Source organism: Mya arenaria, chromosome 5, assembly GCF_026914265.1.
Source record: "Mya arenaria isolate MELC-2E11 chromosome 5, ASM2691426v1".
Classification (NCBI taxonomy): Eukaryota; Metazoa; Mollusca; class Bivalvia; order Myida; family Myidae; genus Mya; species Mya arenaria.
The window spans coordinates 15,219,697-15,291,785 of record NC_069126.1 but is presented as its reverse complement, the minus strand read 5'-3'; the positions used below and the strand labels follow the sequence as shown (position 1 = coordinate 15,291,785).

The following is a 72,089-nucleotide window of genomic DNA, read 5'->3' as shown; positions in this document are numbered from 1 at the left end:
TATTAAATATTATATTCTGGATGTACATGCAGAGTAAAATATTCGAACCAACATATTACAAAAGAATGACTGTGTGATTGTTTTATTAAATCATAAGTGTTATTATGATCGTATTATTGAAGGCAGGAGCGGATTCAGGAATTTAACATAAGAATGTTGTACTTAAGGTCTGCCCATTCCTCAAAGGAATCAAAACGAATATACTCCAAATGTGATATGGAGTATTTGGAAACATCCCGCTAGATCTGATAGGCAATTGTAGTCTTAAATGTTACTTTCTGGTGTATGTTTATCAACATAAAAAATAAAGAATAAATTTAAAGCGATTGTGGTTTGGGAGGGGGTGGCTCTCTCTCTCTCTCTGGATGGGGTCGTAAATTGGCTATATTTCTGAATGACATTTACTTTTCTAGGCAATACATGCTGTTTCACTTTTCTACACTGCATTTAATTGCCATGTCATCTTCAACATGTAAATGGCTGTCTTAGTTATTAAAGTTATACTAATTAGATAATGATGAGGGAATAAAGCCAATCATATCGGCGCTTTAATCAGACAAACTATAAATTAAGGCATCATGACTTATGGTTTGATACTTATCTTTTATATTAGGAGGCCGACAAACCGGTGAGACATTTGCCTTTACCGCGGTTCTCGACCATCGTGAAGCAGTCCACACGGGCAACGTTATCAAGTTCAATAAAGTCTTCTACAACGATGGCGGTATGTACAACAACATAACTGGAATTGTCACTATTCCTCTCAAAGGCACGTTCATCGTCTCATACACGATCGAAGATTGGCGCACCGGCGAGATACATTGTCACCTGAAAGTTAATGGAGCCATCAAAGCATCATCGGCTATTGTTCCTAATGGGGCAAGCGATCAAGCCGGTGCAACTGTTATTCTGCCTCTTGAAATGGGTGATACGTTATGGGTAGAATCGGAAGAGGGTCAGCTTTACGGTGGACCAGAATTCTACGGAACGATTTTCACCGGTGCATACCTTTATTGAAACATTTTGCAATAACTCCTGGTGATTTCATTGTTTGGTTGTTTGTATATTTCATGTGAGAATATTCAACGCTCATAAAATAGTGGCAAGGTTGTTTGTGTTGTGCATTTTATTTTGTTATACATTGGTCAATTGGAACAGAATTCCATTTTGTACACGCAATATAATAACATTCAAATGTAGAACTTCTTCGACTACTGGGCTTGTTATTGTTGCTCCGATAGATGTATGGTATGCCTTTTAAATAGTATGTGTTCTTCAATTCATACGCATATTTTATATACTAGTGAGTTAATGGTTAATTATTTTGGGAAAACCATCTATAACACTCTTTAGGAATAATTGAGCGATACACGGCAACAATGTTAAGCTTTAGGCTTGAGCAATGATTGAAACATATTTTCACCCCTTTTATCTAAAACGAAATAGATAACATCGACATAGAGGCACTTATAGAGTAAATCGGAACGAATTCGTTGTATTTAAATATTTAGCCACGTACCTCGGTTTACATAATATTCGATACATTTGTTGCGAAAACACAACACAACAGTGTCTTGTAGCCCCTAAAAAATGTTAAGGCAACTCTGACACCTGACAGTGTCGAGAAGTCGGCATACGCCGACGGTTCTTTGATTTCACCCTTGAGGAGGCGCAACTTGGCATGCATTTTTTTCACATTCACTCCCTTCCCCCAGAACGAAGACACATATGGTTTAAATGATGGTTGTGCGGTTTGGGAATTCTTCCCCATGCATGTTTTAGCTATTTTAAACCTGAAATGGGGCAATAAGGCATGTTTGTGTATTTCATTTATTTGTGTTACTTCGATATTAACCCAAAAGAGTTGAACTTCTTTATGAATTTCCAGACTATTTTTCACCTTAAACACTTTTTTCTACCAACTAATGATGCACATCTCTTCTAATGAATTAACTTAAAGAAACATATCATTTTTGCAATAACATTTTGTTGATAGTCATTTCCTAAAACGTGTATGTGACACAGTTGTGACCGCATCTTTGGGATCTTTGATGAGTCCATCCAACCAATGAATATTTCCTTCAAAATATCATTCAAATGCTACAATAATGTCTTTAAACCATGTGTAAATTTAATAATACAATAATTCAATGTTCACCTCAATAAGTGCTACACAAGTGGCAGTTTTCTTTATTCTTATTACCTGAAACGAAAAAACAACCCCGCAATAGTTCGTTGTGGGCTGACACCTTAAGCAGCATATAGGGCTTGCAGTCAAATCCAACTAAATCGTTCGAGGACAATAGCAATAATATCGACCTTCGAAATGCAGCTGTAATAACTAAAAATGTGGGACTGTTCGTTATGTGCAACAGATGGACTGCATCTTGTTAAGCTTTTAAAGCATCGCTCAGATAAAACATACTTATTGGTACATACTGATATGCACCAGCATGTGTACGGTTTTGTTAGGAAAATATGCACTTACCTTAATTCTTTGTACAATATGTATTGTTGTTGTTATCGGTCAATGGCAAATCACATAAGAAACTAGCAACGCCCCGACATTCCAGGCGCGCCAGCTTTGTTTGAATTTTGCCACCGCCGAGTGAGCAATCATTCCACAGGGATAAAAGTTATTACAAATGCTACACAAAATTATATACATTTATTTTATTCAGATTTCATTTCTCACAAACTAGATAAACTTGGGTAAAGACACAGAAAACCGAGAATCCGACGTGAATATCCACGCGTTCATGTAGAGAAGATTGTTTATTTACTTTGTCAATAGTTTACGATCTATGACGACGCCATCTTGAATTGGCTGTCAGCCAATATTTGGGCCATTTGACCAGAATCTGGGTCGTTTTCGGTCGGGTCATTTTCGGTCGCGTCATATTCGATCATATTATCCGGTCATTTGACCATGTAAGTATATAAGGCGGGGCTTTCCAGAATCGTGAGGAGACGTAACTTGGCCATAGCTTGAAGCACATCCCGTACGATTCGCTTTCGGGCGTTTCGTCCATTTTGGCCTTTGGTTTTGCATTTATCTGGAAATAGAAAACGATAACAAATGAAAAGATTTTTATTATTTGTTTCCTTGATAAAATCCAAACAAATTAAATCGGAAAATAGCGGAAAATTTATGTTCTAATGACTTATAAAATTCAACATGATGATATAGCGTTTTCCTGTGTCTACCCAGCGATGGCATCCTGTACCTTTTCTTCTTCTAATCGATGTTTAAGTGATGATTAATTCCGCTGGTGTACTGTTTATTCAATGTTTATTAAACTTGTAAACATCGATTTGAGTTGTCTTCCCGGTGAACTAGATTTTGACACGCAATAGCTAGACTACATAAAATTTAACTGCCATTGAGAGGTTTCGCTACCAGTACCTGAGGGGCAGTCACGAGGGGAACATTTCAAATACTTGGTCATCCTTAAAGAGACAGTTGATAGCGTCGACGGACCACGGGTCTAGGTCGCAACAATACCAATGATAATTAAAAAAAATATTTAAAAAAACAACAACCAAGTCTTGCTTACATTTTATGCTGCTTGACAAGTTGTAAGGGTTTTCGAATGTTACTTTGTCCATGATCTAACTCTTCAATGATCTTTACAAGCAGGCATCCATCATATATCGATAAGTTTTTTCATGCGTGGGTTGTCTTTGTATCGTGGTCATAAGTGTGTTGTCCTTCGTTTATTGTCGTTTTGGTTCGTATTAAGATCCACTAAATAGGTTTTTTAGTTAAATGCTTGCCCTTTTGCCCTTGTCTCTGTGAGTATTAATCATGTTACGATGTAAATACAGTTAACAGCATCAACACTATCTATACGATTTGAAGGGCCATGTAAGGTTTTCATTCGTTCCTTGCTTTATATCTTTTTGCTATTTAACTACTTTACTTTACACAAATTTGTGTCATGACGAAGTTGTCCCTGTCTTTTCAGATAACTCAAATAAAGCTGCAGAAGTTAAACACTAATTAGGCATTTCTGAAAAAAAGAGTTTCCTGTCTAGTAGAAACGAACGAGTTGTCGATTAATCACTATCAAACTCTTTTAACTATGCACATAGTGATATGCCCAGATACAGCACAACTTGGGAACAAACAATGATATGATGGGTTTAGTAGCGAGATGATTATCGTAATAATTAGAAGTAATAATGACCACATTCTGTTTGTCTGTAATGTATCATTTATTGTTCAATTCTTGTTAACAACAGTTCATCCTTTTAAAATAATGGCTATTGTTAATAGATAAGTAATGGACTGGCTAGATAACCCGTGTTTGGAATATTTTACTAGTGCACACGAAATATTCTGATTAAAAACCTATTTTATTTTTGTTTCAGGAACGTAGAGCCCTGCTTGTTGTCCGTTTCGAAATCCGGTTAAGTGTAAACGCGATAAAAGCTGAATAAATAAGCATGATGCTGCAAGAATATAAAACGTTTAGAGTAACATAGATACGATACAATGTAGAGCTGACAAACTGAACACATCATTCCTTCAATATACGAGTACGCAGTCAATTGTATGTATTCCTTGTGTAAATCTACGTTTAAAGTTCCACTGGCGTAATGTTATGGGTTTGACGACTTGTAATATTGAAATTTACAAACAATTTTTACTTGTTTACTAACCTTCGTGAATGTGCACTTATCTAAAAAGGCTTAAACTGTACCATTATACGAACGTAATATGGAATATTTTGTCTATCAGCTGATACTTATGCAAAAAGTACTGATTGTATCTTTTGTTAATTCCATTCGTCGTTGTTGTCTTACCAATCCTGCTAATGCTCAATATATTTTGTAATTAATTAGATCCTTAATGCTTTTTTAATATTGAACACACAGTATGTAGATATGTAGATGTCATTATGATCGTTTTTTTGAAAATATTTATCGATAGAATACACCCAAAACATTTTTTCTGTTAGTAAAAATCTCAGCCTGAAGTGTCAGACCATAAAGAAATTCCATTCTCTCTTATTTTTAAAATGCCTCATGTCTACCACTTTATTAAGAATTTCCAGAATATTTTTTATCTTAAGGTGGTGCGCGACCCTGAGCAATTTATCGAGTTAGTTTTCGAAATGAGTTTACTAATGAACAGCAATTGCTCATTATAGGAACCTTATCTCACACTCAAAGTACCTGTTGTGCGTAAAAGCAATGTCATGAAGCATCTTTAAGTGATACGTACAATAACCATGATACAGAAGACAACATCGCAACCTTATCCCGCACTCAAAGTATTTGCTGTGCATACAAGCAATTTCGTGAAACATCATTTATCGATACATTCAATGCCCATTATCCAGAAGCCAGCATAGCAAACTTATCCCGAACTCAAAGTCTCTGCTGAGCATACAAACTCTTTCATAAACATCTCTTAGCGATGTGATACAAATGCAAATAATTTGGCGCTTGCGGCCATACTAAAATATAAATATAAATTTAGAAGTCTACACAGTTATTTCGCTCTTGGTTTTATTACATACGTATTTGTTATAATTTGAGAAATTTGCTATATCTTAAATATAAAAGGCTATAATTTATAGTTTCGTCCGAACACATTCAGTAGTTTATATTATTAATATTATATTATTTAATAAAAAATAATTGAATTGTGCGTGCGTGCGTGCGTGAGTGTGTGCCTGTGTGCGTGGGTGCGTGCGTGTGTGTGTTCGAGAACTATGACAAACTTCAAAATGATGAGATTATAGAAAATAGTTATCTATAATCCGTGCAATTCTGATTGAATCATGCTGTTAAAACGTCAATCAAAAAGAAGTAGGAAAGAAGTAGCAAACACAATACGCATTGCTCAATATGTTAGTGTTATTATTAAAACGCCTGTGTAACAATCAATTCTGACCCCGTTTAATTGTGACTCCAGGAGTTTTTTTCGGTTCTATGACAATTTTAACTCTAAGATCTTTCCCCGACCGTTGATTAATGACCCTTCGTTGCGAGGGGACATTATCCTCGATGAAAGGGTCAATTCAATATCAAACTTTGTCAATCATATGATCATACTTAATTAAATTTGTTGAATATATATGTTGCTGTTTTTCATACAACGATTGACTATTCGCTGCACCTAACAAAGATCCAAAAACTCACCTTTACAGTCGCCTGCGGTACAGATTTCAGTCGATTATCATTTTTGGGAATGTAGGTAATATTTTGTAAGGGTTATGTGTGCCTTAAACTAAATTTACGATGTTTTTGCTTATTCTAGAGGTTTATATATGCACATCTCCGCTGCTACATAAAGGTTTGGTCACTAAAAAAGTAGTATCGCTGTTTGTTGTGGTGTTGTTGCGGTGTATGTACAATACTATAGCTGAATAGATAAAAATCAAAGCACTTACCATTATTGACTTGAAACATTGTTGATGTGCTTGATCATATTTTTAGGATTGAAATAGCCGCCAAATTTAATTCATTTGTTGGAGTTGTTAATTTTAGTTGTTTAGCCCCGTCTTATGTGGATATATTTTTGGTACAACACAAATAACTAGAATATAACTTATCTAAGTTCTAAACAAAACAAGTTCTAATCCGAAATTAATCAATATAAACTCGGACCTGTAAACCAGATATAAATGTCCGTGACACTAATAACATGTCTCGACGCTAACGTTTTGATATAACACGAATTTAAAAGGAAACAGGCATATGGGTTGGATTGATAGATATTGACGTTTTGATAAATATTTATTGAATAAAAAACAGATATAAGGATCAGATTAATTGATAGTGCAAAAAACGTCGGTAAGTGGGTAAGGTTTACTTTCCTTTATTTCAAGCCATTTGTGATAAACAATATATTGAAAAATAAATAAACAAATTTTTCACTGTTTAAAGAAAGACGCCGCATTTCAAGCGTAAATCACACTTCGAAAATTTCCCGCAAAAATGGACGTTATTGATACATTTCAATTAAACTACGTAGGGAATAGTGAAAAATGTACATATTCTTAAATGTTTGCATATAATGCATTTGGTGGTGAACATTCATTGTGGTAAATGATGCATTGATGGAAATATCACCCATTGTAGCTGTGACTGAAAAATGACAGATGACTCAATATTAAAGGTATTCGTACACTTTAAAGACTTGTAGTTTCAAAACTATTTTGAATATTGAAAATGTAAAAACAACACTTATTGGGCATATGTTGTGTAATCAATATATACCCTTGTTGTCGCTCATTAACTCGAAACAATCGCTCAGGGTCGCGTTCCACCAGAAACACTATTTTTCTACCTACTTATAATGAGTACTTTTTCCCGTTTAACTAACACAAAGAACTATATCATTTTGGAGATCAATTTGTTAACAGTCATTATCTTTAAAGTCCATGTGGCCGCATTTTTTTGATCGTGTCGGTGACCATCAAACCAAGAATGGATTGAGTTCCATCTAAATATCATTTCAAACCACAATAATATATTTACACATGATACATCTCAAGTCTACTATTGACAATTCAAGAACGCAATGTATACATCATTAAGTGCTACCCATATGGCAATTTATTTAAAAACACCTTCAACCTATACAAAAAGACGACGTACATGTATTTCGTTGTGGACTGACACCGTTAGTAGCATGTAGGGCTTGTGGTTAAAGTAACAGTTCACATGAATATAGTTCATGGACAATAACAATGATTGTTTTATGATACATTGGAATTGGAAATGTGTTTGATATACTCGATCTTCGAATTTTACCTGAAATAACACAAAAAATGAAATGTTTGTTATGTACAACTTAAATTAAATATATATACATGTACTTGTGTTAATCTCTACTTATCTTAAAGCATCACTCAGATATACACTTTCATGTTGGTAAATACGTATGTTAATTTTAATGATATTTATTTTGTATAATAAACAGGATCTTGATTTCATTTAATGCTTCTTGACTTGTTGTTAGGGTTCTGGAACGTTACTTCATACATAAACTATCATTTCACTGACCTTTACAAAGCAGTAATCCATCATTTATCGGTTTAGTTATGTCAATGCGTTGTGGTCTTTGTGCGGTGATCGAAACTGTGACATTAATTAAATGTCGTTTGTGCCGACATCTTTTCCCAACTAAACAGGTTTTATTGTTGAATGTTTCCCCCTTCTGCGCTTGTCTGTTTTATTTAAAATGTACTTTTCATGGTAATGGTAAGATGTGTTTCTGGTTAACAGCATCAAAACTATTTATACGATTTGAAGAGTCAGACAATGATTTCTTTCGTTCATTGCTTTATATCTTTTAAAAAATTTAACAAAATTATTAACTGAAATAAACTTACGCAATTTAAACTTATTGAGGCATTTCTAAAAAATCGTATTTTCTGTCAAGCAGAATCGTACGGACTGAAGATAAATCACTACCAAACTCTCAACACATTGCACATAATGACATGCCCAGACACAGTGCAAATTGGGACCAAGCAATAATATGATGGCTTTTGTAGAGAGATGATTATCGTTATCATTATAATTCATAGCGACCACATTTTGTCGGTTATGAATGACGCATTCATTGATCGATGTTTTGAAAAAACAGGTTCTCTTTTTAAGGAAACGATGAGTGCTTACTTAACTAACGATTGAGCTGGTAGATAAAATATCTTGGCAATGTTTAATAAGTTCACACGAAACATTCTAATTAAAAATCAATTTTTGTTCTGTATAGGAAATGTAAAAAAATGCGAATAGTCCGTTCGGCAAAACATATGTCGTTTTACTTCTTGCTAAACGATTTGATTTACTACGTATTGAATAAGAAACAGGTATAGGGGTTAAATTATTTTAAATTGGATCAAATGTATTACAAACAGTCAAATATTAAATTGACAGGTTTTTCAGAGTTGAAAAAATTGTTTCAGGCGAAACACGATGTCATTTTCCTCGCGAAAGATAGCAAACACTCTATCCTTGAGGTTTTGCAAACTACGCATTTGGTGGTTAAAATCATTGTGGTGAACGATGAATTGATGAAATTATCAGCTACTGTAGGTGGAGCGCAAACCAATGACAGACGTCTCAATATTGACGTTTGTGGTATATTTTAGATATTGTGAATCAGTTATTGCTGCATCTTTAGGAAATGGTCTAAGTTCATCCAACAAAGAATGAGTTTCTTCAAAAATATCCATCAAAACCACTGACAATAATATCCTCACTCTGGATATAAATCATGTGTAAGTATGATAATACAAATATGCATTGTACACCATATTAAGTGTTACCCAAATGGTACTTTAAACGGTACAGCAACTCCGAAGTATTTCGTGCTGGGCTGACATCTTAAGCAGCATGTAGGCATTTTAGTTAAAGTAACATTCCCTACAACATCGTTCACGGACAATACCAATGATGGTTTAATGAATCAATAGGATAGCAATACTTTCAAAGATATCGACTTTCAAAATACAGCTGTAATAACAGAACAATGTTGGATTGTTATAAGAAGGATATGAAATGCATTTTTATGTTAATCTCTAAAAGCTTTCGTAAGACATACACATACTTGTAAGTACATACGTATGTTTATTTAAAAAAATGTTTTATATAATTATCAGGTTCTTTGTTACATTTATGTGATTAAACTTATTGTTTGGGTTCTGCAATTTTACATTGTACATGAACTATAGTTTTACTTATTTACAAAGCAGGCATCCATCATTTATCCGTTAAGCATTTTCATGCGAAGGATGTCTTTTTGCGGTGATCAGAAAATTTTGTCTCCCGTTTAGTGCCGTTTGGGCCCGTACTTTTTTCCACAACACAGATTGTATATAGTTTATCATATTTTATATAGTTTATCATATTGTATATAGTTTATCATATTTTATATCGTTTATCATATTGTATATAGTTTATCATATAAATATTTATAGTTGAATGCTTGCCCTTTGCGCCTGTCTCAGTGATTGTAATTGTATTCATCGTGATAAGAAGTGATTCCAGTTAACAGTATCAACACTATTTAAACAGTTTTGAGAGTCACGCGAGGATTTCTTCTTTCCCTTCCTTTATATTTTTTTTGCTATTTAATTATTTATCTTTACATTAATTTATGTCATGACGAAGCTCCTTCTGAAGTTTCATAGAATAATTTAAAAAAAACGCGCAATATGAAACTTATTGAGGCATTTCTAAAAAAAGTATTTTCCTGCTTAGCAGAAACGAACGAGTTGTCGATAAATCACAATCAATCTCTCCAAACAATATGCACATAGTTGCATGTTCATATACAGTTAAAATTGGGAAGAAGCAATAATATGATGGGTTTAGTAGAGAGATTATTATCGTAATAATTAGAAGTCAGAAAGACAACATTTTGCCGGTTATGAATGTAGCGTTTATTGGTCAAGTGTTGTAAATAACAGTTCATCCCTTTTAAATAATGGCTAGTGTTTAATGAATTAGCGATTGAACTTGCTAGATAAAAACATACGTTTGCAATGTTTTACAACTTTACACGAAACATTCTGATTAAAAAAACATACTAAATTTGTTCCAGGAACGTAAAGCACTGCCAATGGTCCGTTTAGCAATCAGTTTTAGTGTAAATGCAATAAAAGCTGAGTAAATAAACATAATGCTCCAAGAATATAAAACGTTAAATACGATTAAATTTATAGATGACAAAATGAACACAATATCAATAATGGAGTTCGCAATCAATTGTAACTATTCCTTATGTAAAACTACGTTTATAGTTCTAGTGGCGTTATTGTGTTATGGGTTTAACGACCAGTGATATTTAAAATAAGAAACACTGTTTACTTGTTTACTTATTTCCGTGATAGTGAACTTATCTAAAGAGGCTAAAACTGTACTATTATACGAATGTAATATGTATTGTCTGGTCTGTCATCTGATGTTTATGCAGAAAAGAGTACCTATTCTATCTTTTGTCAGTTCCATTCATCGTAGTTGCCTTACCAGCGCCTCTATTGCTCAATACATCTAATCAAGAGATTCTTAAAATTTATTATATCGAACCCTCGATATTTGAATGGCAGTATTGGTTTTATTAAAAATGTTCATCGATAGAATACACCCCTTTAGCATTTTGATGTAATTAAAGGTGCTGTCTCAGCATGATCTAAGGTTGTCAGACGACAACCGAAATCCTTTCTTTCTCTGAAATAAAATGACACCTGGTTACCTCTTTACAATGACTTTCCAGAATAAAACAGCATATGCACAATAAGGAACTGTTTTTATACTTTGGATACGCCAAACTACTCTGACGTTTATAGTGAGACATCTATCATTTCTTGGGATCCATCTCCATCAGCTGATATTTTAACCAATCATTTGATGACCGCAATGAAATTTTTACACCCTCTAATGCGTCTAGTGGAAACATCACGGTCATATATTACTTTTGTTTTACGTATTTTATTTTTAATGCGTTTAGAACGTAAAATTTCTCAGGCAAAAGACGGCTTCGTGTTTTGCTGAAAAATACGACTATTTATAACTTTTGAGGAAACCCTGAAATACCCGTTTATTTTCTATTATTTTATTTTTTTTAAATATTTATTTAATGTTTGATTTTAAATCGCCTGATAACAAGACAAGCGTACCTTACCGACTTCGTTTTTTGCGCAATATGTAATAATCTAACCTTTATTCCAGTGTCTTATTGAATACTTATTGTATAAAAATGACGTTAATCGAAAAGTTGTATTTGTTAATTATATGGACAGATTAGAAACTTAAAAGAATATAGTTTTGTATAAAACTCTGATAGATTATGTGTTTTAGCTTTTGTTCACTTTTGTTTAATCAATAATTCAACATTCTTTTTTCTGTTGAAGTCCGTTGAAGTAGCTCATTTACACACACACACACACACACACACACACACACACACACAAACGGACATACATAAAAAGGCTTGAACGCACGCATGTGCAAGCACGCATCCACGCAAACTCATGTACGCACATATTCCCTCGCATAAACACCCACACATGCTTGCAATACACGCATAGGCACGCACGCACGCAATAATAGAAATATTAGGTTAAAATGATGGTGTTAACGTTTGTATTGTAATTGCAGTAAAATGTTGTATGATTTTGGTAATCTACCCATGATTCATTTTTCCCTGTTCGATGACACATCATTTTACAGCTTCTGGATCTGTCCCCGCACGTTAATGAATTGCCCTTCATTGCGTGAAAAAGGACCCTCCTTTAAATATTTCAAAAGTTATATTCAATATTAAATCAATCATATGGTATTTCTTGATTGAACTTATTGATTGTATATGGGTATTTTTGCACAGACCGATAACCGATTGGCTACATCAAACTTGCATCCAAAAACTGAAATAAATAGTCGCGTTCTGAAACAGAAAAGACATACACATACGATTCTTAATTTTAAAGAAATATTTTGCAAAATAAACAGGATCTTGAATATATTCAATGTTTCTTGACGTGTTGTTTTGGTTGTGGAATTTTACTGTGTCCATGAATTTTTGTTTTACTAACCTTTACAACGCAGGCGTCCATAACTTATCGGTTTAGTTATGTTCATGTGTGTGTGGTCCTTGTGCGGTGATCGGAAAATTATGTCTCTCCTTCAGTATCGTTTGGGGCCGTACCTGTTTTTTCCACTTTACGGGTTTTCTGTTGAATGCATGCCCTTCTGCGCTTGTCTCTTTGATTTTATCATTTATGGGAAGATGTGGTTCGAGTTAACTGCATCAACACTATGTATACGGTTTGAAGGGTCACACAATGATTTGTATCGTTCATTACTTTTTCTACTGAACTAGATTACTTTACATTCATTTATGTCAAGACGGAGTTGTCCCTATAGCTTCATAGAATAACTGAAATAAATCCACGCAAATTAAACCTTATTGAGGCATTTCTGAAAAACGTGTTATCCTGTCTAGCAGAAACGAATGGACTGTCGATAAATCAAGACCAAGCTCTCAAAACTATGCACATAATGACATATCCAGACACAGCGCAAATTTGGAATAAACAATAATATGATGGTCTTGGTAGAGAGATGATTATCTTCATAAATAGTAGTCATAGTGACTACATTTTGTCAGTCTGGAATGTAGCATTCATTGATCAATTGTTGGAAAATATAGTTCCTCCTTTTGAAATGATGATAAGTATTTGCGCAATTTCTTATTGTGCTGGCTAGATAAAGCATAATGTTTGCGATGTGTTATTAGTTCCCACAAAGCGTTCTGGTTAGAACCCCATTTTAATTCAGTTTTAAGAACGTTAAGCAGTGTAAATGTTGCGTGTCGGAATCTGTTTTATTGTATACGCAATAAAAGCATGATGCTTCAAGACTATAAAACGTTTATAGTAACACAATACGATACAATTTTTGATTGATTACGAACTAAACACAACATTTCTTCAATATGAGGGTACGCACTAAATTGAAAGCATTCATTGCATTAAATTACGTCGTTAGGTCTTGTTGCGTAGTGTAATACACACTAGGAATAGGTTGGACGACATTTGATAATTAAAGTAACAAACATTATTTACTTGTTTAACTCACTTACATGCATATCCACATATCTTAAAAAACTCATTCGCAGAATCCTTGAATTATGGTAATTTGATGTAAGAATAAATAATAAGGCATACTGGTTTCGGAAGTGGATTTGGGACAAAGATGACATATTTTATAAGCGCGATGGTGTTTGATTAAAAGAGAGATCAGGCTAAACTACGATAACACATAGAAAAAACAACAAATTATTCAAACTTATTAAGGCAGGGAAATAACAATTTGATTTTCACTGGAATTTTATTTTCATTTCAGTAATTAACATCTATAAGTCCCCGAAAAACATCTAATAAACGTTCACTGTGCCTTTTAAAGTAGTATCGAATTATATCTATTAAATTACAAAAATGAAAGTATCTTCACTGCTGCAGTCAAAATAACATATTAAAATTATACTTTTTATTTAAATTGTTGTCACATTCCTTCAAATTTAATTTGAGAGGCACAATTTTAAAGCAAAATGCAAACTATTAAACTTAGTAAAAATGCATATGTTTGAATAATGGATGCTTCTTTTTTTATAAGTAATGAAATCTTCCTATATATGAGGGAAATTCTGATTTTATTAGCCCTACTTCATTTGTTTTCAGAAGATGAATGAGCTTGAACATTTGCTTTCGTTTGGACAAAGTACAAAGTCATTGCAAATGAAAAAAACAAACGCTCGAACATAAACTCGCTGTTGTTTAACCTATTCAATTTGTTTTCAAACTGTGACCTTCGTTACTCGAACGTTCCATAAAATTCGCACAACGAATTATGCTCAATTAAAAGTGCATCGCCAATGTCCAAGATGTCAACAACGACTCCAACCAAAATGCAAAGGTTGATGTAGCATGCTGCTTTTCTAACATTGAACCCATCAAAAAATCTCAATTGGTCTTGAAAATGGTTTTATCCTCGCAATGTGTGTTTTCTTCAGTTGATTTTTCAGTTGCCCTCAACCCTCAAAATTTAGTAAAAAAGTAGTAAAAGTAGTACTTATGTTTGCTTGTTTGAAAGTACAGTATTTGAACATCCAACATAATACATAAAGACCAACTCTTCAATTTTGAAACGTCAAAATATGTTTCAAGTAAAACGGGATCCAAAGATAAACCAACACCATTGCTTGATAACGAATTTGGCGGTTGCTTTTGTTTCTTGCCGGAAGTCTCCAACGGGTGTAGAAGAAGAAAAACTCTCTTTGATTTTACGTTCACATTCTTATCATACAAAAGTATTTTTATTCACGTACACATATTGTTCATATGATCTCTCGTTGAATATAATAGATCTTAAACTGTGTCCCCAAATAGCCGATATCTTGTATTTCCTCAAAACGACAAATATGTAAGTTTTAAAACATTATATAACGTTCGTGGGCCACCAGAACTCTGTTATTTTGACGTTCAAAGCTGTCCACCTCCTATAACGATGCTTTTAGTGTTGAACATATCAATTTGTAGTGCAAGACTGATACTTCGAAGGCTGAAAGTTCATTCCCAGTATACAGAAAGGTATAGTCGGAACTGTCCATTGGTGACGGCTATGTATGCAGAAGAATAAATGCCCATTATCACCTGCTTAGGTGGTTGTTTCATTTCCAAAAACAAATAAGACCCCAGAGGACCAAGACAACATTACATTTTTAAGGCAAAAGAACAGTCTATTTACTTTGAGGCATGTTTGATAAAAATGTAGATTAAGCTAAAGCATGAAGTTAAAATGAAATGGTTACGTCAATTGGCAATATAAATTGGTCGAATGTGTTCTTCTCTGGTGGTATTTAACCGTATTTCATTTCATATATGGTTCCACTTTACTCTTGGTTATGTGCGTCTGGCTTTTGTACCATCAATTGCATAATACAAATGTTTTAAGGTCATACACTTCGCAATGTAAGGTTGACGAGCTGACTTTAAAAAAAAGAAAACTAATTGAACGTTGTTGTATTCATGCGATTGGCGGCGTCAGGAAAAGAGCTTATTGGAAAACCTGTTTGTGACTATTGAAGCAGAGAAGGCCCAATATTTGATGGTAGCTATTATTGGCGTCAGGTACCGAGCTTATTGGAAAACTTGCTTGTGACTATTGAAGAAGAGAAGGCCCGATACTTCATAGTAGTTATATCGCAGGGGTATAAGAAGACTACTGGATGTCAAGTGTCCTATACTTGCAATAGTAGGAGGAGTGGGATGTGTCGCTATCAGAGGTTTTTGAGTAAATTAAATTGATAGTACGTACCTTGATATATTTTAAGGATGTTTTATTCTCAGGATCACAATACAGGCATTTACTTATGTTAGAGAGATGAAATATGACTTCTAAATATATTGATTGTTTTGTGGTAAATAATAAACCGAATTGACCTACTTGCTGTTTTCGTAGTTTTGTTATTATAGACAGTTATGAAATATCAGTTGACAATGATACACACATGATACTAATTTCATTTCGATAATACTATTTTCCTTGAACTGTTGATACTTAAGCTGTATTTGTAAAATCATCAACACAAAAGAGTGGACACGGACATTTAGTATTTAATTAACAAAGGACGAGCTGTAGAAATAAGTCAGACTTGTGTTCAGATATATTGTTAATTGCTATCCACTGTGATTACGAAATGACAATGGGAGAATTTTCTTGAAATGAGATGACAGTCGAATATTTGTTAAATATGACTGCCGGGAATATTTCTGTCAATGCAGAAATAGGCAACGAAAGCACAGAGACACCGGAATTTCCACGTTATTTAGTGGTTACTTCAACAGTGTTTTATGTTTTTATATTCCTGTTTGGAATCCTTGGGAACTTACTGGTAATAGTGGTGGTATGCCTCAACAGAAACATGAAAACGTCGGTGAACATATTTCTCATCAACTTGTGCATTGCGGATCTCCTGGTTCTCATGGTGTGCATGCCTACTGCACTTACGGACTTGTACGCAAGGGATATTTGGTATTTCGGAAAAGCTATGTGTAAGTACTATGTGTAATATGTTTTTGTAACTAAGCTCTGTAGCAAGGGGTTTCGGTATAAAATATTAAAAAAACATTCTTGAAATATTACAAACGGATGAAACTATTAATCCAAATAATCATTGATACCACTCTGCGACCAAGGGGATAAAATTATGTGTTAAATAAAATACGTTAAGTATTTCGAAAGCAAAATGACGTTTTAATTGTCTTACTAATTGATCGAATCACAAAACAGGAAATGTCTATATAAGAATTAAAATATTCTAGTCAGAGTGAAGAGATTGTGATGCGGGTCGCATACAAATTATGGCATAAACTAATAAGTTCAGGCAATACTATAAGCCTGCTGAAGAATAAAACCGTCAATTTGCAAAAAAAAATACAAAAAACGTTTCCGTTGTTGCCTTTAATTAAATTATGGCAAACATACAAAGTTTAATTTATTTGATTCAAATTCGAAGTGTTATGTATAAGCACGTCGAAATATTAAACACACGAATATTGTACAAAATACTTTCATATGTTCATATTTATGGACTGATTCAGTTTGATTCAATAACAATATACAGTAATAAATGTTATAAAAGGTGTTTCAGCTTGGTGTACACTACAAGTAGTTTATAAGATGAATGAAAGACGAACTAAATGTCCGTCCAGCTGTACCTATTTATCATTATTGCCTAAACATATCTAAATTGTTTAAAGCAAAGCAATGAGAAAAACATGATTTACTAAAACCAAGACGACTAGTCAAAGTATGTCATTTAATAAAGTTACAAACAGATTTAACTAAATACACAAAATAAGTTATATGTGCAACAGACCTGCTAGTTTAGCATATTGGTAAATTGACACACTTCTCAATAAATCATTAAGGGATCTTGTCCTGGCCTGGGCGTATGTGAATTCGGTGTGTGGTCAACATGTCGGACAAGTGGGGATCACTCAGGGTACAACACTACCACAAGACTAGACTCTTGCCCAACATCGTGTCCTCACGAGTGACAAATTTGTGTTGATATTTACTCTTTAAAATCGTTTAGAACAATACAGTGTAAAATAGAAAGATATCTATCTACTAAAGAGAATACTCAAATAGATAATAATAATAATTAATTAACCTACAAGTGTGCTTTATAGTAGTGTGCATGACATTGACCATCTGACTCTCATAAATTTTATATCTACCTGGTTCTCGATGAGATACTGTACGGCGCCTATTTTTCTCTCGATGTTTGTTTTAAGAGTTGTCTAAAATTCAATTTGGAATATTTTAGAACCTTGTTTCGAATGTTTGAAATTCATTTGTACACACTCCCGAGGGTAAAAGAATTTGCTTGCAACTTTGTTAAAATAACGACATAATGGCATTCACATTTTTTTCAGCAGGGAGTATGATCGTTTATTATCTTTGGCGCAAAAGGACAGAAATTTAAAACATCTACAGTTTATTTTATGAGAACAGCTAATCAATGATTTGCATAAGTAATTTGATCAGTTCTTGTGTCGTTGCGGTTGCTGTCGAATAATTGTTAATGTGGCATACTTATTAACTTGCGACTTGACTGCGCTTGGTCCAGTGATTCGTGCGTTCCGGATTTGTTCCGTTTTTTTTTTAATTTTGAGAAAAAGGCATATCTATCAAATTTTCAGTATTGCAATACAAAAGGTCTTGTCTGAATTATTTAGGATACACGTAATGAAGCAGCTGAAAATGTCTTCACGTGGGAAAACATAACCACGCATTACAGTATTTGAAGATGGCGTTTAACTTGCGACTGATTGAAAGAAAGATAAAATGTATGACATACTATGATGGAAACAGCTGTATAATGAACGAGCCAGGAGAATGCCCTTTGTACATTAGTTAAACGCGATAGCTATCTAGATATCTTTACGCTTTAAACGACAGGTTATCAGAAACCGAATTAAGCAAAAGTTTAACGAAATCAAGACGGAAAGAAAAGAAAAACATTATTTAACAAAAAGTTATATTTCAATATAATTTATAAATGCCTTTCCATTCGCAATTTGATTCATGATATATTGTACTGAAATTTTATATTGCCAAACATCAACTACATAAAAAGATAACAAATGACACCATGGGCCGTATTCAATAAGTAACTTAGATTGAACTTAAAATTAAGAATATAATAAGTAATTGTTTTGATTGGCCTGTATATTAAGCTGACCAATAGGCTGGATTGAATCTCTGAGGCATGTCTAAGGATAAGGATAAGATAAATATTGAATACTGGCCCATATGATACATAATTCTTTGATAAGCATATCGTCTACTTCGTAATTATTAAGGTTTTATAAATGCTCGTATATCGCAGTTTTATCGATTAAACTCATACAACCCTCTTAGGCTTTCCTAATTACCGAATTATACAGAAACCAACTATAGGCACAATCTGTTTGCATTATATTGAATTAATTATGTTAAAAAATAATGCAACATTTGCTCTTAAAATCAAAAATATGAACAAAGAGCATAGCTGTCCAGGATAACAGGCGTTTTACGTCACAGTGCTATAACACTATTGGATTGTATAGCTATTAGGGTCGGTATCTATTAAACATTTGCTAAGTGAGACTGGTTACCTGATGTTATTACCTCAACATAACTATAATTCGTATGATATGATTCCTTTATGTTAAAAACACTGCATTTTGCCTTAATATTGGCTATGGAAATTTTTAAAACCAAATCTAGTTAAGAAACGACTTATGACGTTTTATGAATACAGCCCCAAGGGCCCGTTTTTACAAAGGGTTTTAATGATATCTTTGACAATCTTAATATGTTGTAAAATCAGAGATGGCATGAATTATTTGACTTTTTTCTGTGAGTCTGTCTTTTACAATAACTAAAATTTATTTTGATAAAAATATTGAAATATTAAAATTATGTAAGAAACACTAAAGCCTTAAACCACTGTTATAGTGAAATTACCAGAATACAAAAATGAGCATCCAAATTTAAAAGGGACACACATTTCGACGCACACAATACGCAAATTTAAAAGGGACACATATTTCAACGCACACATTACGCGTGATTTAAGTGGTTTGCTTACCATTTGGTGTACGCACATATTTGTAGGCCAATCACAATCGAGGATTTACCCAATTTACTGTAGCAACATATCATGCTGTGCAGATCTGACCGTGAATACAAACACTTATTTCGCAGAGAGTATTCTGTCAGTCTACATGATTTGATAAAGTGTTCTACTTTCCTTTCCATAGTTCACTGTTCTCTCTGCGAGAGATAACTAAGATTGACATTGACAGCAAACGATGCCTTTGTGTTGACGTAGTTGAAGTTTACGCCATGAAATCGAATTTGAAACAGATGTGTAATCCGATGAATGGCGTTTACCCAGTGCCATTAAACCGGGTTTATGTTTAAACTTTTTGCTACTGAGCTTGTTTCTGTAGCTTTTCGCATAAATATTGACAACTTTTCATTTCACATTTATAAAATGTATGTGACAATATTCAAATATAATTAAGCATTTACGGTAGATCTTCCACTTCTTTTATTATTTCCTTCTAATATGCAACCTAGAAAGTACAGGAGAAAATTTGCGTTATTTTGTTGATTTTCGTCCTTAAGCTAAAAGAGGTCTGAATAACGTAATTAAAGAAACCACAACATGATTATGAAAAGCAAAATTATCAATGTCATACCAGTAAGTGTGCAAACTTAACGAGGTAATTATAATAATTTAAATATCTTCCATTTGTTGTTTTTTAAGAAAAGGTACCAAAATGCAGTTAAGGCCATCGCCTATGATTGTGTTGATCTGAAACGCGATAGTGAAAACTCGATAGTACGATGATGAAAACGCGACAGTACTGTAACGAAAATGCGATAATACGACAGTACGATTATGATAATGCGATAAACTATCGTGTTTTCACAATCATACTGTCGTGTTTCCACCATCGTAGTTTCGTTAGTTGGCGTTTTTATCATCGTACTATCGTACTATCGTAATGTCTCATTCTCATCATCATACCGTCGTGTTTTCATCGTCATACTATCGCGTTTTCATCATCGCAGTGTCGTGTTTTCACCATCGTACTATCGCGTTTTCATAACCGTACTATCGCGTTTTCATCATCGTACTGTCGTGTTTTCATCATCGTACTATCGCGTTTTTTATCATCGTACTGTCGTGTTTTAATCATCGTACTATCGCCTCCGGTGCGCATGCGCAAAAAAGAATGGTGGTGCTTGTATTAAGTCCTTGAATCATGTCATAGTACGATGATGAAAACGCGAAATCACGATATTACGATGGTGAAACGCGAAAGAACGATGGTGAAAACACGATAGTTTATCGCATTATCATCATCGTACTGTCGTATTATTGCATTTTCTTTATCGTACTGTCGCGTTTTCATCATGATCGTACTTTTGCGTTTTCATCATCGTACTATCGATTATCGCGTTTCAGATCAACATTCATAGGCGATGGCCTTAACGGCATTCCGTATATTTCCGTTTGGTAAACTAACAGTTTATTGTATTAGCTATTTTACATTTTCACAAAGCCGCAAAAATTAATCCATGGCACAACACTCATTTACTGATTTAATTCACCTTTAACGCTTGGGCGATTTAAGTTTCTCGCCAAAATACCACGTGACTAATTGAATTAATTGAATTGAATTAATAAGTTTGTTCATCAATTTCCATCGGATTATTATAAGCTTAAGTGAAAATACCGCGAATGAGAGTACATTTTAATGATTAAAGATACTATCGTAATGTGGCGTTCACATTTAGTAATTTGCTAGCTTTGATGGAAGATTTTACGGATGTATGGTAGGTTGCTATTTACTGCGTTTAGAAAATCTGACCGAGACACCTTGTATGTCCATGCAAAATGATTTAATCAAATACCGATAAAGATGCAGTTTTTAACAAGCAACTAAATAGTGGGAGAAACTATAATTAATTGCTGGAGAAAGAATGTTACATATTTAGAAATATGAACAAAATGGTATACAATTATAGGTAAGTAGACTGCGCATTAGGAATCTATTTATCACCATCATCAACATCAACACCATCATCATTCAATTGTAACTGGTTCCTTAAGAGTCCAGTTAACAAAACACAATTTAATATTAATGTTCATACAGTGCATCATTTTACAAAACAACACACATCAACGAAAACACATCATTAATTAAAATAATCTATTGGTTGTTTTAACAATAAACTACATGAAACAAGTGTAAAAAGCGAAAACCAAATAACACAAAGTGAAGAAGGATCTTCCTAGTAGCTTTTCAAGGATCTTCCCAGTACATTTACATTTTACTGACCGTTCCAAGGCGGTACATAACAATCCTAGTTTTATATAATATATATGTTGTGTGTTGTTTGTGGAGTTTTGTGTTGTTGTTCCATGTTTCAGGTTTGTCATTGTTTTTGTGTTCTATGTCATTGATGTTGACCCTGTGCCATTAAACGGGGCTTATGTTTAAACATTTTACTACTGGACTACTGGACTTATTTTTTCTGTAGTTTTTCATATAAATATTGAAGTCAATCAACAAGTTCATCTGCAAGGAACAAATTAATTATCTATTGTATGTTAATTCTCCTTGGAAACCTTGCATGATCAAAGCCATTTCTGCCGCTGCGAACTAAGTCAAGTCAACACATTTAATCACTCAAATTCATGCGTAACATGAAATAATTGAGTTAGTTGGTAGAACAATACACTTCAGAGGCTCACACTGATCATACAAAGAAATAACAATATAAACAATATATAGACCAGATAGTTCCGTTTAACAAAAGTAGGAATGAAAATTGCACATACACACATTTAAACCATGTTTTGTTGTCACGATACCACATTATGAACGTACTAAGCATAAAATGGGTTACTGCAATCTTAGAGTCACAGCAAAAACTAGTGACTTTTATTGTATGTTAAATGTCTCACATAAAGAAGAAAATTAATGTTTTCAGTAATTTCGTTTTAAAATAGCATATACCATTCCACTCTTATCACAACAATACTTTTTCATTATTTGTGTTTACCAGCTGTAAATGTTTATATTTTTGGATGACTGTTAAAAATAGGGTTTCATATACCGCTTACGTTTATTATCACAAAATATTACTCGGAAAAGAAATGAAGTTCGTCTCCAACCATTATTTGCCCTATTCTCTTTTCGAGGCATTCTTTCTCAAAAGACAAATGTAAGAGGTAAGGTTAGGAAACAGTTAGGAACTGAAAATTTTGTTAGTATTTTAGAAAATATTTTATGGAAATAAAAAACCGTGTAAGTGCTATATTCAATGCACAAACCCAAGGTTGTAAGATGATGGTTTATGAATATAAATATATAATAATAAAATGTTTGTGATTACGTAATAAATTAATGCAATGAATAAATGGAAAATAATAGAAAATAACCAAAAATAGATCCGAAATTTATACCCGCATTTCTTTACATCCATAGCATAGATTTTAAAACCAATAAAAATATATTCAATCACTACTCATTATTTATAAATTGGACACAACAACACAAACATGGCACTTTCAATGAAATAGAGTAAATATTTAAAAACTGCCATTTTACCGACCCGATTTTTTTATTTAATTTAATACTAAGAAATAGGCAAAAGTAGAAAATTGCTTAGTTGAAGAGCTGTCGTACAACCTTTCCTTGTTATTATATTATCAAAATCTTGACATAATTTAATGGTTGGTATATTTATCTTTTAAAACAAATCATGGTGTTGATGTTTGGAACATTAATTGCAGAGCCTTATGATTTTGAAAAATGCATTTAATTTTGTTAACGTTGTTTTCCCTCGCGATCACCAGAATATGTGAGAAAACAACCGAAGAAATATCTGGCTCAAGACATAAATCTGATATTCATTAAAACAAATAGAACAAAATATAAAATGTTAACAAATTGGTAGGTTACAACAGTAGATACGAAGTTTCAGCTTATGAACGTTGCACAATTTCTCGATCAATAATAAAACAAATGACAGACAACTCCAAACAAAACATCGGATACGATCTCTGATAATCTTTCTATGAATTCAAGGGTTCTATACACACATATAATTTAGTTTCAAATCCATGGTTTATTGGTCCATGACTTAAGATAGATTAAACAAGATTTTCCAAGCTTTCTTGTTGTTTTTTTATGATACACTGGTATTCAATTAATTTCCCTGCCAGACATCAATCTCAGTCCGTTGTGGAGGAGTCTTATTCCAAATGATGATGGAAGACAACGCTTGACATGTTTTAGATTATGATGGATAATTTTGGTTTATTGATCAGTTTATTATCGTGGGAATATTTCGGGATTTTTGTTTTTAGACTAGATTTTTAACATTTGATTTATTATATGGAATTGTGTCCAATTTCTCAGCTTTAAATATTTGATAAATAATATATTTATCATTTCCCTAATAAATTTTGCCAAAGGCAATCTTTGTTTAATATCAAATTTCGACATACTACCATTACATACACATTCTGTGTAAAAACTATGGTATTCATTTTAATCAAAAGAAACTACAATTGTTTAATAAAGTTATTCTAACAAGTGGTGTTTCCACTCTTTAACTGGCAGGGTGAATATCAAATTAGTGTTCACTGGTGAAACTGTTTCACCGTGAAGCATGAAAGAAATAAAGTTTCTGAAAATTCATGAAAACGAGTGTTTTTGAGAAGTAAGTTAATAAACAAATAAAGTGCACATAGGGAATGCGACATACGAGCTAAAATAGCAGAATGATATAAAATCTAAGCTTCGTTCTTAGATACTGTGTTATCATGTAATTGTAAAATACCACTTAAGAACAATATGGTTCTCTATGAAACATAATTCCAATTTTATTCTTAACAATATCAAAGAAATATTCTGATGTAGCCAGGGGCCACCCTGTCGCAAAATAATACAATGACCTATTAAAATGGAAAAACAATCCAAAGGATATGTTTCTTAGCTCAAGGGAAAAGATGATGTTTATTACTTGTTGAACTTTTTTCAGGCCAAGCCGTTCCATTTCTGGAGAACACAGTGGCTCATGCGTCCATTTTGACTCTCATAGCCATAAGCATCGAGAGATACCGGGTTATCTGTCAGCCGCTCAGAGGTATTGGAGATAATGTCACGAGAACTGCGAAGGTTTTGCCCTTTCTTTGGACCATATGCGCGACGTGCAATATTCCCTGGCTATATATTGCGAAATACAAGGATTCATTCCACTTAGATGGAACGGCTATCAAAGTCTGCAGAATTCCAATGATACTGCAATGGCAGAAAACATTCGCGACTTTGCAGTTTGTGTTTTTCTTCGTGCTACCTTTTCTTACGTTACTTATTTTATATTGTAATATTTGCTATATTCTTAATTACTCACGTGATGTGGATCTTAATAATTCTAAGCATTGCCGACATCGTCGCCAACTTCGCATGCAGGTTATTAACATAATTGTGTGCTTAGTTCTTTTGTTCTTCATTTTCCATCTTCCGTATAGACTTGTTAGCATGTGGCTAACATACGCTCAAATCAAAGATATATACGGCCTTGGAATAGAACGATACTACGGCATGTTGTTTTCTGTAAGGATATTGTTCTATCTAAATCATGCAGTAAATCCTATTATATACAATTTCGTGTCAACAAAGTTTAGGAATGGTTTTCGACAAATATTGACAAGTCGCTCACATCGTGGCAGTCTTGTGTCTAGCAACCGACGGGGGAATTACAACACGCCATTTACAAGACCGAAGCAAACAATTCTGATGCTCGAAGATCGCGATGTCGATAAGAAGGGGCTCGTGCAGGTTAAGGCCAGTTCGTCATCGTCATCAAGACAGAAAATGAACGAGTTCTACCCGATGTATACAAACATGATTGTTAAACACAATTCTTCTAAACACAATACTAGTGTTGAGCTTAAAGGTCCTGATTGAAATCTAGATTATGATTGTATTTCATTTGTCGAATAATTAATCAAAGCCTAAGCGCATGTTATATTGTTGCCATTTTTTTCTAATTTTTTTTTGAAACTTCTTTTAATTATTTTAGGATACCGGGCTTGTTCTTGTATCGTTATTTATTGTCGGTGTACTTATTGAATATTCAACACAGGAACTGTTTGTGTTACTTCTTTAGTTTAAACTTTCAGAACCCTGAGAGATTATACTGATAGTGGGTACCGCCAAGTAATGTTATATGATTACTTGTTTCAGTCACACTGGACCAATGTGTGTTTAGAGTTAACCCAATATCTGACAACCTATTTAGCTATATATCAACTAAACTTACCAATCAGAAAAGGCAAAACGTGGCTACAATTGTGAAGGTGCATATATAATTATGATGAAATCCAACAATTGAGGACAAGCCGAGTAGCCAAAATAATACATACGGTGTCACAAGGCATAAACTTGTATAACATGTATGTTATTATCTTGTACCAAGTCCTGATATCTGTGAACTAAAAAGCACCTACAGGTCACTGTTCGATCATAGAATGATGTTTGTTTTTATGTTGATGAGAATTAAAATTCGGGAATGGAGGCAATTAGCAGTCTGTAAATAAAACACAGTACCGAATTGTGAATTTTGTTAAGAGAAAACGGCGAGATGACATTAACATTCCAGAAAAGAGATTCGACGAAATAACAAGATTTTAACACTTTTTTAAAAAGTAGTAAACATGTTTAATTTGAAAAAAGTTATTTACAGTGCCTGTTTATGTTTCCTATTTAAAAACGATGTGTGGACGACTGTATTATGGACAGACGAAGTATGATGCGACATTTGACGGCGACCAGAAAATACATGACACTAGTTATCTTGACCAGAAAGATTGCCAATATACAGTTTTAATTATGCAGGAAAACAATTCAAACTGTACATAAATGGGACAAATATCACCATTATGAAAAACAACCATGTTGCAAGTGGGTTTTTTTTTAAAGCGACACTCTTATTCAAAATCAATACATACACATGTATGATAAACATAACTTTTGAGTGATAAACCTTAACTACTTACTAAATAATGCATTGATGGAAAATAATAAATACTGATAACAAGATTGTAACCGTGTATGTAATAGCTGTAAACGCAAAAATATTAATTGATTTATGAGCGCTTCGATATTTACTGTGCTGTACTATATATAGCTATGTCTCTAGGTAGAACTACCGTGTGTCTACCCCTTTCTTCCAAATAAACTGGGTATCATTCATAAGAACCATTGTTGTTGACATTAATTCATCCTTTTGGGTATATTAAAACATTTGTATCATTTTTTTATTATTTAAATCTTGTTTGGAAGTCAGAGTGCATCTTTAAGTATTGCTTATTTCTTTATGTGCAGTATTAAAGAAAATATAATTAGTTCGCAACTTAAAATACGAAAGATGAATTAAGATGAACCTATGTATCGTTCTTAAAAAAACAGCTTAATGTTTTTTTGAAGCATTTCTCGAGAAAGAATAATATGAACGTTATTCTTTACTGCGATATTCACCTGTTCACCTGTTTATTGCCGGCGTCCTGATCCCTTCTGATAACAAACAATTGATGTCTGAACTGAGTTATGCTGATATCAGAACTTTGCCATGCATAACCTCTTGAAAGTTACGATATCAAATCTTTTATTATCTAAAACCACTGAATCTTGAAAACGTATAAAGATATTTTAACGCAGTATCGCAATGTTAATGAAAAGTAAGACAATTAAATCTACTTCGAACGTAATTTATTTGATCAAAGTAATGCTATAGCTTAAGTACTTTAATCGGCTTTCGAATTGATGGAAACTAAACTGAGTTCTTAAATTGATTCTATTTTTTGCTTGAGTTGCAAAATCTAGGCACTAATTAAATACACTGAGTAAAACATACCAAACAGTCATTGTTAACTATGTCAAAAAAAAGCATGGCCAGTTTCTCATTTTTAGCCCGTGACATACACTGCCGCGTATAACAGCAATGATACGAGTCCATAAGAAGTGTCTAAAATATTTGGTTATCATTAAATGCAATTGTAGGCTTTTTTTCTGTAGTTTTCATTATCGTACTGATCAGCTCAATAAATAGAACAATGATCAACACCACACATTTAGCAATGAGCCTGAAAGCAGAAAAATCAAGGCCTAACGAACACTCAATGAGAGACATACACTGGCACAAGACAACAGTCACATAACAAATAAACAATATAGAATTATTAGATATATTTATAGATGTTTGATATCCAAAACTACTTTACGCCGGAGCGACCTACAGACCATTGTTTTGTGATGTATTCGATGTATTGCAGAGCACCAAACGGCAAACGTTAGTCACAAACACCATTACAGATAGCTGTGCTGTTTTCGTAGGTATCAGTTACTGTTCTAATTATGTAGTCCGTAAACTTCAGAAACCTTCAGTCGTGTGTATTATATGCATACTGACTACGTACATATTTTTAGGAGATAGAGGTGCACCTCTGACTACAGAGGAAAAGTTATAATAATGATATAAAAGAGCACCTCAAAATAATGGCCTTTAAATAACGGCGCTTATATTTGTTGAGTAGATTAGACAGAGGATCAGTTATATTTTGAAATAAAAGAGCTCCTATAAAGTATGAAAAGACAAAAAAGGTGTACACATTTAAAGTATAACTACCACTCTATCCTAATTTTGAATATATGTCAACCATTTTGAGTGAAATAAACTACACCGTGGACAAGTTCGCGACTGAATCGCAATGTATTTCTGATGAGATGACAGTGCATCAGAAATGTGATATAATAATTATGATAATAATTTCAGCAGGTTCTATCAATTATAATATAAAAGAGTATTTGAAATAACAGTCGGTCGGTCGAACAGTGTTCTGGTTTACAACCATTAACTTATTCCGTGTGCTAGTCATGTGTTCGGAACGATTTCTTTTCAAATGTGAACGGGCCATTCTTCTTCTTTATAATATGTATCATATGTGACTTGAAAATAATCACAACAGAGTAACACATCTTTATTTGGCAAAATCGTTTTGTTTTTCTCTTCCTACAAATAGTATGCCGCACAGACAACCCTAATTTCCGGATAACGGTGTCGTGTCGAATGTATGCAGACAAGACATTATTTTAGGACACAATTATGTAAAATTAAAATAGTTCTATTGTTCATCTCTGGATAATTATTTGTGCTTTAGAAGGCTTTTGATGTAAACTAGTTGGATACTTTAATTGCCAGAGCACCAAATTTAAGACCCTGTTTTAAAAAAACAATTTTCGCTTAGTCCAAAGACAAAGCAATGTTTATAATGCACTTTTATCCGAAAGCTGATTTAATGAACAAGTGTCAATAGCCGGCGAAATGCAACATTGATACACTGGTTCGTTCGTATGACATAACGTTATAGCAGAAAATATTTGGCCATGGTAATGAACATTATTGTTTATGAACGTCATGACGTTTGAATATGACGAAGTGCTGTCTAAGATTTGCATAATCTTACTCTGCCCAACTATCTCCATCATTTTGAGTTTATCATTTCAGCAATGGCCTTTATAGTGTTTTACATTCAGTCAACCGAGTGTAAAACCTTAGTAGTAGCTAAACTATGTTAAGACCAAATACATGTTTCTGGTTTTAAGACTAGTTGTTTGTGCCCTGTTGGTGACACAGGGTTTGGAGCCTAATATTTATGCGAAAAGCTAACCCGGGTCCAAACAAGTCTTATCAAGGTCGAAGCGATTCCGCTTCTAGTTTCTTGTGGGTCACGGACCAATTTCTAAAATCCTGAAAGTCGTATTGTCTGAAATGAAGCACCACCCATCACAATAGCCAGGCGTATTAGGGTACCTAGCTCCACTACACAAATACGCAGCATTCCCAGGGCCAGACATCATATGCGACATCAAAGATTCCTTCACGATTGTCATTATATAAGTGTAGGTGAAATTGCTATAAATACGTAATGATTTCAATTGCCTCAATAGCAAATTTGATAACATCGCCAAACGATTGAAGATTTGAAGACATATCACTTAGGACTAAAAAAACAAAATGTATTTATCTAGTAGATTCGGTAAATACTCGGAACGTATGTGAATTGTCGAATTTCTTTCCCAGACTTTACTTCTAAAGAGGAACAAATGAATCTAATTCAAATAATTTGTTTTGTTTGGTGTTTTTTTTTTAAATTCACAATAACGTTCACAAACGTAACTAAATATGCATTTCGACAAGATACATCGACTACCTTCCAAGGGCTGTTCACGTCCCAGGCAGATTACAGAGGGCGTGAAAAGATGTCGGCCTTCCGTGAGATGCGAGAGCAAGGGGAACTTCCGTTGAAAGTTGGCGAGGTCCTTATTAGCCGCATTGCGCGGGCTCGCACCGGGTTATATCCTCTATTAAGAGCCAGTATATAGGTTGGTAAGAAGGCATTATTTCAGTATGACAGACCCATCGTAGCTGAATAATATCATGCAGCGGATGTAATTGCATTGGTTCGAACTTTTAAAAAACACAAAAATTGAAAAATACTATAAAGAATATCAAGACTGAAATTTCTTTTACTTACAACAAAGCTTTTGTCAACGCCCATGGATATTACAACATGCTTTACTTATGTTTCCCCAGTGAGTTCACTAATATTGTCAAGTCGGGCGGAAAACGCATATTGCATAACAAAACATTATGCAGTAAAATGAGATTTTCCTGATAATATTTCAAATTAATGAAGGGAAAATGAATTTGCGAGCATAGATCTAATGGAATGTATCCAAATTATGATGCTGAGTTTACTTATAACTTTTTCACTGAGTATCCCTGTCACTTTTTTCAGATTAGATATGTTCATTAAATCTTTTGGTTATTCACTATAGAACGTTTTATGTTTTATGAATGCTACACACTGTGATGACCGGGCGTCTTTTTGGTTTAAACAAGATTTATTTCGATATTACATGTAAAATTATTTCAGTTCAGCAAATTTGAGCATAATAAAATTTAAAAAAGACCAAATATGATATGCATTGAAAGAGAACATGTAAAATTCTTATTTATATTACTATTAAATATTAGATCATTCCACTCATCTTCAGACGAAACGTTGGCAAATAATGAACCTGTTCGTTATAATGTTAACAACAGATTAATTTCAGATATGACTTCTGGCGAACTGGTACTGATTTATTTGATGATATTGTAGTATTCATAGATTCTGAAAGAGTTATTTCGATCCCTTTGAAACATTCATATTGATTTTTAGCTGGCGGATCAATGAGTTCGGTAATACTTGCAAATAGGACAATAGAGATGGATTTATTCATCATGAATGGAGACCATTGGAGTGTAAAAATGCAACATAGGCGAGGTTGGCTGTAACGAAGTATAAGGCAAACAAATTACCTTGCAAATCTGAGAAAATAAAAATACATCAAAATATATCTATTCTCGTTTAAAATTGAAGAACAACAAAGTGTTTTCGAATAAAGTGAAAATGACAAATTTTGAACGCAGTATTAGCGCGAATAAAAGTTTCAAAATGAAAATGGGTTGCGTAAGTTGGGGATCTGGTGACAGAACGAAAACCGAATGTTCTATCATTAAGGAACCAGAACACGTTTTCAAATGTAACTTGTAATATTGTTCCCTGATTACCTATGTTCCACTTCACAAGACACGAGCAAAGACGGACCCTAACGACTGCAGAGCAATGCCCTTGATTAATAATTTAAAATTAATATTTACAGCTCTATCACTTAAACGATTCACTAGATGTGCGAAAACAATAAACTATCCATTTAGCACAGCTAGACGTGCTCGATAATTATTCAACTTTTGACAATATATTAAATCCCCAAGAACATATCACAATAATAGGAAAGGAGCGGGTTATATTATGTGTTTTTACATATTTTCTTGATGATTTGATCGGCACATTTCTTCATGCATATCTTTTGGACATTGAGGCGTACAACGTCACGAGCACCAGAGCCCAAGAGATGCTAAAAATCCCTCAACGTCACGTGGACAAAATTCCAAGAGACATTCAATAAGTCACTCAACGTCTTGTGTGTTTTACATATTTTCTTGATGATGTGATCGACACTTGTCTTCATGCATATCTTTGGGACTGTTTGCAACGAAATGGTATCAATGAACAAAGCAAATTTCTTACCACCCTTTGATAAATGTATTCCAGCTTTAAAGCATTCGAAAAACTGCAAAAGTGTCTGACGAACTTCTTTCAATGTAATATATCAGTGCAACAAGGCTGTATGGGTTCATCATTTTTTCTCTCATCGTCAATGACTTGGCAGAGTATTTTAGACACTCCTGTGATTTTGGTATACAAATAGCATTTGTGGGGATTTTGTACTCATATTCGCAGACGATATTGAAAGTGATGCTAAAACAAATAAAAAAACGGAAAAACCTTATCAACCATATTGTGATATTTTAGTACGATATTAGTATTAAAGTCAATCTTGATAAATCTTAAGGTTTGGTTTTAAGAAATGAGGTTCGCCAAGAGCTTATAATAAATGTCTAAACAAAGTAACAGGTATTGCAGCAGTAAATTTGTACAAATATTTAGTAGCGTATTATCAGCCATCACTTACAGAAGCTACATGCATCTTCCAGTTGCAAATAAAATTTGGGTAGTTTTATGATTAGATTCCTTTATATGCTGTTGTTTTCGAAATAGTATGTTTATTTATCTGAAATTTGATGATTCAAATATAACGCGCGCATTGCAACCATTCATATGTTCTCCTGCAAACGAATCGAATGCCTCAACAGAAATATCGCTTAATATTTTCAACTTATCGAATGCGGCAGATATCATCTATGTGCTAAGTATAACTTTATCAAAATGCGCTAAAGTACCGGTTAAAAAATAATGAACTTAACGTTAATTGATATTCAAAAAGTGTGTTATAAGATGCTTTAATTACTTGATGAATCAGAGAGTCGGACTGAAATGTGAAACACAGAATTAAAACAGTTTGTACGAGAATGGATCCGCCTATATATTATTGCTACAAGATGTCGGCCAATTTGACTGTGTACATTTTAATCCACATGGAAACATATTCAATTATGTTTAAATCAGTAAGCAGTTTTATCAGGTTTATCAGTCACGATTGACGTTTGTTATACATGTGCATGTATTGATTTTGAATCAGAGTGACCCTTTAAGGTTTTGTAAATAATGTCTAATAGGTAATGTATTTGAGGTCGTAGACAAATTTTATATGTTCTATGTTTTGTTTTGAATTAAATAACACATATTAGTTTCACCATTTTATCCTAGTGCCATCGAACAATTATTCTACTGAATAAAGCCAGAAAAAAGTTCTCAAATGCCAAATACATATTTAAATCTTTAAACTTTTGAGATTAATTCTTTCTGAAAATTCTGTAAGTAGTCATGCAATTTGTACGAATATTGCAATGTGTTTATGAGTATAATTAATGTCGTAATTTCAACATAAATAGATCATATGTGATATTGTATTCTGGGCTGGAGGCCTTTAATAAAAAATGAATACTAATTAACGTTATGTTATTGTTATGATATGTTTTACAAAATGAAATTCTAAGGCAACTGAGGAATGTTCGGAATACTTAATGATTTGTTCCGTAGTGTTTGCACGTCAACGTAAATATAAACGTTGAATTGAAAGAGCTCATCCTATCTCATAACACCATGCTAATTTATGTGGATAATACCGAGCTTTAACAGGCTTTTGTTTTATATGTTTATTTTATTCAAAAATATATTTCAATATTATTGTTTAATTAATGTTTAATAAGCTGTGTAGTACGAAGTGGTGCATCGACGAAACAAATCACGTTGAACAGGGCATGACGCGATATTTCATAGATTATTTATGTTGACCTAGACCTGAAACCGCACAGAAAAACAATCCGACTAAATGAGGCGTTATGTGATACCACACAGAAAAGTCATGTTGAACGAAACGTGATGTGTTCTCGCATATAAAACACCAAGGCGAACGAGGTGTGATGTGATAACGAATAGAAAGGAAAACTATGTTACAAATATGTTTAACGAACCGTGATATGACACTATACCAAAAAGAAATATATCAATCATGATGGACAGTTTAAAAATAAGTGTTTGCTTAGTGATGCATTGCAAGGAGTTGTGGTAATTGTTCACATGTTAGGTAACAGACGCCGTAATTTAAGTCCGTACTGTGATGATAATATATTATCGGAGTCTGGTGCCGGCATTGCTTTGCAATATTTCAGTCAGACCATTATGTTTCTCTTCAAAGAAAGTTACTATCATTCTTACTTTTCAAAATAATTAAGTGTGCATCCGGTCTGCACCAAAGCCGTTCTATTTCTAGAGAATATAGTCGCTAACGCATCCATTTGGAGAATTATACCCATCAACATCGAGAAATTTTGCGTTATTCAGCTTAAATGAATGGGTAATGGAACCGCACATAGACCTGCAAATGTAAAGGTTTAGTCTCGTATTTCACCACGACAGAGAGATAATTGACCAAGACAACTGTTTCATTGCTACCAAGCTTGTGTACTAGACTGTCTATAATCAGCAGGAGACAAATATGGTTGAGATGTAATTTGGTAAGTTTGGCTTACATACACAACAGGCATGCCGGCAACTATTTTCGAGTAGAAAATTAAGCTACAATGTCTAAGCTCTGTATATATGTATATATTGTATACACAGAAAGTGCAAAAAACGTCCAGTATCTTATTATTGACACTTATCCTTTAGAACTGCTACGAAACCTTGTCATTTGGCATATATATTACAACTGATGTTTGATTATATTTATTCTAATTGAACGGTACGGAATTTGCGTAAGGATATTTCCAATCCAGCAACACTCTGTTAATACAACGTTGTATCTAAGAACTGTGAATCATGTTTTAAGACTAAACGGCATAGTAACACATACATTCCGAAGGATTTATTTCTCAAAAGAACAGACGACAACCTGGTTAATAAAAACACAGTCTAGATTTATTTGAATTGATTCACAGTACATTATTGCACGAGGACAATGATAATTGGTTTGCAACCAATTATACACTTACAAAAAAGAAGGTGAAATAATTCTACGCAACCTATATACTGCCCTTAGAAATGAGTTTAGGTTTATGAAGCATTGCCCGAGAATATATAATTTATGAACGTTATTGTTTTCTTTTTTTACAAACGTTTACCTGTTTACCACTGGCGTCCATTCTGATAACAGACAAAAGATGCAAAAACTGTTATATAAAAATATCAAGTCGTCGATACTCTTAAGCCATGGAAATTTCAGACTTAAGTAGGTTATCACTTATGCGATGGCTAAAGTACTTCAATAATCTTTTAATTGTTGACGTTTTGTACTCCGAGCTCTAAAACAATCCTACATTAACAATATAACCTGCAAAACAAGACAAAACAATGATTGTTTTCTATGCCAAATGAATGTAGAACGAGGGCCATACATCACTCAAGCTGTAATTTGAAATTATTGTATTATTAGTTTCACTTTTCTGTTATATTCCTGAGCAAAACTGTGATTTGTTCGTTTGGATCATTTAATATGAAGTCCTTAGTTATCCGCAAGGTGAAAGGGTATTCAAACAGATGCATCATCTAATTGTACGATCACTTATCAAATAACCATTGTTCTACGTTTAACTAAGCATCTCGTTGTTTTAGACGACAATGCTTGTTCATTCGACCTGGATTACTTTAATCCGATGAAAGTACATATTAATCTTAAGTCAAGTGGCTGAAAAATAGTTGCTAATATCCTTAGGCGATATAAGGTTTATCACTGTTTACCATATTTTATTACATAACGTTTCGTTTGTTGACCAAGGCACAGAATTCCTTGATTATGACAGACGCTGATATGAACACATTTTAAGACAAATAAACATAAAGTATACGCCTAGCAGTTTTGGTTTTATTTAGATATCAAGGGTAAGTTCAACATTGTCAACATTTCAAATATCATCTCAACGTATACCATTTAAGCGACAGTAAAATGCCAAAAGCCAATTTTTTATCAATTAGCTTGGAAAGACAGGGATTAAAACCTAACGTGCATACATTATCACAAGACATCATACAAATGATATTATCACATGCTAGTATATATTGTTTTGAAGTATTTAATAGATTCATCGATTCCAAATAACCAAACCTTATATATCTCCACTGTGAATGTAATACCGAGCAACCTACAATTTACTGAAAGACAAAGATGAAGTTAAGCTAACAGTCGCTAACGTTAGCTAACTCTTTTGTTTTGTGTTCCTGATGCAATGAATGGCTCCAAATAGCAAGCTATAGCAACAAAGATCATTACTTTTTGCTGGGCTGCTTTAAGTACTGACAAAAACCCTCGAAGTGCCCATACTTCGCAATAAGAAGTAATGTGTGTAATATTACGTATTTGTATTTCGGATATCAAGGTGCACCATTTCATTGCAAGTAAACATATGCTTTTAATTAAGTTTCTGAAGTAAAAACATAGTAGAAGAAAAGAGAATAGAAAAATGCCCCACTTTTGTACGCCGGCTTGCGACCCATTTTTGCATTTATCCGCATTATGAGGTGGTTTTTATTAACTGAGCTTTCATTAGATTCTGCCAATCGGATCTCATAAGAAAACAATCAAAAAACCCAAGTAGTTACATTCTTCTTCGATGTTTGGGTTCATGCGAAGTTATCCGAATCCTAGACACCCACGTCAAATCCAGAAGCCTCAGTTTTTAAGACGACCGATATTGAAGTAAAATCTGATGATTATGGAGATTTATTTAAAATGAAATTTTAGCAATTAATGACTGTTTGATTGATTTAACAGAACGAAGATTCGATTTTCCGTTGCGTAAAGCAAAATGCAACCGCTATGATAAGTATTTCGGGGCTAATCTAATGATTGACCAGACTGAGCCTGAAGTGTATAAAAACATCGAATTGCAATAACAACTTGATTGAAATATTCTGTAAGAATGTGAGTCTCCAGACGCGGTAACTAATTGCATTCGCATTGCAGGAACGTTTTCCTCAATTAGCTCGCTCGTCATTTATATAATGTATAAAATTCATTGACATTGTTTGTTGTTTAAGGATACTATAATGTGACTTACATTGATTCATGCTAGAGCTACATTATGATTCGAAAAAGGCATTCAAACCTTGACATAGTTTGCAGTTTGTCTTCATTATGCCAGAAAACATTCTAACGCGAATCAGTGACTGCATTTTTCCCAAATCTCTTCCATTTTTTTACATTTTTAGAAAATCCACCTTCAATTTTTAACGTGATTGACGTCAATCATCCGCCCCTGGTTGAAATTAACAATGACGGATCCAAGAAAAACTTTAAAACTTACGTATAACTCGATGTCAACTTATATAAAAAAATAACGCAGAGGATTTCAATTCGGCAATTAAAGTTAAAAAAGTTATTAGATCGTTTGGATTCGCTGATGTTTGCCTTAACAAGCGGGTTAGAAATACATCAAGAATGTCAACGTATACACTATTTGCATAGTCATCAGTATCTAGATACCATATAAAACTTTAATTTCAGATCAATATTAGAACGTCTAAGACTATAAATAGAAATGGGCAGATGGCATAAGCCTCAAATATTACCAGGAAAGGAACGAAAACGCCGAATCTGAAAAACACTCGAATATTATTTTAACTAACCGATATTATTTGCGTAATTCAATCCCATAATTCATAGAACTTATTTTTATTAGACAACTATGTTTTTTGTCTATAAGGGCTTTAACATGCGTAAAAAAGATACTAGACCCTTTCTCCACTCAATTTACTTTGAGCATTAGAAGCAAATTTATTATTACTTTATTTGTTAATACCTAATGATTGAATGTGACAGTTGTTATACCGTAAATGGATATATATTGTAAAGGTTTATACTGTATGCAATTTATGAGCTGTAAGCTAATTGGAGATGATATAATTCTTCTTTTTGCTTTCGTCTTCTTCTTCTTCTTCTTTTTCTTTTTCTCACCAGATATGGTACCGCAGAGAAAAAAATCATGCTGATCGTTATATGACACCGCACGGAATCACTCCCATCATGATGCACAGTTGAAAAGTCTAAATTTTTATTTTGATTTATTTCAAAAATCGTTTCCCACATGTATTAGGTTTATCATATAATATCACGTTCTGAGTCAACATTAGTATGAACTCCCAATTACTATGCTCCACACTTAATCAAGGGGGAGGACGAAATTCGTTTCATGCAAACATTTAGTGAGAAAAATGTTTCATGGCAAACCAAATGGCGTATTTGGAATGAGAAATACCGATTCTGGGACCAACTTTTGCCTGGTAAGTTGACTTTTTCTTTTAATTTTGAAAAATGAATGCGTCCAGAGTGTGGCGGAAAACGTACATCTTAGTTTGGTATCATAACTTTAAAGATAAAAAAGTAATTGAACAGATTGTGGCTCGGGAGGCAATGTTTACAAATAAATGTTGTTGAATTTATCCTCATTTTTTCTCGGCAAATATGGCATATCTGTGCATGTTGTAACCGTGCTTGCATGTATATATTACTATCTTCCAAACGTCATGGTTATAACTCGATTGTACACGTTTCCTGGCCGATTTGTTGTACCTTATTTTGTTTAGTACAAGCACATTACCAACATTTTGGTGACAATGCAAACAACCTTCTGCATCATTTCAAAATACAAGTGTGTCCAACTGTTCATGTTGTGCTGTAAAATACTACATACTGACTAACTACAGTTGTATACGATTATACCATATAATTAAAAGGTAATACAACAGAAATTATTCTAAAATAACGTACCTCGATTATCATTCAAAACATTGTTTTAATGATATCCGTAACAATTAAAACATAAATTAAGAAACGTAATCCCTACCTACATCTTCACGACAAAAGAACACTTGTACAGTATGAAACAAATGCACAATTGTGTAGTCTTGAGAGGCTATTTTTATATGAGAATCGCTTATGATCATGAGTCGTTCAGTTTGGTATGTCATGTGTATCATAATTTGAAGTCAACAACTTTTTCTCTTTAGGAACGGACTTGAATACATCATGGCCCGGCTTAGAAGGCGATCGTGCCTCACATTATATAAGAAATCACACAAGACCACAGTGAAAAAAAGATCTTTCCATACCAGCACAGAAAATGCTCAGCTGTCGCCGCTAAAAAAACGCGCTAGTGTGATTACAACTCAAAAAGTAGTAAGATTCACAATACACAAACAGAGATGTTTAACATCGTTAACTCCGTACAGAACACCCAAAAGGAAAATATTTGCCACAAAAAGTGGATCTCTTGAAAGACCACATGAAGAGACGGATTTAAAAATAATCTCATGTGAAAGGAAGAAACAACTTCGTTTTGAAAGTGAACTAAGCAAAGACAAAACATGTACACTTAGTCACAGTGAGCAAAATAATGAAATTTCAGACAGGACAAGGGCTCATGAATATGTGGTAATAAAAATAAATTCTAAAATCAACGAATACGACGAACACATAGTTTATCTAGGACCTGCTGGGCCAGAAAATAACCAAGGAACTGGCACATTTGAAAACATTAGTGCCACAAAAAGAACGTTTAACACGCTTGGTAAAAGATGGAAAGTATTCAACGAACTCAATTTCCTACAAGCTATTTGAAGACACATTAAAATGGTATGACTCGGAGAACAAGTCCGCCATACGTTATTCTAAGGAGACGAAAGATTTCTTTTTGACTGGACAAAAATTACTTGGTGGCCAGTTTCTCAGATTCATGAAAGGCTTTACACATGAAGGACAAGTGAAAGAAAAACATACCATGATAGGTTCATAATATTATAGTCCTACCGAATCTGATATAAACTTGCCAGTACCCTCGTATCGTGAGCTAAGAGAACACAAACCGGCTGGAGTACTGTCAAAATACCGTGTGTATCTGGGAATATTTCAAGACAATTTACAGAAATCTCAAAGTGTATGGAAAACAAATCATTTACAGTGATGTTTGTTGGAAAAAAGATCATTCATTAGTCTGCAGATATTCATCTGTTAGACCAAGAAGACGAACCAAAACTATCCCAAATTAAAGAGCAACATGAGAATGACTTATAATGCGATGTGGATGAAATAAGTATGCTAAAATCTGAAAGGATAAAAGAAGATTTTGTTGCTTCCTGCAGAAGAAGGGAATTACGAACCGCATATGCCAAGAAGGCAATGTATCTTCAGTCATGCGAAAAGAAGCTTGCTGAAACAAATGATGGCAAATACAAGTTTGTGTGAAATAAAATATGTATCCTATGAACATCTGTATAAAGGGCCTGCTTGAAGTTGAAGTAATTGATGTTATAGCAGAATCTTGTTTAGTGGTGAATGGAAGTGAAAGTTGTTTTAGGACAGGCCATTATTATCTTACTTCTAAGCAAAATTACAAAGAACTAAGTATTAATTTCAAATCGTACCTTCCGAGTATCTGAAACAACGATCACAAACGACTGGTTTGAACTTAGAAAATCAGTTAAAGAAACGGGAAGCGTTGCACACACTACTGTAGGCTTAGAGACGCTAACTGCCCAAAAGAAATACTTCGATTCAGTCTTTCTACAAAATAATAAAAACGAAGAAAAAGTGTCTGAAAACGCTAAGACTATGGAGCACGTCGCTAACAATGAAGTGAATGCGTTAGCTACACTTGTAAGCAAAATCATGCCGGTATAATATCCAGATTACTAGTTCCACGAGGAGGGTGCTTATACACTAAATAATTTTAAGGGGGGGGGGAGGGGTCACCAGACGGCAGTCTCCGTGGTCATGCCAAATTTGTATCAGTAGAGTTTAAATGTCCCTACAGTCAGTTTGACGGAAACACTCCGATATACTTTGAAGTAAAACCAAGACATATTGTATAATGAATGTTGGAAGCTGTAGTTATCAAAGCCTATGAACTTCTGTATGTTAGTTCGTCGAAGGAATCAACAACTGTATTCAGAATGACTTCCCAAAAACAGTTTGTAAATGCAGTTTTAGACGAGGTTGAAAATTTATACTACACGGATACACCGCTCAGACCAAAAACGATATCAGACAGAATCAAATCACTTAAAACTGATACAAACGTGATTGCTGCACAAGCAGAATTTTTAGAAGAGTTTTTAGTTGACGGATACTTGATCTTATACTAAACGCATGTCAAGATCATAGCGCAAACGTCCCCTGTACCACATTCGACGGACAGTTTGCAAGGTTGAAATACTTCGATGAGAACGATAATCCACTTACTTTGTTTGGTTTGCAAAGAAGGGTTTAGTCAGATGTAAAGAAAATGAACAAAAAACAGGTCATTGACAAAATTGAAGCACTGTTCAAAAGTTCAACATATGAACTTGTGTCAAATTTTGAAATCGATGAAAACGGTGTACTACATGTTGAACGAAAATATTATAAAGTGTACAATTCAAAATCCTACTTGTCAATCGAGACTGCCACAAGATTATAACAACACAAGGACAAGATTGATGAAGGCCAAACTGAACCGAAAGTAGGAGACGGAGACACTCATTTGATAGACTCTGCAGGTTTAGATAATGATGTCCTCAAAGTTCTAAAAAATGTTGAGGCATTTCAAGACTCAAACTCATTAGTGGAAGACAAGGCCACCAATAAAGAGGACGAGAAAGAGTGAATATTGGCTATTAATACGAACTCTGATGAAGTTGACTTGGTGGAGAACTCAACAACAATGGAGGAAAATAATATCATACTAAACCTGGAGGCTTCCGATTTTAAAACATACTGAAGCTACTATCACAGAAAAAAGTCCGAAGTGGCAAAACAGCAACAAAAATGATATTATAAGTGCGTTTGAATCGCAAGAAGCAATGAACCGCAACTGAGTTGAATGAAATTATAAGCTTTCTGTCCCTGAAACTGATGAGTATTGGTTATGCATACGACAGAACTTACGAAAGGCTGAAAAAATCGCCCTTCTATGTAACGCATTTGGCAACCAGTCGAAACTTCCTTTACCAAAAACAAAGAAGAAACTGTCAAAGGTACAATCACTTCGAACCATGTGTTTGAAGCAGTTGAACAAAAAGGAGTATTCAAAGGAAGCTCTTGCTGCTTCCTATAGTAGATGTTTTTGGCCGTCTAAGAAGAAAGAAAGGTTGAATAACTCGGCAGTTGGCAGTAAAATTGTGTTGAAAAACTTCGAAACAGAGGAAGGAACGAATACCTTGGAATACGACCCTGTTTATTCCCCAAAGTACTCCTCTAAAAGGGATCAACTTGAAGTCAGGGTAATGGATGGAACGCACATCCGAACAAATGTTAAACCAAAGTTGATTCGAAATGGACTAGGTCGAGTTAAATAAGACCCATTGAAAAGGGTTGCCGAATGTGGTAATACTATTTTGACAACTGCAATGTTGGATGTCATAGATAATGGGCGTATAATGCACCAATAGAGTGACCCATTCGTGAGAACGATTTTTGTGAGGAAGTCCAGCGACAGATGATGGAAATGGGGATACAAATGCTGCCAAGTTTTGTCCGTTATTCCGACATTGGCATGAGGCCAAAGACTTGCCAGGAATATCCGCTTTTGACAGATGCCTTTGGGCAGCACGCCTTTGTGACTGGCTTATGGAGGGATACGATTTCTCTCGTTTTCCACCACCAACTCAGTACTTCAATGGTATACCAATAGTAACATTTGAAGGTTTAGTTTGCAGAATTGAAGCACACGTTCTGCTCTACGCGTTGGTCAAGGGTGGCACATACAACTAGCGTTCCATATCAACGATGGCTGCAGAGAACTTTATGGATGAGCTTGCTGAACGTTCTACGAACAGTCACGGCGTTCCAATCTCTTCCTGTTGACATGTGCAAAATTGTACGTCTACATGCAATGAGATTGAAACCGGACAGGTATTTATTTTGAAATGATAGTTGAATGGAAACTTACCTTTTCTGATAAGCTGCAGCATATTTAAATCTGTAAATTATTTGAAATTGTTATAATTGAGTGCGTTGCCTTGTCACACCTGATCCGGCTTTACAAGTTTACGTTATAAAAGACATATTTAGTAATTGTTGATATTCAAACCGCCTATAATCGTGTTAAGATAGTTCAAAATGAAAACTGCCAAGTCAAGGTGCTATGAGGTTCCTGACGCTATGACGACAGTCGAAGACAACTCGAATCTCCCAGTTGATCCTTGTCGTAAAACAAAATCGTAAATCGCCATACGGTGGGTTGTATACGGTGTACGCAGGGTATGTGATTCGAGGTATTGTTGTGTATTTTCAAACGATTTACTAATGCAATTTTATTTTCAAAGTATTTGATCATGGTTACTTTCTATTTTTGAAAGTTTACTAAAAGGTCAATGTACAAATAATAAAGTTCTCAACAAAGAATTAAAAAAATCGTGTTCAAATGATCTTTTAAATTGGTAAATCACATACCTAAAATATTTAATTAAAAATAGAATGGAAGAGGACTCAGAAACACAGCCCCTGTTAAATTTACTTTCTACTCTTTCATTTTTTTGTTTATCCTTTAGCTGTCATATCAGTTTTGAACACTGTATATCTAAAAAATGTTACGATTTAAACTTCCTTTAAGGGATCACCAGTTTGACCACAGGGAACAACATAAAGCAATGTACGGCAACATCAGCAACTTTAAGGACGCACCAAGAGGAGTACAGTCGGTTAGAACACATTACCAGGTAGACAAAAGCAATATCCTTCCTTCGTTACGGTTTGGTATCAGCGAGAATGAAATAAAAGACCTAATATCCTGAATGTATACATAAATATACATTGAGTTTCAACAGCTCTATTTGACTTTATTACTTGGTTTGTGCTGCAGAACTAAGGAGTGTCATTGACTCTGTTCTTGTTAACTATCGACAAAAATGACAGTCGCAGTCGATAATGTGTGTGTGTGTGTGTTCATCTGCTGAACTGATGTTCAGCAGCACTACGAACTCAATTAGGGAATACATATGTATATGTATTAATATTTATTAATATTTATATGTTTCTCTCACTGTGGTAATACATACCAATCATAACTATTTACATATTGTTTTTGTACTAAATGTACAATATTTGAAAGCTGCACTCTCACAGATTTACCATTTTTACAACTTTTTATTTTTTGTCATGGAAAGAGCAATTTTTTGCGTAAATATCTGCAAACCAATGATATAAGATTGTTGACAAAATATCAGATCACAGATTGTCATATTTCCGTTCTAAAATTAATGTTTTATGGCTTAAACCGTTACTAACGGTTTAAGAAAAATGCAAAAACATCATTTTTTAACTTAAATATAAAATCTGCAATCTATTTTTTTGTCAGCAGTCTTATATAACTGGTTTCCATGTGTTTTCGCAAGAATGGGCTCGTTCATAGACAAAAAAAATTAAACAGTTGTCAAAACTTTCAATATGTGAGAGTGCAGCTTTAAGATTTTGTAATTTTCTATACTGTATTTTATTTAATAGTATTAATACTTTGTCATTTTTGTTTCTGAAACTTATTGCTGATTCTACCTGAGCTAATGAAATTGTAAAATAGGGTATTAGGAAATTGCATCTGCATTTTATTAAAGTATGACTGTTGAAGTCATATTCATTTATAAAAGTGACACTCTCACAAAAAATGAATACTAATGTTTAACTTACTAAATAACGCATTGATTGAAACTATTGATTACTCATCAAAACAAATAGCCATGTAATTCATGGCTAAAAACGCAAAAATAATAAATCTTTGGTGAGTGCTAAAAGATTAAGTACGATTTCCTTTGTCTTATAAGGTAAAAGTACCTTGTGTTCTGCTTCTTTTATTGAAGCCTAAAATCGGTTCCCTTCATTAGAACCATTGTTTTCGACATTTATGCATTCTTTTTTGTATAACCAATCAATTGTATTAATTGTGGCAAATCATTTTAGGGAGTACGAGTGTATCTTTAAAAAGGCTTTGGTGATATCAATCGTCAGTATTTTGCAGTTATGCTTTGAAATGGAGTGATTAGCTATGGTATCCGATCAGTCGCAGAAACTAGTTATTAAGTAATCAATAACGGAAGTCCAAATTTCTCAGAATTATTTCTTGCAACTGGTTCTTCCAGTACTCTCGATTTGCATTTAAAGTCTAGTTTGTTTTTGTTAGACCCATAATCAACTTGCTTCACGACACAGCGCCATCAGGAACCAGGAAAAAACTTCTCTTAGTAGTTTAAGTTACTTAAAGGTTTATCACTTAAAATTTATGTTTGTCATAATTAAGAAATATTACACACCACTGAGGGTCATATGCCACCGAAAATGTATATGGAACGAGGCGTGAGCCGAGGTCCATTCACCTTCGGGGGCTTACTGACCGGTCCTTATAATGCCATATGACCCGAAGTGATGTGTAAATATTTCTTATATAATACAGAACATTGTAGATCACCATTCAATATTTTAAAGCCCTTTAGATGTGTTTTATTGAACAAAGCTAATAATGTTCACCTGCGACAAATTTTCGCCGTTGTGAAAATATCAAGCCGCACTTGCCAGTTGTATGACGTCAGCGGTTCCATATTACATTTTTGGCGCGGTGCAGACCGGCAGAAGTATGATATGGCCCGATGACGTCATAAAACTGGATTTTAATTAAAATACTTGATATACGGACCGAACGAATTTATATATACAAAGGGACTAATTTATGCGAGGTACAATTTACATGTTTATGTATTGATTTGAAATACGATAACTTTCAGGCAGTCATTATCAGTGCTGGAGCGAGGCCTCTTATGAACCCCTGGTCTGGGGTTGCATATGGAAGATCGAGTTTAATTTTGAAAGTTTAATTATGAAATGTTTTTAAACGCAGCAAAGACATTGTAAAGAAAATTGATAATGATTTGTAGTTCCTTAAGCACGCTATAGGAGAACACTCAAACCAAATGATCAATATGTGCAACAGCTTGTCCCGTTGTTGTGAATTTATCTTTAAAAAATTACAGTTTTTTATAGAAACCAAAATGTTAAGCAGACATTATTTCGGCTTTCTGATGAAACCCTTTCACTTTACGACGCAGCAGTTACTCCCCCCTTAAATAGTGTCATAAAAAAACCAGATTTATTTGTTCGTCCGTGTGGAACAAATAAAAAATGATACAGTTAAATACTGTTAATTAAACATACAATGTTATAAATCGTATTTTCATTTCTTAATATTTGTGCTTTATTTAACATTGCTCAAAATTATTTGACAGCTTTCTTACCATGTGTTTAAACATGTATACTGTTGTTATAGTCGGTTCAAAAGCGCTTGTCGCTTATGTTATATTATTTAAATAAAATATATCTTATCTTATCTTATCTTACCTTATTGATCAATTAAATATTACAATTTTATGTTGTTGCTCTGTTTAGAAAATTATCACATTTTCATACAAATCATTTCAACTGTTTTATACATTTGTGGGGTCCTTTGATGCTTTGCATTAATGGTCGTTCTTGTTCATTCTTGCTTTACATAATAATTAAGTGTGCATCCGGTCTGCGCCAAAGCCGTTTCATTCCAATAGAAGTCAGTCGCTTATGTGTCTATTTTTACAATAATAGCCATCAGCTTTGAGATATATTGCGTAATTCCATTCAAGGGATTGGTACCTATTCCAATTATAGACCTGAAGAAAATGTAAGGCGTTAATAACATCATGTCAAAATGATGATTGACAGAAATAGCCATTATTGCTAAAGAGCTTGAGATATAAACTGTTCAAAAATCAGCAATAAAAAAACATTTTTGAGATATTTTCCTTGATAAACACTCCTAGTTTGTTTTGTTCTTTAATATATATGATAGTATATGTGTACTGAGTTGTTTCTGGAGTTTTGTGATATTGTTCCATGTGACTGCTTTGTGATTGTTTGTTTCTGTATTCTATGTCTTTGGCGTTTACCCTGTGCTATTAAACGGGGTTTATGTTTTCCCAAGTTAATGTATACGTTGATAAGATTTACGTTTTTACTTTATTTAGGATTGTTTGGATAAGAGTGAGGCTGTGCACACAAACTGGTTTAAACCCCAGTTTATCTACATTTTACTGACCGTTCCAAGGCGGTACCTTACAATCCTTGATAAACATACGTAGTTTTTTATACATAGTATGTATGCAATGTGCTGTTTGTGGAGTTTTGTGCTGCTCTTCTAGTTTCTTGTTTGTTATTTTTTGTTTTTATTTTCTATGTTTTTGGCGTTTGCCCAGTGCCATTAAACCGGGTTAATGTTTAAAGATTTTGCTATTGAGCTTGTTTCTGTACTTTTTCGCATAAATGTTGCCTAAAATAGTTCCTAAAACATACACACCATATAGGCAATGAAGACGTAACCCATATTCGGAAGAGGGCAACAAATTAAATGTTATACATTGAAATAGACATAAATAGTGCCATAAAACGTCCAGTTTATTTATTACTGTCAACTAATCCTTTAACATTGTTATCAACACGCGTCACTTCGCATACCTATCATAAAAGGCATTTCGGGGAGACAAAATATGTTTATTATCTAAATAACAGCATGCAAATCGAAGTAATCATATCCGAATTGTCGTAATAATAGTTGAATACAACAAGGAAATAATTTATTTCTTCATTGGTTATTTCAAATGTTGAATGTATGGTTAGGCGCAGCATTAGGGTAAGGCTCAGGCAGAGTGCTTTTTTTCCATTTCGCTGTGTATTTAAGCTGTATCTTATAAGCGTTAATCGGAATTTAACATTGGCATATCGGCATTACATTTTTAACATTTGGCGAATTAATGGGCGCATAGACAACCCCCATCGCTGTTAGAATCTAATTGACATTTACTTTAACGTCTAAATTACCCAGTTACCTATCTGCTCTAAAAGCTACGGAGCTGTGTAGTGCATATTAAGTTGTTTGCTAAAAGTAGCGCTGTAATGAGTATTCAAAATGTGCTATGCGGTTAATATCGTTCGAATTAGCTGACTTTTAGCGTTATTACGCAATCAACATCAAAGAAAATGCAATTATTTTAATATCGACGAAATCTCTATATAAATAACAGAATAAGTAAATAGTTTCAGGATGAATGCGTACTTAATCAATTTAGATACTTGAACATATCTATGTTTACATTTTGGCCGCCGCCAGTAAGCCATATAGCATGACTTAAAAAAGAATGAGGGTCATTGGAGTCGGACAATTTATTCTCCGGCAATTGACTTGTGGTAAATTAATTGTGAGTTTACTCATGTAATGCCGACTTGAAAGTCGATTGTATAAAGATTGCTCTGCTTGTCTCAGTTATTTCAGCAAAGACTCTTAAAGTGACACTCTTATTAAAAATCAATACACACACATGTATAACAAACATAAATTTCGAGTAATAAACCTTTAACCACTTTAAAAAATATGCATTGATAGAGGTTTTTTATTACTGATAAATAGATCGTAACCGTGCATTTAATTATTGTGTAATTTAACGTATAGCTAGAAATAAATGCTAATCAGTTCATTTACCGGGGCGATAATCGATTTTACACTCATTTCTTAATTATGCACGATTGTACGCGTTCATGTTTTCAGCATTTTATTTTGTTTAACTAAGATTTAAAACAAGATTAGCATTGGATTCTAGTTGCTTACTTTTGTAAATAGATATATGGTATCCAATATGTGTGCTATACTATATATTGTGTATATATCGATTTCAGATGTTGTATCATACGTATTGAATAGCCGACAACGCAAACATATTAAATGATTGGAGAGTGTTAACATATTTACTGCTATCTACTCTTGTCTCTCAAGGTTGAAATACCTTGTAATTTTTTGCACCTTTTTTCAAATAAAAAGCAGTTCCCTTTCATTAAACCCTTGTTTTTGACTTGAATTCATATCTTTTGTTATATGAGAAACGAAAAATGTATTAATTGTGGTAAATCTTATTTGGGAGTGTGAATGTATCTTTATGCATGCTACATATGCATATTTGTAAACCACTGATACAGAGAATCGAATGGTGTGTGTGATTCAATCCAGAGGAAATATTCGAGACTTAAACTTAAAGTTCACTGTTTTTTGATGGATGGTTTGATTAAGCGGTCACAACCTGATAATAAATTTAATACGACTCAGTCATGTTTGAAATGAAGAGTAGATTTTATTTAAACAATGCCTAAATGCATTTTTTATTCTACAGTAATATACTATTAAGGTATCGATATGTATTATTTATATTGGTTACTTACGGGAACAACTTTGAATATATTTTATAGCGGCCAGGTATATGATTAAATTATATGTCACGGAAATAGCAGGTTTGTCTTGTAGACATCTAAGATACACATATTTGTGTAGCGAGCGGTCACGTTTATTATGTATCAAGTCCTAGATCTGTTTTGCACTCAGGGCCACCAGTATTATTGTAAGAGCTTATTTCCGTTTTTCCCTTGTTATCTTGTCTGGGACACAAGTCTGGTTTAACAAGCATCCGTGACAGAGACAATGCAGATTTATGAATAAAGCCACGTGCCCTCTACATTCCAAGGAAACATATCTTTTTGTATTATTTGGAATCCATACCATCTCCATTTTCAATTTGATAAATGATTATTTTCGCTTACTTTCAGCGTAATACAGCTCTTTTCTTCTATGTTTCTCATTATTTGAAGAATTATCGGGATAATTATCCGTTTGAATCACATAACTCAACGATAAGTTTGAGTGAGTTACTTATTAATAAATTTGTTGGAATTAAAGCTCGTTAGTAAAACAGAAAACCGTGAAATCCAAAATCAATCTTAAGTCACGGTGGCGAATTCAAAGAAAGTTACTCTTCACATTAGAACAGAAGCCTTTTTCTCTGTTGTTAAAAATAAAATCAGAAAAAAAACGATAAATTAACTAAATGAAAACCTAATTATGTCCCGGAAAAACATCCTATGTTCAATGTTCAATGTATTATTACGCCATCAATAATGCAATTTATGAGTTTAGAATGGCTAAATTATTTGTTTAAATTTACTGCTCGGAAAGTTATGAATCCGTTCATTATGTAGATTGTTTTATATAAATTTCAAAAATAAACAAAAATTATATGGAAACATACATCATCAATGTGCGTGAAACTATTTTATGTGTTTTAAAGAAAATGTCATGTAGTGGATACAGTACTTCGAAAGGAGACTTCCCAAACAATCTGCCGTCTAACATGAGTGGCTGAAGTGGAGAAAAATAAGAGACCGTGATAGATGTATAAAGTAGAAAGAAATTTTGTAGTAGTCAGGACAAAAACATTGATTTGGTAACATTCTCTTCAAAAACAGGTAGTGTATGAAGGCTTTTTATTTTTGTTTATAGGCTTTATGCAAGGACGTTAGTGTCATCATTGGAGCATTTTGGTAAAGTAATCCTCTTCTTTACGCATTACGGTTTAAACCTGATGTTAAAAAATAATTTAATAAAACAATAAAATCACCAACTGACTATAAAAACGGGAGGGTTTGCGTAGGTAGGGTCAGGGTACTCTTATCAAATGTATTTCTTTACGGCCTCTTAGAAAACATAATTTCGCGATTGGGACAGCCAATCATTAAATAATATTTTATATGACTACGAGTGAATAAAATACGATCGTACACTGGAACCGAAACATATATTTTTGTATATTGGTAAATTAAAATATGTTTGGGATAGGGATGATAATATTGAATTCTGATTAGTTTTAGCATTGGTGTCAGTATTGCTTAGTTTTATTGTAACATACCAGTATAGTTTTAATTACAGACCATAATGTTTCTCGTTTTGGTTCCGCTCATGTCACCGATAATGGAAACACTAAGAAAGTTACAAAATACAGACTAATTAAGTGTGCATCCGCTCTGCCCCAAAGCCGTTCCATTTCAGAAGATTATAGTCGCAAACGTGTCTATTTTGACATTAATACCATCAGCATCGAGAGATATTGCGTATTTACGCTCAAAGAAAGGGTAATTGAACCAATGATAGACCTTTTAATGTCAATGTCAATAATTCATAATTGACCCGGATAACCATTCATTGCTATAAAAGTCAGTTGTTAACTGTCTAGAAATGAACAGTAGAATAAAATGTATGATATTATAATTTTATAATTTTAATAAACATATCCACCATTCTGACAGTTATACCGACAAGCATGTTGTTCTACTGTGAGGTGGCAAAATTCAAGTTAAGCGAGCATGGGACACTAACAATGGAGTAAATAACAACAATTTTCAAACACTTCCCCAAGAAATATCGACTATTATTCAAACCAGAAGAAAAGTAAAGTCAATTAACACTTCCAATGATAGAAACATTATACAGTTAAATCGTGTGAGTGCTAAAATTGTCAAAGGGCAAAACACATCAATATATGTTCAATAAATACGATCAGTGAAAAATAACCTCTCTCTATATGTGACTTCATTCTTACAAATGAATTTGACATCTGTGCTAATACTGAAACATTGCTCGGAAGCTTGGTTGACAAAACGGGTTTCAGCGAACTAGTACCAAGCGGCTACAATAAAACATGTCCTTGGTAGTGGCGGGCGCGGCGGAGGTGTAGCGATCATTTACAAGGCTGTCATCCAGGTGAACATTGTCGCATCAAGCAAGGACAATGAATTTCATAATTTTGAGTATATGGATTGCAATGTAGGGATATGCGGACACTCGATACGGTTTGCAATAATATACAGACCACCCCCTTCCAATGAATATGGCTTGAACACAAATACTTTCCTTGAATAAGAATGGTCTCTTTCTTTAGCTAAATATCCTTCGGTTGATCAGACCATAACAATTGTAGGAGATGAGAACTTTCATCTGGATTCACTAGAAAATCGCGAAACAAAAAGTTTAATAGCTACTTAGAAGCATGTGGCATGCATCAATGCGTTTACGAACCAACACATGTTGCTGGTTATACACTGATTGTGGTGATCATCAGACACAGTGATAATACTGTTTCAAACATCGTGACCAAAAGACCCTGGACTCTCTGATTCCAATGGAAAATCATCACGTGATCATGCGGCTGTTATTTTCGACGCTAAATCTTTTCAACCACCATCAGTAAGAAAAACTGTGTCTTACAGGAAATTAAGCATTGCTTCGTTCAGGCAAGATATAAGAAATACAGATTTCTCAATGCATTCACTCAGATATTGATGATTTTGTTGAAAAATATTCAAATCAGCTTATTTCTACAGTTTTGCCCCCTTACGCACCAAACCTTTTGTACTGAGACCTTCATATCCTTGGTATATTGAACAGCTGTACGAAGCGAAACATCACAAACGTAAATAAGAACGAATATTGCGCGAAAGTAAAATCACAATCGATCACGAAATATATAGAACAAAGTGTGCTGACGTGAATAAAATGCTAAAGCAAACCCGTGTTGAGTACTATAATAACAAAATTGAGTCATGCGGGCGTGATCAAAAGAGTCTATCTAAGATTACTAAACACATGAGGTTACTTTTATCCATCACATTCATCCTCAACGCAACTTGCACATGATTTCAGTGACTTCTTCATCTTCCGACCTGGTTATCAAAAACATGTCTCGATGAACTTACACCTGTGATGACAAAAATTATAAATGCATCTCTAGACGCTGCTTATGTGCCAAAATCATTAAAACATTTGCGTATTAGACCTCTGCTAAAAACACAATAGATGATAATGTATTGAAAAACTATAAGCCATTGTCCAATCAACCATTTCTGTCCAAGATCTTAGACGAAGTTGTAGATGTTCGAATCGACAATCATCTCAAAAACCTTCATAAAGTTAATCAATATGCCTATAAAAAGTCCCACTCTACAGAAACTGCTCTACTCTAAGTCTTAAACGACATTCTCCTATGTTTGGATAAGTACAATGTTACATTTCCTGTGAAGCTTGATCCATCGCTTAGAAAGTCACTTTGGTATCACAGGCAAACCCATTGCATGGATGCCATCATATATCAGCGACCGCTATCAGACAGTATGTATTGACGGCGAGCTATCACGGCCAGTGCTCATGAATAACAGTGAACCTCAGGGATCTGTCCTTGGACCAAAAAACGTCACTATGTACACAAAACCTGTTGGAGCTATCTGCATTTAACATGGATTAAACAATCATTTCTATACAGACGATTCACAGTTGTACTTATCTTTTAAGCCTGCGGACTTAATTTAAAGCTAAGAGATCATTCATTAAAAGCTGCCTAAAAGATGGCTAATCAATTGGATGAATAACAACATGCTTAAACTTAATGCTGACAAAACAAAACTAATAATATTTTCATCTGAAAACAATGCCCGATGAGTGGCTGATATCTCCGTGTCTGTGGACAATTCGGAAATCAAGCAATCGTCTAGTGTTCCAAACCTTCGTGATTTTCTAGATTCGAACATGAAAATGGAAAAACATGTGAACAGTGTATATAAAAATTCAATTGCACAGTTACGGAAAATCGGCCACATCTGACAATACCTGTTAACGAATGCAACCAGATCTCTTGTTAACTCTCTTGTCACATCATGTTTGGATTTTTGCAATGCTCTTCTATATGGCATACCAAAACTTTCAATCAACAAACTACAAAATGGGCAAAATACGGCAGCTCGAATCATTTCCAGAACATGTAGATATGACAACGTTACCCCCTCGTTACGTGGACTCCATTGGCTTCCAGTGCAGTGCAGGATAGTGTACAATATTCTTACACATACTTATAAAGCACTCAATGATTAAGCACCAAAATATGTAGTAAACATGATTGAAATATACGCGCCATACAGGAATTTAAGATCCCAAAATAACTCTCTAACACTTGTGGTGCCAAAAAGTCGTACAGTAAGATATGGCGACAGGAGCTTTCGGTCAGCAGCTGCAAGGTTGTGGGACGCGCTTCCCTCTTGTATAAATGACTGTAAAACATTGGCTAGTTTCAAAAGCGCACTCAAAACTCACTATTCCACTGAAGTATATTGAAACTGATTATATCTACAATATCAAATTGATATTAAAAAGACAATATATAATTTTAAAACTTTATCATATATCTAGTTATTATATTAAAACCACATTAACTTTTACAACTGTTTCAATTATTTTGTAATGTTTTATAAAATTATCTTTGTTTAAAGTGTTTTATCTGTTTAATTTACAAATCGTTATTGGAAATTTATTTTAAGCATTATACATCAAATAAGGTTATTCTGTTTTCATTTTATGTGATATGAAGCGCTTTTGAACGTGTATTTTGTACATGAAATGAGTGCTATAAAAATTTGGTATATTTTGATAATAATAATAATAATTCTTGATATTGGTTAGTTTGGGGAACATCTTTTTGTATGTTTTTCTTTTAAGAATGTTAGTTCAAAGTTCATAAACATACTTATATCAATATATTCATCAATAAAATTTTGCATCAAATAATCTAAAACGAATATACAATCGATATACCTTCATATATATATAGGGGTTAAAAAGTACCATTTTGTTTTTGTTTTTGTCGTAAGTTATATAATAATCAATAGCATTAATATGGAAAATGAAAACATAAAATATTAAATGATTGATCAATAAAGATTTATCGTGATCTACTATAGTATTATACGGTAGAAATACTGTGTTTCATACGTATTTCTTTCAAATTAAACTCGGTATCCACCATAAGAAACTTTCTTTACATTTATTCATCCATTTTGGAGTCTTAAAACAATATTATTAATTGTGGTAAATCTTATTTTGGAGTATGAGTGCATCTTTAAAATAAGAACAGGTAATGGTTCATTTGTGCAGTGACATTAAAAAGTTTTTGTATTAGCAATTCTTTGATTTTTGCTAAGAGCTAAACTATTTTCCTCTTATTTTGCTCAATAATGTGAATTCTGTAACGTCTGCTTTGTTTCGCTGTAAAAGCCTCCCTTAAACCCAGTACACAAAAGAAATTAGTATATTTCTACGCGCAAGCCATTCTTTAGTTGGACATTTGACAGAAAGGGGTAAATTTAAAAAAAAACACAATTGACAAATTGACTCGTTTAGAGAGTAAACACGGATACGTTTTTACGCACCGCACTCGACGTGGAACAGGTCACCAGAAAAGCGTCCAATCATAATAGCCCGTATTTATCTTTAACTCATACACTTTCACCAAACGTGAAATGCTCAAAACCAAATGTATAGCAACGGGTAGGGAAACGCAAGGATCAAAGCTTAACGTGCTTTCATTATCACAAAACAACATAAACTTACTATTATCACATTTAATAGTGTAAGTATTAAAGAATTAAATAAATTTATCGATTCCTAAGAACCAAAAATATATAACCCCACCGTGAAGTACAGAGCGACCTACAATTCATTGAACGCCTGTACTTGATAAATATGAGGCAAATCGTTAATATTTGCTAACGGTTATATAACGTATTCCTGTTGCATCGCAGAGAGTGGCAAACGTTAACCAGATACCTCATTACTGACAGCTGGGCTGCTTTAGTAGGTCACAGTAAAAAGCACTATAAAAGGCCATTACCTTCAGAAATATCTCTAACGTGCGCATCTTCCTGTCACTAATGATGGTGCATTCACACGTATGTTTTGTTTTAGTTTTTGGATATAAAAGTGCACCTCTTTAGGAAATAGAACAGCACTTCATCACAAACCTGTATGTGATACTATTCAAAGACAATTCATGCAGTTAGGCACTTACCTTCCCGTGATAAACTACAGATACAAGGCGAACAGTCACGACTCGGTAAACACCAGGGACGATTCGAGCAGCCAGTACTAACCTGAGAGGGGTTAACCACAGGGTCATGCCGAGATGACCAGCAATAACGTGTTATTGTTTAAAAAACACTCAGAACATTCACATAAAACGATACCAATTAATGCTTTGGATTACGCATTTGAACTGCCAGGTTGGTAAAGGAAACGAGGGTAAAGTCTTTCCCCACTTTTGTTCGCTGGCTGCTGGCCTATTTTATCGGTTATATGGATACCGCAGTCAGGTTTACTGAGCATCTATAACATTACCTGAACTCGAGTTCCGTAAAAACAGGCAAAGCCAATACCAACTTGAGTACGAAACACAGAAAAGTTTTGGCAGAAGGGAAGTTCTCCGAACCTTTGTAATCAACGTCAGGTCGAGAAACCACATTTTGTCACGTCGACCAATATTGAAATGTCATTTTGAACATTGATGGTCTGTTTAATTGAATAAACAGAAATATATTCGTCAATCTATATGTAGCCTCGAACGACACTAATTCGATGATGAACAAGGCGTAGGAAACCATGGAATTGAAATAACATCTTCATTGACGCATTATGATATTCAAAAACTATTGTTAAAAATTGCATACGCATTGCAATAATTGTGTTATAGCTGATTTTTGTTGACAATGACAAGGAAAACTAACGTAAAGCTAAAACATACCGAAATCAACCAGCCTATCGACGTTTTCTGGAAAAATTGTATAATCCAGATTCAAGTCAGTTTGAGCGGTATTACGTATAACGGTCGAACAATAAATGGTTGGCCAGACGGGTCGACGACGCCCTTTAAAAAGTTGCGTTAGTGTAAATCTAGTGCATAGGTAAAACACATTTAAGTAGGTTTACAAGGTTAAATATGTTATTCATTATACTTTCTAGGCGATAAGTCGAATACGCGAAAATGTGTTACTTTATCATTTACGCCAGTATTCGTTCACATGTGCTCAATTGCATGCCAATAGAAAACGAACAAAATTCATTTTGACGGCAAAGTGACTGTATAAAGCTCTCATCTGATGACTGAAAATCATTATTAAGACATCCCACTGCTTCAACTTTAATTATTATTAAAACCACTTGTAACTACAGTTGAAAGGCGTCTTGTTATTTGCTTCCTGCAAATTGTATACCGCCCAGACAACCTAATTTCCGTTCAGCAGTATCAAATTTAACGGCATCGGAGGCCATTTCGGAATAATGTACGACAACGGGTGTGTAGTAAATATACTTCCTGAACGCATCCATGCAATTTAAGGAGTTAGAGAAGCATGCAACAAAGATAGAATTTTAATTCCTATATGATATAAATAAATACATACTTCGTTCTTGATAGTTTCTTTAAACATGTGAATTTACACAGTATGTAAGGATGAAATCCACACGAAAGTTCGGTCACTACAGTGATAGCAGTCTCTGCTTCTTTCAGGAAGCTCTCACTGCTCATTTTAAAGCTCCAGAATAATTATTATTGATAAATCTAACGACAAACACATTTTAATTTAAATGTATTTTAAAGTTGTTTTTTTTACTTTTTACCTTTTCATAATTGTATTTACAATATATAGTAGGTGACGTTCATTCCAATCCTGGCCCTTTATCAACCACCTCAAGCATTCCCGTGTCTTCCATTTAAGATCTCATAGACTCTAGCCTTAGTGTTATGCATCTTAATATTCAGAGCATCTTGACCAAAATTGAAATTCTAAGGATTAAAGACCAGTCATGTGACATTCTCATGTTTACAGGAACCTGGCTTCTCAACTCAATATACAATAACGATATCCTGATAAAAACGTAGGGAGTCTAGGTATACAATGTGGCGGTATCGCAATCTACGTCTTTATTGGTATTACGTGTGTTTGTTGGTGTGATATTGAGAGCAAAGGATTTGAAACTGTCTGGGATAAACCCACCGTGCATCACTACACACCCTCAAACTTTAATAGCAAATACTGGTCACGTTTTAAAGAAAGCACCGATAACGCATTCCCACGTTTTTCAAACTTAGACCTGTAACCGTGGAATTTAAATGTTAATGTAATTTCGACCAGTCTGATTTTTTGAAAGAATGAGATTGAGCTCCCGCATAAATAGTTGATAGCTTTCTTAATGCAGCAAGTTGCAGTAGCAACAAAAACAACATTTCTTGATTCAAGTCTAACATCCACACATTAATTCGTAAACATAAACGAATCAACAGACCAGCTACACTTATAAACACAGAAACCGCATCGCCAAACCTTAAACGCACACGTGAAGAAGTCGCAAAATATAAACGCAAAGTCAAAATAGATTTCCAAAACATGCTCATTCAACAAATAACCAGCGAACACATTGTATTAAAAATTTAATTTAAAATGGTTTAATTTAGTAAATAAGAAAAGGTATCTCTTAAATGCATAAATATATCAAATATCCACTGTCTAAGATATCATCCTCTCCCTTATGTTTTCTCTTGGACAGATTTCAATTTATCACCAATTGTCATTTCCACACACAATACGCCAAAGCGCCATTGTACCTATCAACCCTTTTAAATCATTGGGCGCGGACATCATCGATCCTTTCGGAATAATGTACGACAATGGGGACAAATAGGGTTCTGACACTATTGCACTTTCCATATCGGTTGTCTTTTCAAAGTTGATATGGTTACATCAAAGTATTAACTGCCGGCCTATCTCTCTTCATGGCTGTGTTGGTAAAGTGATAGAACGATATGTTCACAAACACCATAATACTTATGTCATCTGTAATCATCTACCCGCAATCTACCTTCATACACAGGGACTCAACGATAAATAAACACACGTACGCCAAAAGTTACATTTGTATGTGCATCGACGAAGGTAAGGAAGTTTGTGCTGTTTTTGCGGCATATCCAAGGCCTTCGACCGTGTATGGAACAACAGCTTTTTCAAACAACAACATCTCAGTATTCAAAGAAGTCTCCTTACATGTTTAAAATCATACTCGTCTTCTCGAAAACAAACACATCTCACCCGGTGCTCCAAGGGATCAATCCCCATCCTTGTCCCTTTATTATTTCTTATATATATCAATGAACTTGTTACACATATCTGTTCGCATGTCAGACTTTGCTGACAACATTAGCATGTATAAACTGTAAAAGATCATACTGATTGTGCAGAAATTTTATATCACTACGCCTAACATGATTGGTCGAATGCATTTGTATGTCTCGTTTAACCATACTAAATGGCAACTCTTACCTTCTTTAGAAAAAATATAAAGACACCAAACCATCTTGCGTATTTTCCGATAAAACCCGCTTGCATCTCGTTACTAAATGCACATACTTAGAAAATATTCTTATATACAACTGAAAGTTGAAGTCACTTATTACACCATAAGACAACACAGCTTGGCAACAGTTGCCTTCGAACTCATCCTCCTTAATATAAATTGTCTCGAAAATCTCTATCTCACAAATATTCGCCCATGATCGAGCACTGTTACATGATTTTGGACCATGATTTAGTTCAGTATAAAGCCAACATCGAGACGGTAAAACTAGAGACCGCAAGAACCATAACTGATGCTTCATAATGCTGCAGTTCATGTATATTCCTCTACAATAAAGACATATTTGAATCTTTCTAAAAGAGTAGGTGTAAACGTTTTCTTGTTGTTTTGTTTAAAATGAAATATAATCTGGCAACCACATGTGAATCGCTGTTGTTCCTCGATTATCCCGATCAATAGAACACTACCAACAACAACAACTCAATTCCATATATCGATTGCAAATCACATCCCTACCAGACTTTCGACCTTTTTTCGCCAGTCGTGAATGGAAATTTCTTCCTCCAACCGTAACCTAACAGCTGCCCCTTGCATCGGTCTCCTTAGTTCTAAATCCTGTTCCACGTCTGAAATCAACCCGCTTTAAAATAATGGAATGTGGATAAAAGAAATCCTTCACGCCCGACATCGTTTTTCCTGTGTCTCAAATAAACACGATAGTATTTAGTGAAAAAATCTTGTAGTACATTATATATATATATATATATATATATACTAGGTGTGATTGGAAATGCACATTAAAATGTCATGTATATAAAGAAAAGATGTGATACAGCAGAGATAAAATCAGATTAATCGAGTTGTAATTGGATACCGCACATTAAAGTCATGTTGTACTAGACGTGATGTGATAACACACAGAACATAAAATAATGTTAAACGATATGTGATGTTATACATTACAAAAGAATCCCATCATCAAGCACAGCTGAAAAGGCTAAATTCGCATGCTGATTTATTGCAAAAATTAGTAGAAAATGGTAACATCATATGTAATAGAAAATAACAGACGCAGTAATTGTCTGTTCAAGGATAATATAAATTATCGCGGACTGCTGTCGAAATTGGCAATATTCACGACAGGCAATTATGTTTTTCTTAATGTATACGCTCATGTCGCCGTGAATTGGATCTACGTACGAAAGCTGATTAAACAATAAAGAAAGCAACTGACGAAAACGACCAGCAACGCTTCAATAAGTCATATATTGGTTTTAATAAGTTCGTTAACATCAAGAAAGTTATTATCATTATTGCCTTTCAAAACAATTAAGTGTTCATCCGGAATGCGCCAAAGCCGTTCCATTCCTGGAGAATGCATTCGTTTACGAGTCTTTTTGACAGTTACAGCCATCAGTATTGAAAGATATTGCGTAATTCCGCTCAATGAAATTGGTACTTAAACCAATTATAGACCTCTGAATGTGAATGTTTGGTCTCTTATTTCACCATGAAAGAAAGATGATGACGGCAAGCATTTTCGCAATGTATGCTACAGTGTTGATTTTCAAAATTGATAAAGACACACAGTAGTGCAAAAGAGAGTCCAGTTTTTATTGGTATTGGTACATTTGTTTTTGCTATAGAGCTAGCATTTGTAGCAATGAGGTATATTTCAGCTCATATCAGATGGACTGCCGACGGACAAGAATCGGTTATACCTGCAACAGTTGGAACTTGTCACTATATGGTTAATGCCGCCCTATTCACGTCAAACTTATGATGAACCACACAAGAAAAGAAAACATATATTGGCAGAAGTCACCACAGTGTCAGTAACTTTACAAGTCACAGTTATGAATAGGATTGATCATAAATTCGAAAGTTTTGAAAAAATCTAACGAATGTTTCTTTTGCATTATTCTTATTTTGTTATAAATAATAGTTGATAAATGTATTCAATTTCGCTATGTTATCATTCTCGATTCCACTTCCTAGGTCAATAGTCAGCAGGATTGAATGGTTATGTGACAGACCACGAGCACTGTCGCCGGTCTAAGAACCAAACTCGTGTCCTGATGATAAACTAATATTTTTACTCATTTCAAGATGATCAAACATGGAACTAGCAGCCCAAAACAGTTTGCAATAACAGCTAGCCAGTCAAAATTTTAAAATTTTGAAATTAGAGACAAAAACCGGCTCGATGCCAACAGACAGCAGTCAAACAAGACTGATACAAGCAAAGACCATTCACAATGGGCAGATTGCTGTTCTTCTAAATTGGTGCCAAATGTCGCCTTAAAACAGATACCCCAAGTAAATAAATCAAAATTGGGCAAAGTGTTGTATTCTTTGCGTTTGTCCTCCGACATGTAAAAACAAAACCCCGAAAGAAAGATTTCGATTGTTACTTTCAAATACTTTAAAAAAGTAAATAATACCCTTTCCTCCCTTGTCGCTTGTAAAAATGTATAAAATAATAAAAAAGCGGATAGCTGCATTTTAAAAACATCAAATATCCAAAACATTACCGTAACGCTATAAATAACATAAAAATGTATCTTTTATACATGATATATATGAAAAACAAAAATATCATTGTGAATATGATTATTTAAACATCTTACTTAGTGGCTTCGTGTAGATTAGGCATCTATTCATTCCAGTGTATTCTGGTGTGTTGCGTTTGTTACGATATTATTCGTTTATGAGTAGGTGTAAAATAACCATTATATTTTTGTCTCTTTTTTAACAGATCCAATTTACTGCATGAGGGAGGCGAATACTGATAAGCGCGCATCAAATAGATACACAACTGGATCTTACTTTTTGTTAATTGATGTTTATGTACACATTCTTTAAGACTTTTTACACTCAAAACCAAAAGTAGACCATGATACTGTGAATTATACAATAGCTAATTGTTCACGTCTGATTATTAGATGTGCTGTTTCTCAAACCATTTTAACAAGTTTAATGTCAGAGTCATACGTAGATATTGATACATGTTTTTCATTAGCTCATTCTCAATCCTATAATGTAAACAAACTGTCTCTTGATCTGGATTTGGAAATAAGGACGCCTTCTACGTTTTCAACTCCATTTTTCTGGCAACTCACAAGCATAGGACCCATTATGAACTGAAAAAACAACAACATTCCTGCGCCAATATTCATAACACTGCCTAGACTTAGGATGGAGTGATTGTGAACAACAGTTTCTTATCTGGTAACCATCTCAGACCAAGGGACCACATTTCTATAACATACAAAGTTATGGGCAAAGTGCTTAGGTAAACTAGGCTGTGCCCGTCCGTCATAGCGATTGAAAAATGTTTTTCAATGGGCATTTCAAGTCTCAATAGGTAAAACTGGTTTGCGTGGCACACAATCGTCAAACAATTTAAAGTCCCCCGATATTTACCACAACAAACAAATGGAAAGGAAATGTCAAGCACTAGTTTTACGGAGAATGTCCTACCACTTTCAAAGCTCTTTTATTATAAGGAAAGAACATCGTGTGTAGTCTGACAGTGATGGGTGTCTGGTATCACATATAAGTATCCGGAGTTTATCTGATCGCTTAACGTTGAAAACGGTTTGTTAGGCTTCCTTTGGCACGGTAATGCGCATGGTGTATGCGTAACTAGAGGCGAAAAGATAAATGGCGAAACGGGACATATAACCTGAATTTAGATTATTATCAATTTCTCCTGAGCAATTAACGTTACTTGGAATCAATAAATAAACTTGCATTTCCTTTCCTCGAGATTGATTTCAAGAGAACGTTAATAATGTTATTACCATCAAAAGTAACAGAGCTAGATGTTTTAATATGAAGAGCTTTTACCAATTATCCTTTGTCCAAAGGCCTTTTTCCGTGCAGACGAGACGTTTTGGTAGAGCATTTCTAAATCTATGACGCAATAAGTGGTAATAAAAAGCCTTATCTTTACGTACGAATCGAACATGGAATACGATAAAACCTTTGCACCTGGCTTCTTTCCTGGCTAAGTTAAACGGCCTCTCATTTATTCATGAAGTTAACTGGTTGGAAAGCCAAGTCCTATTATTTTTAGAATATAAAAGTACAAAGGTAGTCTATTACGGCTTCTTTCTGTGTAGTCGATGCCACCTAATTTTGACAAAATTGATGCATTTAAATCAATTTTTTACATATTTTCTCTATCATTTTGACATCAAAATACTTGAATGATTTAAGGGAGCGCTCTCCCAACCCAAATTCCTGGATCCGATGGTGAAAACAAAACACTATAGATGACAACTAACAGTTGTATGTGTCGTTGCATTTACAAATCAGCAGTATAGTATTAATTGGTAGTGGTATTGTTTAATAATTAGATAAAAACAGGGTCGCTCCGAGCATTCAAGCACAAACTGCACATGTAATTGTTCCATAATAAAATCAAATCTGAAGGAACGATCCGGACAGCCATGCATAAATTGCACTAACTGTAAGTGTTGTTCATAAAAAAAATCAAATCAGCAGCGACGATTCAAACCCTCGAGCACTGACAGTAGTGGTAAATGCTGAAAAATGCAATTAAAAGTACAGAAAGAAAGTGAACCGTCAAGCACTAATTATACGGGGTGTTATTGCTGTTTGCAGACGATACCGCTCTCATATCCGAGTCGAAAGAATGCCTCCAGGAATCATAAGATCAATTGCAAAGTTATTTTAATCGCTGGGAACTCACCATAAATGTTGCGAAAAGTACAATTATTGTCTGAAAAAAGTGGTAGACTGTCGCAAACTGATAAATGGAAATATCACAGTTTTGATGTTGAAATAATTCAATTTTTCTCACCTTTATGTATCACTTACGTCTGATGTTTTTGCTAAGACTTTAACTGGTAAAAATCTTCGATCAACGAATGGCTTACTTTCTTTTATGAAAGATACAGTTTCTACAGCTAAAATTATGTTTAATCTCTAATAATCGATACAGTCACGAGATAAGGAAAAGCTATTAAACACATGATCAAATTCGTTTAACAAAAAATGCTGTTTTATTTTAGGGTATCCGGATTCGTGCAATTTAAATTTCACTAAAATTCGGCATAATAGGTCGTGTGTAAAAAACGATAATGTATGGGGTTTTTTCCTGATAGGGTTTAAGAAGGACTTTTCTCCCACCTCATGTAAGTAGATCCAATAATTAAACAATGCTTGAAATTCTTATTTTGCCCGCGGGCGAAGATAAATGCCCGTAGGGAACACCTTTTTTAATCGTCACACCATTGTAATTATCTCCTCTACAAGATAAATTTCATAAGTTTTCTAACACGTGTTGCAGGTACTCTTGTTAAGTTAAGCCAGACGTATGAATAGCCTGTTGAGTCAAGTTTTGACTTGCCGTACTTATTTACCCCTACTGAATTATTGATCCTTAATGCGACCGCAGGCAATCTGTTGATAGGTTTACATGTTTGTGTAACTGATACACAAAATACACTGTACTTTATGTGCATTTAAACTGTGTTGTTTTAATACATTTGAACAATTTATAATTTAATGAATAAATGACATAACTGTTTATTTATTTTCTCTGCTTGACTAGTATTTCTTGAAATCCCCATAATACCAATACCGAGCAATGCATGTACATGTACATATTAAGGAATTCAACCTCTTGACCGCTCTCAAAACTAATCGGCACAAACTCAGTAATAAGACAACCCGCTATTAAAACCTTTTTTTTAAAGTCCCAAAGGTGGTCTGAATAGAGAGGTTTTACTGAAACTGTATAATGTTAAGAGGGTATCTACCCAGTTAAGAGTAGAGCATGTAACGTGGAGTACTCTTTCTAGTATAAAGTGTATCTTATATGTCATCCGGCGCAAAAAAATAGAATGAAGTTGATACAACAGGTCAAGGTTTTCAAAGCCCCTGACTTCACATACATACGTTAGAATGGGGACAATGGTAGCATCAAAAAGGTTCAGTTGTATGTCCAAGGGAAGTCTAGGTTATTAATTCTAAGAAATAGAGCATGCATTGCTTTGTTAGCTTAGTATTAAAAATATGTATGGCAGTATAAAAGCTACCAGTGGGCAAGAAATATACACCTAGATATTTGTATTTCTTAACTATCTCTACTACTTGATTTTCAGTGCTAAAGTTAAATTTCGTCATATTTCTGGCACCGAAAAAAATAATTTAGTCTTGAAGAGGCTTATATTTAACTTCCAATGCATACAGATATCTTAAAAACATTAAAGACTTTGTTAAAATCACGTTATTGTCTCCAAAGAGTACAGTGCCATTAGCCTACAAGAGATCAAGCAATTGAAGGTACATCATTTTCTCATTTGCATCTACTTCTTTATAAAAACCTGAACATGTTCTTTTAACAAGCTCGCCAGACAGAGTCAAATGCGGCTGAAAAATCAAAACATGAGTATAAACTAACTCTTCTTCAGGGCCCTGAGTTTACTTATAACGAAATGCAATGTAATAATATGGTTGAATCATTTGCACGGAATCATGCTTGGTGCTCGTTTAATAAGTACATTCATAGAGGAATTTGTTAATACGTTCATTAACTACAGACGTGAAAAATGGCCTAAACAACTAGGAGTAGTAATCGGTCTATAGTAAATGGGGTCTGTAAGGGAACTTTTTTTAAATTGGCTTCATTGTCCCTATAATGTATAAGTCCGGGCGAATACCAGTGTCAAGGATTAAACTGAAAAGTGTTCCAAAGGTTGGAATCACAGCCGATGCGAGAGATGTTAAAGTATTCATGACCATATTATCAAATTGCGACAATGTTTTACCACTCTAACTTGTTAGTATCATTTTGCTAACTCCGTCATGTTTTATTGGCTTAATTAACACATCCGTTTTGGCACCAGAGAAGCCAGGGTGGTTAATATCCGGTACATAATCATTCGCGTGAACGACGTTGTTGATAGTTTCAAAGTTATCATAAAATTCGTGTATAGGGATGACTTATGTTTAGATACGTTGTTAACTTTGTTAAGGGGGATCCAGTAGTCTTTATGATGTTTGGAATGGAGTGTTTGCAGTTTGCATTCTGCTCTTTGCTTATGTTTTGCGACGAACGTATTCCTAGTTACTTTATAATGTTTACTTGCAGTGTGCAATCTTCCTTTGTTTCATGTCAATTTATTCGTAATAGAAGTTTTCCGTGCGATATTGTAAAACGATCGCGCCATCGTGCATTGTATGTCCCTATAAAGCATACGTCCTATTTTAGCTATGTATTATTATATTTTTAGTATAAATGTTTTTACTTATATTTTGAGAGAATGTTTTAAAAGCCGATTCTTTAAACATATTATCTGTAACTTTTGTAATTATACCGAGAAAAAAACTCGCTTATTAGACCATGAGGGATTTAGCCATCGGTTATCAATAGATTTCATGTCACACTATTGAAATTAAACATGAATTCCTTGTGTTTTTCGTGCTGCCATTTAGGATGATGGGTTGGATTTCGCGAGCTGGAGGAAATGTTTACATTTGTATTTGTATTGTAAATATCGACAATGCGAGTTGTTGACACTAAGCTTTGACCATCAGGAAAAGGATCAAGTTCAATTATTTCGAAATCATGTACAGAACTGAGTAAAGGAGATGATGCAATACTGTTATCGATAATAGAACTATTACGAAATGTGTAGTTTCCATACTGGGCATCATTACCAAGACGTCCATTTAACAAATATAGAATGTGAGAAGTGCAAAAATTCAAACATTTATAACCATGTTGTTAAATTACGACATTGTGAATTGCGTTACATTAGCAGATTAAGGTATTTTAAAACTCGTGATGTAGTTAAGAGAACTTGATGTTTCTTCATCTTATCTGAAAAACTTTGATAGAAAATCATAAAGATCTTCAAGATATATTCGATGTGTATGCATGACAATCTCCATTTTTTTATGTCAGACATTGATGATAAACATCATTTTGGAACTCTAAAAATTCGTCTTGGTTAATAAAAATCTAGTTCGATCGGGTAGAACAAAGATTTTGCCTAATATAATACAATCATAGTTTGATAAGCATAAATTTAACCAATGCACACATTCATTATTAGACTGGATAATTTCTACTTTATGAAGCAAACTATTGTGAACAAAGAATCCGAGGCACCCGGATTTCCGGAGATACTTTTCAGATCTTGGTTTATGAATGATACATATCACAGTTAATGATATCAAAACTGTCATTTTAGTCTCCTGTACACAAAACATATGGAATTTCTTATTGGCATCAAATTCTGGGTAATTCAGCCTTAACTTAAGACCACACACTCCGTCTGTGAGTTACCGTAAGGTTGAACCAGTTCGAGATCGGGAGAGTCATTGGGGTTCGTACCGGAAGTGATAGTTGGTGCTCCCCTTTTGTGCCCTGTGTCCACGGGGTGGATGATCTCGACGTTGTTACCTTGCTTCCCGGTGTGAACATGGCTGGATGGACGTTAAGGAGATACCCGTGGGCTGTAAGAGCAGTACCTATGCCGTCACGGGACATCGCATGACCAGTTGCACTTCCCGGTGGGTCAATGTCGATATCGCAACTCGATTGGTCGCCGGAATTGCAGTTCACATTGGATGACACTTGTCGTAGATACTCCACCGGCATTTGGAGCTGTAGCTGAGACGTATACGAGGACGCCAACCTCACCTGTAAAAGGCTGTTGCTGCACAGACTCCTTTTTGAGTGCGGCGACCGATTCTGTTTGCATGCACTATCCCGATTTCAGACGCGTCCTCAAACAGTCGTTCACTTAGGAACTTTTGGATGGTAGCCACACAGTTCTCGGCCCATTGGGGTCCGCAATACCATCTAAAACTAAATTTCGCCTTGGAATGAAACAGACATTGTTCAATGTATAAAATATCAAAAAAGTTGTCAATATTCAGGTTTAATAGGTAATGAGGAATGAGAAACGATTTTTGGTTATGTATTGGTATGTATTAATATTAATATATTGTTACAACTTGTACCTTTATGATACATTGCGTATTTAAACAACCTTTGGAAGACAATTACATAAACATGCTATATATCATCTAAGGATATTTCCTTATATTATAACAAAAAATAGGTTTTAATAAAAGAATTAAAGCAAAGAAATGAAATGTTAACAATGATTTCATTTGCGACAATACGAATGTAAGCTATTTTGAGAATTCTGCAATCCTGCCTTAGTCTCTGATACAGTTACAGCACCGTTGAAAAAAGCAGCAAATAAATTGAAACATGGTCAATGTTAGCACCGACGACCAGATTTTCTTGTTAATGCTCTACAATATTTGCCTTCGTATTTTGACTGCCAATACTTAATCGGACATCCGACTGGTTCAATTCTTCCAGTTTAGAAAGATTTGTGTGTTGCCACAAACCCTTTTATTGCAGTATGACTGCAATCTGTTTATGTCTGTTTTCCAATGAACTATATTATCGGACGAAAAGACAATATTTCATTGCAATATGTATTGTTAATGATGGGAAAAAATATCAGCAGACTTTCACATCTTTATTCTAGGTAATGGTTTTATTTGATGCAGTAATGATATTTCGTCCAAATTGTATTCCGTCGAGATAAACTAAACTTAATTTTGTTTATCAGAATCAAATAAATTGATAATGATGCGATTGTGGAATGGCTTAGTCAAGGTGTTTTCTTAACAATTTAATGACAGTTAAAGAAATTCAACCAAACACTATTTGTTTTCGTTGAACATGTAGAATACATTTTATTATTAGAACAGCAAAACAATAACCACTATTAACATACAATTTATCTCCAATTGCTTGCTTAACTTAAGTAATTGTCTGTAGAATGTAATGAATCAGACATCCTTAAATGAATAAAAATGATTACTTTATCATGGTGAGGCAACAAATACAATTACTTTAATTATTTCTATGGAACTCCAATACGTTGATTGCTTGTTGTATTTATTGCGAAACCCAACCGTTTTTTACTGGAGAATAGAGTCCTTTCTGATGATCATAGCCATCAGCATCGAGTGAAATGAAGTTTTTTGTTGAAAGTTATAGGAGATGACGTCTCGAAAACCGCGCTTGTTTTGCAATCGGAACGTATGCATGACGTGCATAATGCCGTGCCTGTTTTTTATGCATTTGGTCGATACAGTTATCAAAGTCTGCAATGGTACGCTTCATTGCAGATCGTTTTTTTTTCTCTTTCTTTTGAATTTTTTTTTCTTACTCCCAAATAAGATTTACCATAATTAATAATATAGTTTTAGTATTCCAAAAATAATGAATAAATTTCGAAAACGAAAACAATGGTTCTTTATAAGGGTATGTAGTTTAATTGCAAAGAAATGAGCATAAAACACGGTATTTGTACCTTATGAGACTAGAAGACCACAGTATATATTTTAGAATTCCCCAATCATTTAATATTTTTGCGCTTTCTGCTATTAAATACACGGTTACAATCTTGTTTTTTGTTATTAATCTTTCCATAAATGCATTATTAAGTAAGAAGATAATGGTTTATCAGTCAAAATTGATGTTTGTTATACATGTGTATTGATTTTGCATAAGAGTGTCACTTTAATGTGCTCATTCTAAATTTGAGAAATCCCTCATTCCTAATTACACGCATGGTTAAGAGACCAATAACAATACTTGGTGGCATTGTTTTCATCCTCGCCTATTTTGTTTTTAGGTAATTAAACGTGAGTGTTTTTCTTTTGTTCTTCATTTGCCATCTTCTATTTAGACATGTTTGAATGTGCCGTGTATAAACGGTATTAAAGACTGGTGGGCCTGTCTCTACGGTATACTTTTTCACCAAAATGAGACATTGATGACAATGAATCTTAATGCTTCAACGCGCTATGTTAACACTGGCATTACCAGAACATAAACAAAGCACTAAGCCAAAGTTTGAAAATGATTTTCAGGACTCTTTAACATATCATACACACTGTTTACAACAATGCTTAGCCATGAAGCCTTTATATTCGACCTAATCGCATTTTAAAAAGAAATTTTGTCATTCTATAAAATATACTTTCAGCGAAACAATATAATTTGGCATGCATGAAGATTTTTGAAATACGCTATTCTGCAATGTATATCCAAACTTCAAACATTTTATACATTCAATTGAGTTGTATGAATTCTTTGTTTTGAATTTTGAGATCTTAATGTTTTAGTTCAATGCCATACCTCGAATCAATTTAGAGATAAGAAATATTAAGTTCATAACCGATAATCTTATAAAATATATTCATTATACATGTACATGATATAAAGAGCGTATTGACTAGACCAGATAAATTATTTGCAGTCTCGGGCAATATCTCATTTAATTTCTTCTTTAACAAATTTGTATTGTTGTTTGTTTAACTGTCTAAATATAGAAACGGGGAGAAACTATTTCAAGAAATTGTTGTGAGACAAACCACAAAAAAATCCGAATCTTGTTCAAATATGTCTTATTATGTTACGAAGTATCCATCCCACTTTTTTGAGATATTGCACGTACAGATAAAACATTACAGTCCGGGCTTTTCACATGAGTATTTAATTATAATGTCTGGGGTCGTATTCAATACTGGTCACAATTGGATCTAAGAACGGTGAAGCTTATCGGATTTCTCGATATGAATAATGGACCTGTTCAGTGAATGGACTAATGCCATAAGATTGACTTCAGATACATATTGAATACCACCAAGATATTTCATTCTCTGCAAGTTAATATGATAAAAAATGGCATTCTGAAAGCACTTTATTGCTATTGCTTTTATACAATTCGTTAACCACGGAAAGTTTGCCATCGAAACATTTACTGAACGATATATCATTTATGTTTGAATTGCTCCAAACTAAAATGTAAGTAAAAGTGGCTATTTACTAAACAGAATCGACTTCTGAACCCATTCAATGTTTCCTGACGACATCCGCCCACTAGACCCGATCTTTCGACAATCCAAACGCGACAAGAAGGCGGTAGGCAATGGATAGGCAATAGGTCGATTGTGTGGAGGTCAGAGCTGAGGAACCGCCGGGCGCTGCTGCGGCCCAAAACACGGTCAACGGTCGTCCTGACAGTACGCTGATAATCAGAGACCTTCCGGCCGCTCGCTCGTATAGAATATCCTCGGTGACGCATATGGAACTTTCTCATTTTGAAGCATTGATGTTCGGGACTTGCAACAAAATTATATATTCCGGATTGTATTGATTGTGTATCTAATTTTGATATTGTTACATCTTTTGAAACACATCTTGATAATGTAGTTTTTATTAGTGTAGATAATTTTAAATGCATTTTCAAAAATCTATAGCGAAATTATGCGGAGATATCAGGTAGAATTGCAATAGTTAGACCGAATATATCTAAAGAATTTCCAAACATTAATTCTGAGTGCAAATATGTTCAGTAGTTTAAATTATGTAAAACTCTTTTCAAATACTGCTGAAGATGTTCTCTTGAGGGTGTTCCCCAAGATTGTCAAAATACTTAACACAAAACATACACAATCATTTTCTAGATGAACACGAACATTTCACTTGTAACATAAGGCCACACCAAATTAATAACTTGTTCATCGGATTTCCCGCAACTATTTCTTCAAAAAAGCAAAAACAATGTTATCACTTGCGCCCGCTCCGTCTAAAAATATCAGTATTTTTTTAACGAGCGCTAATTTGTTTAGTATCATGTATCGTTTTCCCTTATAACCGCGTTCTTCGACGTACATTTAAGAAACAGTGTTGATTTTGACAAACGACAAGACGGATTTAAGCAGGTGCCCGTTTGTAAAAAAAAACATCGTACATATCTGAGTAGTTGTTTATTTACATGGTTTACAACTATAAGATGTTGAGGTGTAGCAACTTAGAAGATATTTTCAAAGAAATCAAACAGTCTGAACTGAGAGATAATGTGCAGTATGTGACAGACTCAAGTTCAAAGAACTTTGGAAATAACGGTATTTGAGCATTTTCTGTTTAACTGTTGGGCAATTGATGCAATTTATGCAAAGAAGTCAGCACTGTATTGTGCCATACACATGTGGCCACAATAATGCACGTTAAGGGAACCTTTTTTAACATTTGTATATCTATTGTGTTCCTTATAGTCGCCAACACAAAAATCGTCAAATACTCTGAAGCGGCTGTTTATATGGACTAATACACCTGAGACCAATATTTTAAATTATCCTACTCCCAGCATAATATCATACACTAAGGTAAGGGGATGATAAAATAAATT

The 72,089-nt window shown here is 34.1% G+C and overlaps 1 protein-coding gene and 1 pseudogene across 1 annotated transcript; both read left to right on the top strand.

Annotated features, from left to right (window-relative positions):
* Positions 1-16,196: 16,196 nt before the first annotated feature.
* On the top strand, positions 16,197-25,577 carry LOC128235472 (pyrokinin-1 receptor-like). The gene is made up of 2 exons (XM_052950289.1): positions 16,197-16,580; positions 24,649-25,577. Exons 1-2 carry the CDS (start codon positions 16,256-16,258, stop codon positions 25,575-25,577), a joined length of 1,254 nt encoding a protein of 417 aa, XP_052806249.1. The 5' UTR covers positions 16,197-16,255.
* A 16,418-nt stretch (positions 25,578-41,995) lies between these two features.
* On the top strand, positions 41,996-43,504 carry LOC128235471 (uncharacterized; annotated as a pseudogene).
* Positions 43,505-72,089: the final 28,585 nt, after the last annotated feature.

Coding starts and splice junctions, on each gene's coding strand:
- LOC128235472 (XM_052950289.1), top strand. CDS start 16,256: ATGACAGTCGAATATTTGTTAAATATGACTGCCGGGAATATTTCTGTC. Junction 16,581..24,648: donor GTATTTCGGAAAAGCTATGT/GTAAGTACTATG, acceptor AACTTTTTTCAG/GCCAAGCCGTTCCATTTCTG.